Source organism: Bos indicus x Bos taurus, chromosome 6, assembly GCF_003369695.1.
Source record: "Bos indicus x Bos taurus breed Angus x Brahman F1 hybrid chromosome 6, Bos_hybrid_MaternalHap_v2.0, whole genome shotgun sequence".
In the NCBI taxonomy this organism is placed as follows: domain Eukaryota; kingdom Metazoa; phylum Chordata; class Mammalia; order Artiodactyla; family Bovidae; genus Bos; species Bos indicus x Bos taurus.
In genome coordinates, this window is record NC_040081.1 from 14,800,914 (window position 1) to 14,873,002 (window position 72,089).

A 72,089-nucleotide genomic window follows, 5' to 3' on the forward strand; every position below is an offset into this window, starting at 1 on the left:
GGCTTTTCAATGGGATTAGTGACTTTATAAAAGAGACCTCCAGAGAGATCCCTCTCCCTTTCTGCCATGAGAAACACTGCAAAAAATGTGCCATCTATGAACTGGGGAGCTCTCACCACACACCCAATCTGGGTGCCATGATGCAAGACTTATTTTCTAGAATTGTGAGAAATGAATTTCTTCTGTTTATAATTACCCATTCTGTGGGATTTTGTTATAATTGCCCAAATGGACTAGAGAGCTTTCCACTTATATATTTCCCATCCTCCCTCCCAATAAATGTGCCCACATAACTAAGTTCCCTCCAAAGGAATGGGAGAGGAAATGATGCCTGCCACATCTAGTAAAAGACCGTCTGGCCTTCCTGCACTCTCTTTCCTTCCCACAGTTGGAACTCATTGTGACTCAGCCTCAGCCATAGAAAGCCATAAGGCACTAAGGAATGACGGGGAAACATGATGGAAGGAACACAGATCCCTGAATGAGCCGTCAGTCAAGCAGCATGCCTGAGACTGCTTTGCCAGTAAGAAAAACACAAACATGTCTCTCACCTTTTAGCCACAATTATCGTTGAGTCTCTTTACTATAGACTAACCTTATCCAAAGCAATACATGGTCTCCGAATTCTGTCAATATAACCTTGTGACTAAATGAGCATAGTTATTTTGGAGCTATCGAAAAAGTTCAAAATGAAACCTTCTGAGAAAAGTGAACTCTGGATTCCTATCCTAACCCCAAAACCCATGTGATGAACCTTACACAGCTATCCTAAAAGCTATTTATTTTGTCTTCTTTCACATGAGAGAAAGGTACAAATCAAGATGTAACTTAACCAAGGTAACCCAACCAGGTTTTCAACTCAGGTACTTTGGCTTCAAATCCATAGCCAAGTTCCACTCTTTGTTTTTGCCAAAATCAGGATAGTCTAGAGATCCTTATGTGAAGACACGATTTTATTGTCTGAAGTTCCTTAATAGTACAACTTGTTTTCAAATGAAAATTAGCAGAAGCAATTATTTGACTATTAGAGTGTTTTCATCTACCTTCCATTTAATGCATAAATAATACTTTAGACATTTAGACATGGAGAGGAGAAAAGAAAGGCTAACAACATTCAATAAATTGAAAATTTTGTCCATCTTAGAATAAACAATTTATCCATATTTTAATTATTAGATACATCCCTGATCTAAATACAACCTATTATCATAAGTCAAGGATAGCATTAAAATGACAGCTATCTGAAATAATTTTATAGGCATTCATAAAGGGAATTTGCTGCAAGAATGAAAAAGTGGAAAACACCTTCTTCATACTTAAAAGTCCTTCCTTGTAGATCAGGCTTACACATAATATGGGAAAGAGGCTTTTGTGTCTGTATGAGAAGAGACTACAGTGATGACACATGAGCTGGAAATGGACAGGCTTCCCTAGTGGCTTGGTGGTAAAGAATCTGCCTGCTAATGCAGGAGACGTGGGTTCGATCCCTGATTCAGGAAAATCCCACATGCAGAGGAGCCACTAAGCCCATGCACCATAGCTGTCAGTCTGCAGAGCCTAGGACCACCCCTGCTGCAGCCCGTGCTCCTTAGAGCCCGTGCTCTGCAGCAAGGGAAGCTGTAATGAGCAGCCAGCACACCACAGACAGAGTAGCCCCACTCGCCACAACTAGAGAAAGGCCACACAGCAACAAAGACCCAGCACAGCCACAGATACATAAATAAAGCCATTTTAAAAAAGAAATACAGATAATGGCAACATTATTCATAACTTCTACTTACATGGTCAAATATTTCACCCTTTCCTTTGCCTCTTTTTCCACCCAAAATATCAGAAATTAGATTATAATGTATCTCTTAGAACATTGCCTTCATTAAAGGAATATAACCTAATTTCTGATAATATCACCCTACCTAATAATATGCTTGAAATTAACAGTAGACATTGTCTAAACGGCAATAAGTACAGAAAATTCCCAAGTGGCAATCTCTTGGAAATATTTTAGCTGGTTGATCTTTCTAGGCATTTCCTATTATTCCTACATTTCCTGCTGTTTCATGTAGCCAATAAACATCCTTTTAAGTGTAGTAGTAATGCTTACAATAATACTTCCAAGCACCAATTAAAGATAAAATATTAATGTTTCTTTTTTACATTTTTTTTATTATTTTACAGATTTTCATTTTTTTTTCACACTGTCTTGTTGGCAAGTTCAACTCAGAATAGTTGTAAATAAAGGAAAAGCAGAATGTCTGGACTAAAATCTGACTAATAAGAAATAAATGATCTAAACTGGGAACAGGATTAGGAATTAACATTTACTGTCTATTTTGTGCCAGACTTTATGTATGATTTCAGGTGGTTATCAATGAGAGCAGAATTAAGTTTTATCCCTTCATCCATTTGATAAGTGGGAATTCAGAGCCAAAAGATGTCTTATTCATAGATTCTCAGACAGCAATAGTAAAGCTAGGATTAGAGTTTAGATATGTTTGATTTCAAAATTCATGATGTTTTATAAACTTTAGGAAAAACTGATTACATGTTTGTTTTTTTTTAACTCATAAAAAGTATTTTAAAGTGTTGACATAGACAGATATCTATCCCTGAATTTCCAAGTAGATTTTCTTCTTTTTTTTTCTTCTCTGGTCCCTGTTCCCCCACCACTGTCACCTTTTCAAGTTCAGACAAAAAGTAGGTAAGAGCCCAAGAACAAACATGCTAGAAGAGACTGTGGCCCCACCAATGGCCCAAGTATAGAAGAAAATGAAAAGACATTTAGGGAAATCAATCAAGTTACAAGAGAGTGCTCAGATGAGCTCAGATTTCAAAAGGACATTTGTAAGAGCTGGAAGGAAAAGCACTAAAGCAAAGATAAAGGGGAAAAAAGGAGGAGCTTACATCTGTTGGATGAGTGTAACAAGGTCTTAAAACTGAATTCATCGAGGCTTAGAGGGAATTCCAGTCATCAATAGGATGTTTAAAACTCTTAAAAGGAAACCCCCCAAGAGGAAGCGAAATGCCAGCTGTTTATGAAAGGTGCTTAATATTTACAGAAAACAAGGAGACAAAAGACTTAGCCAGTGCCTGTTTTGCCTCAATCTTCTCCACTAAGGGGAGGACAGTCTGAATCACAATCCCCAGAAAAGGGAGGTACATTTTGTAACTGGTGGTTCTTAGTCTCCCTCTGGTTCCTGAGAAACTCCAATATCCACAAGGATGTTAGAAACAGGATAACCCTTCCAGTTCCCTTACATTCCTCATCAGTGACCTTCCTGTACCTCCCTTCAATAAAGCCACTCTGCGGCCAACCAGAACACAAACTCCAATAGCCTCCTCTGACCATGAACTTCCCTTTGTTCCGCAACACTGGCATGTTGAACTTACTGACACCAAAACTCTCTTAACTTTATATTTAGTTTATGGTGTCCCCCTCCTGTTTTTATTCTCTATTATACCAAGACTCCACAGTTCCTCATCTCAACAACTCTCACCTAGCTCATAAAATTCCAACCTCAGATCCCCTCATTGTTGTATCGTCTCCATTTCTATAATCAAGTTAATGAGCCCAGCTGGGATAAAAAAAGCAAACCAACTTTTGAATGAATACCACTACAATTCTATCATTTTACATCTTAAAAAGGACCATCAATATTTAATGGTAATTGGTTTTTACATGTCTCTAATCAGCTCTCTCTCCTTTCTCTAGGATTTTAGAACTTCTTGATGCTCCTCAAACCCCCTTTCATATCTCTACTCCTGTTATATCCTGGAGATGACACGGCCCCTCAGTTCAGAGGACAAATAAGCCATGAGCAATAAACTCTCAAATTTGATGCCCTCCTACACACAGTTAACTGCCTCAAGAATCATTCTTACACCGTGGTGATTTAGTAGCTAAATCATGTCCAACTCTTGCGACCCCGTGGAATGTAGTCCGCCAGGCTCCTCTGTCCATGAGATTACCCAGGCAAGAATACCGGAGTGGGTTGCCATTTCTTTCTCCAGGGATCTTCCTGACCCAGGAATCGAACTCACGTCCCCTGCACTACAGGTGGATTCTTTACTCCCGAGCCATTAGGGAAGCCACAGTTATGCTCTTGCTCTTCCTTCTGTCCAACACTACCTTCTCATACGGCCTACATCTCATGTCTGCTGCAGTGAAAAGCTACAGCAGTGACCTCCAGTGGTTCATACTTCTCAGCACCCACACTTTTCACCATGATGCTGGTCTTGGCCATGTGACATGCTGTAGCCAATGGAACAGTAGCAAACGTGATGTAAACCGAGCTTTGGGAAGAGCTTGTGCATTGAAGTTTGCCATTTCTTGCTGCTCTTGGGAAACCTGGGACCATCACTGTGTGAATAATCCCAGGCTAGCCTGCTTTAAAGTAGTAAAACCCTAGGCCAGAAATACACATGGCCCAGTCATTGCCATATCTGATACTGAGCCAACTGCTAGACCTAAGAAGCCATCTTCAACCATTCCACCCAGGCAAGCCACCAGCGGACCTCAGAGATCATCTCAGCCAGCTCAAACCAAAACAACTGACCGGCCAACCCACAGATTTTTGAGAAATAACAAACACGTATCATTTAAAGCCACAAAGTTTTGGGGTGATCTGTTATGGGGCAAGAGCAAATTGATCTTTGCTCCATCAGGTGTATCTTCTGACTCCTATATGTTTCAGCCTTCTCATAGGCTCTTTTTCATCAGAGTACAAACATCCTGAGGTTCTTCCCAATTTAAACCATCACTTTTGCTCCCATGGACAAGCTACTTCATAACCAAACTTTTTCAAAGAGATGCCTATTTTCTTCATTTGCTGTTCAGATCTTAACACTGAAATCTGACTTTTGCAGCCACCACTCCAATGAAACTGCTTTTAAAGTTAGCAATGGACTTGCTGATCCAATGAACACTTTTCAGTGATTATTTTACTTGACACTTCTTTTTGTACGTATGTACGTTTACAGTATTAGAACATCTGTTTATAACAGCCTCATCCCCTTGTCCTTCTGAAAACTCCTAGTCATACTTTAGGACTCAATTCAAGTATCATTATTAACTCATTTCAGAAATTTCACAAACTCTTTTCTCTGGATTACCAGAATACACAAGTAACCTTTCACTTGTCACAGATATTATTCCATCTCTTTGTTTGCTTGTCAGCCTTACATTAGATATTTTTTTGATCCTTAAAGCACAGCATTTAACATGCAGAGGGAGGTCAGTAAGTGGTGGGGTTTTTGTTTCATTTCTTTAACAATCGAGATTCAAAATCTCCCCAACAGATATGAGAAAAATGAAATTTAATAGAGATAAATGGAAGGGCCTCAATTTAGTTCAAAAACATAAATTTCCAACCATATTCTGCTAGACTCCTATTTTCATGATAGTTTAAGTGAACAAAGACTATGGAGATTTTTTCAGTTTGAGCTCAAATTCATCCCAAAACATAACAGTAGACTTTTTAAGTAGTAAAAGCTTAGGTTAGCATAATGGAAGCATAGTACTCCACTTCAGGAGAGGCTATTATCCACTATAAAATTCTGTTTACTTTCTGAAAGCCACCTTTTCCAAGAGATATCAACAGTTTAAGGATCTGAACATCATGTAATTTGCAGAGAGGTGAAACAAACAGAGGACATTTGAGAAGACTAAGGGGAAACATGATGGCAGTTTTTAAAATGTGAAATGCTAGTGCATGGAGGCAGGATTAAGTACCTGTGACTTCAAAGAATAAAATTAGGACCTGTAAGAAGATACAGAAAGGGAAATGTCCTTCTGTAGAAAGAAAAATGATTTATCAACAAAAAATAGTTCAAGAATCAAATTGGCTGCTTCAAAATGAAGGGAGTGCTCACTCATCGGGTCTGTGTCCAGTGAAGGATAACTAGCCATCTGTTGGCCTCTGTGACTCCTTCCAGGGTTGGTTTTTCACATTTGGAAGATGTTGTTGGCTTACAATTCTGTAGTTTAGCTGTGTCATGCAATAGGTTATTTACAAGAGGGTTTTCTTGTCGGCATTGTTGTTTTTCTTCATTTTCTATTCGTCTGCCTTACTTTACCTCCCGTAGAGCTGCACTAAATCTATTTGTCTAGCACTTACTGGAGCTTCACTGCAATATCTCTTTGGAACACTATCCCCTGAAATGTTTTGAAGTTGTGCCAGCTGAGGCTGTAGTCATCACTGTCACTTCCTTCTAGTGCTTTCATTCTATCTCTGCTCTTGGAACAGTCCCAGCAGAGGCAAAGCTGACTTCTTTTACAAACAAAATCAACATCATGCTCCCTCTTGATCCAACACAACAAAACAAGAGGTAGCTATAATTCCAGAGCTACTGCTTCCAATATTAGTGTCCTTGTCAGACACATTTCCTTCTCAGTGACTCTGAAAGACCCTATAACTTGGTGAATGGTTTTAAACAGCAATCTTTCTTCATTTTTGCTGTATCTTTCAGAGGAGAAGGGAGGCAGGACAGAAAATACAGTTTGACCTAGGTAGAGTCAAAGTTCAGTTATAATCTCCATGGCTCCTTCCTCAGAAGGAAAACAATGATGATGAAATTAGGGTAAGGGTGGAAACATTCATTAGACTAAGAATAAACAAGCAACCAAATGGATTGATTTTAGCTTCACTTTCTTACTATGACCTTACCCACTCCCTGTGGAAAGACTAACTCTTCATAAATGTAGAGACACTGCATCATCCTTGCAGATTTGTGACATAAAAATGTATATGTGTGTATGTGTATGTGAGTGACTGAAACATGATAAATTAGATGAAAAAAAATTTTTTTGTACAATGCATTGTGATGATGATATCCTAGTAAGATGTCATTTGTTCTCCTTCTGTTGGGTTGACCAAAAATTTATTCATTAGTGACTATGTTTTTCAATATTTTGGTGAAAAGAAAAATGTCCTATCTTTGCTTCACCAAATGAACTTTTTGCCCAATTCAATAGATTTCCTTTTGACCTCTTAGGAAATCGTAGACAAATTATCAACAGTTCTTGAGGTTCTACTGTGAAATTGTAAGTATCCATATTATTTTAGGTTCCTGCCAAGTGTGCTAAATACATCATGGCTTCTTAAAAATCAGAAGTTGTACCACAACAGCATGGAGCTCCCAAAGAACTGAAGCATAAAGATAACAGAAGATAACAGTAAACAAGACAGAAGGTACTTTTACATTTCAGGTTGAAATGTATAGACTGCAATAACCCAGAGGTTAGAAATCATATATAATTCATCTTTTGTTAATTTATTTATTTTTAATTGAAGGATAATTGCTTTACAATATTGTGTTGGTTTCTGCCATACAACATGAATCAGCCATAGGTAAACATATATCCCCTCCCTCTTTTAATTCATCTTTAGACAATCAGAGCCTAGACACAGAGTAAGTCCTCAATACAGTTTTCTAGAATGTGTGTTTATTCAATTCAAAAATGGTTTGATCTTCACCACAAATTCCTTTGGCACTCAGTTCCTACGGATTCTTAAGAGTTCTGCTTTTAAAATCTACGGTTCTGCCAAATGAGGCTACTGGTGATTCAGGGCAGAGATAGAAATAATCAAATATGCCAGAAATAATATCTAAACCATATGCAGTTATTGAAAGGATATTCAAATCGTGCAGCTGTAAAGTCTGGACTGAGTTCTTTAAGAGTCTGGGTACTAGGAAGCTATTTGAAGTTCTCACTAAGGATAAGGTGCAAGTTTTCTTTCTACAAATCACTCACAGGAAGCAACTGGTGCAAAACTTGTTGAAACTGTCTTTTAGAAACAGTTAAACATAGAATCACATCCATAGAGGCTTCCTTACAACGGAAAGAAATCACCTTCCCTGCTGCTGCTATTGATCCAAAGAACTTAGAAAATACTGAAACACTGATTTAAGCCTAATTACGGTAAGAAATGCCTAATGGGTCATGGACTTGGTTTCATAATACCCTGTTACACCTCGATGCAGCCCGTAACTTGCAGTGAGTAACTCTTCTTCAGATCACTCTTATTCCTGAGGGTCAGATCCTACCCCATCAGTTTGGTTGATCATTCATTCCTCCCTGTGTGCAATAAATATTTATTGCGAATCTTCCAGAGTAAGATATTGTACTCTGGGTTGATGTTACTGGTATATCTGAAACAAAAAACATTCTGGCCCTTAAAAAGCTACCATTTGATCCGAAGAGAAAAGCATTGAACCATATCCTAAACAGTTAATTATTTAATTTTATGCAGATGAGTTCTATAACACAACAATGAGAGCTAAAACCCAAAGTACTATATTTAGGGAATCTGTAAAGGCTTTTCTGATGCAATACTATTTTGCCTGAGAGCTAAAGTATGATGGTAGTTTGGGAATTTATTTCTGCTGTTGGGTCTGAGATAAGAAAAGGGTAACTTGTACTGAGTCCCCCTTTAAAGATTTGAATTTCCAAATTAGTGAAAAATGTTCTCTAATTCTTCCTAAACCCTCCTCTGATTCTAACTGGGATTTCTCCCCTTTTTATTTTGTCTTCTTTCCAAGGTGATGAAAGAAGAAGGAATGCAAAGAGAGAATGATTTCAATTCTATTTTTTAAATCTATGAACTAATAACTTCACCTTATGATAGCTAAAGATGTAAAACATGGTGATTTTAGCAGGCAGGTCAGAATAGCCATTCGAAGTTTGGCAAGTTCCCCGGAGAGCTGGTATGTAACAATACGGTGCCTATTCCAGTGAAAGCCCAAACTGGGAAACAAAGTCTGGGCCTCTGTGTGACCTGCGGGTGGGCCTCCAGAAGAATATGAGCTGATAGTTCCGGGTTTCACAGGAGACAATCTCTAGGGATGACCAGAAATAACCTAGCCCAATTTAGGGGAGAGGTGTAAGGTCCTGTACTGCAGACAGGGAACACACAGTGAGTCGGGGGCATTAGCATTAAGGCCCGTGTGCACTCACAGGCACCCCCGGCATGTGACATCTTGGACTGCCATAGGTGAGTGAGGAACCTGCCCAGACTCCAGGCCCTGGAGGCACATTACTTGGCCTCACGCCTCTATTAGCTGTACGATCTGAGGCAACTTCCCTTACTCCTCCAAGCCTAACTTTGTTCATCTGTAAAATGAGGATAATAATAATTGTGAGTCACAGGATTGAGGCAGGAATTAAGGAAATCAGACACATCAGAAATTTTTACATATTTACACTTATACAAAGTTGTATGTCAAATATATCTCAACTTGTAAAAAAGGCTAAATCACTAACTGGTACTAGATTTGTCTTTACTATTAGCATTATTTTTTATTATTATCAATTTAGCCAAAATTTGCTGGACTTCTTAAAATATAAAATAAAACCTCCAAGTTTTGTATCCAGCATCTCCCGCTGCCTTGTTATTTTGACAAAACCACCAGTTTCAGGCTAAATTACAAATATTATGTCACTTTCCTGCTCAAAATTCATCAGGGTTCCTTATCAATGCCTTCTTTGCATGGCGTAAAAGGCCCTTTTAAATGCCAATTTCAATTTATTTGCCTATCACTCTCTTTGAAGCAACCTTTATTCCAGCCATGTCAGCAAACTTACTGTTTCCCAAATGAACTCTATAATTTCAATTTCCTTTTTCTGGCAAACGCTGCTACTCCTGCCTGTTAGGCTTCTTTTCTTTCTACACTTTCCCAAACACTACAGTCCAATTTGGCAAATTTCTACTTCTCTGTCAATGGTTTGTCCATTCACCACACTGAATGTCTACTTCTCTTTGAGATTTCTAAGCATAGTTAATTATCCCCTCCTCAGCACCTTCTTTGGCTTCCCTGGTAGCTCAGTCAGTAAAGAATCTGCCTGCAGTGCAGGATATCCAGGTTTGATCCCTGGGTCTGGAAGATTCCTGGAGAAGGAAATGGCAAATGTCTCCAGTATTCTTGCCTGGAAAATCTCATAGAAAGAGGAGCCTGGAGGCCCACAGTTCATGGGTCGCAAGAGTCGGACATGACTTCGTGACTAAACCACAACAACAGCACCTACTTCATCAATGTTTTAATCTTTTCTGTGTTCATCACCAGCAATAGACAGTAAAATTCTGGAATACAGAGGATCTCTTCATTGGTGTTTAATATCTATTTCTTTTCTAAATAGGTATTTAGGTTCTTATGTAGTGATTTTTAAAATTAATTTATTTTTTAATTGAAGGATAATTGCTTTACAGAATTTTGTTGTTTTCTGTCAAACATCAACATGAATCAGCCATAGGTATACATTAATGTCATCTTATTTAAAATTAACATGAGTGTCCCACACCTACAACTGCCTTCAAGATGATGAAATCACCTTGTTTGAATTATTTCTGGGCTTGATGCATGTCATTTTTCTCTATCAGGAATTCTAGAGTTTTTCCTTAATTTTAAGAAATTATGAATTGTGGTAATTTACAAAACTAAGATAGGCAAAAGAAAACAGAGGTCTCACTTTCAAGAATTAGATACTGGTACAAATATATTTTGTGTGTTATAAACTGCAAAGAATTATAAAAATGAGTGTTTATCTATCATCATCTTCCAGCAGCAGATAAGAATCTCAGGCAAATAAAGGGGACATCTGGGAGAATAGCTCCTCTGGATCAAAAGCCAGAGGCAGACCCCCAGACTTCTTTATGCTAGAGGCCACCAGTTCCAGGAATTCCCAAATGAAGTCAAACTCTTCCCCACCTACAGTTTGGTGCAATCAACTCTGCATTCTTTCATTCATTCAGCAAATATTTACTGGGCACCTCCTCTGTTCAGTCTCTGTTTTAAGGCTCTGCAGATACTGCAGTAAACAAAAGAGACCAAGTTTCTGCTATTAAGAAGCTTATACTTGGGTAATTTTATGTAAGGAGGAAACATTAAGATTGAGGCACAGATTTCCCTTAAGACAATGTCTTTCCTCACACCAAAAGTGGGTCATTCTATTGAAATAAATGATCCTCCTTAACTTGCCCACTTCCCTGATGGCTCAGTGTTAAGGACTCTGCCTGTAATGCAGGAGACCGTAGAAGAGGTGGGTTCAGTCTCTGGGTTGGGCAGATCCCCTGAAGAAGGAAATGGCAATCCACTCTAGTATTCTTGTCTGACAAATCCCATGACAGAGGAGCCTGGTGGGCTACAGTTCAAGGAGTCACAAAGAATTGGACACGACAGAGCATGCACACACATCTTGCCCACTTAGGTCCAGTACAATAAGATCATAAAAATCCAGTTCTTAAGAAATTACCATTTAAGTGTTGGAAAGTGAAGTGAACTAAGAGGCTTGGCAGAAATCCCTATTTCAGAATAACCTGGATCCTTCCATATGTTAATGAAGTTTTGAATCAAGCTCTTCCTCATCTTTTTCCATGACTTATTTCTGCTCAATTTTAAAACCAGGAATTCACCACAATGCTAATCATGTCCTTAAGTTAAAAGGGGGGTATTATGCTAAAATGTTCAGTTTACAGCCATACCACCCTGAACACACCTGATCTCATCTAAAATGTTCAAATTTTAACTAGCCATCAATATCAGTATGATTCTTTTTATAAACTTATTTGGGGTATAATTTTTTTTTTTTAGAATGAACATAAGTAACAGTTTAAGATTGCATTTAATGTTTTTTTTTAAATTACAGCTGCTTTAACTGTCATGATTTCTAAATGATACTCTAACACTGAGGTTTTTAAGATACAATAATTTTGAAATTTTATATCTTCCTTAGCTTATTATAAAAATTTAACTATGACATGAAAATATAAGCTTTATGGAAACTATTTATGATGGAAATTTAAGGTGAATTATGTGGAATTGAATAATGATTGAAGGAAACACATAAATATACTTAACTATTTCCTGTTACAAAAATAAAGTACATGATAATATTGGGATATAAAAACACAGTGCTGAAATTTATTTTGAACGCTACTCATTTTTTCCTATACAGTTGAGTGCAATAATACATATGAATTCCAAGTGTTTCTATCACAGTTGTATTTTATAATGGCAACATCTACAAAATGCTATCATTTATACATGTATGTATTTTATAATGGCAGCATCTACAAAATGCTGTCAAAATGCTAACATCTACAAAAATGTTAACAGTTTTAGTTCAAATAATTTTACACATTCAGAAAAGCCATAAATAGAGCAATTTATCAGTCATGTGAAAGAAGCACTCTACTTTTTCCTTACATGAGAACTATTTGGTTTTATCCCAATTTAATTACTATGTTACCTAAGGACAGAAGATAAGCTCTGAAAAAGTAAAAGGAAATTAAAAGGGCAATAGAGTAAGTGTGTGTCCTACTCTTCTAAGAAAAATTTTTTTTCAAAAGTAAACATTTCAGGAGATCCATCTATGAATAGATTTTAAACTAAAGAAAACGGAAAAAAAGTAAATGAAATGGATTATTAAAAATGATAAAATTTTACACAACATTTAATTACTCAATTGTTTTCAACAAGTTTCTGTAGACTCAAAACTTCTATTTTAGATAAGCTTAAGATTTAAACCATTTAAAAATAAGACGTGATTAATCTGTGTTTTTAATGGACTACTTTAGCACTGTATTGTTTTCAGATCTGTGAAACCATAAGATAGACTTTACAAATAAAAATTAAGAATATACGCATGTATGTATAAATTTTTGTGTATATTTTGTTGTTTAGTTGCTCAGTCGTGTCTGACTCTTTGTGACCCCATGGACTCATCACGCCAGGCTTCCTTGTCCTTCACTGTCTGCCAGAGTTTGCTCAAACTCATGTCCACTGAGTCGGTGATGCCATCCAAACATCTCATCCTCTGTCGTCCCCTTCTCCTCCTGCCCTCAATCTTTCCCAACATCAGGGTCTTTCCCAGTGAGTTGGCTCTTCTCATCAGGTGGCCAAAGTATTGGAGCTTCAGCTTCAGCATCAGTCCTTCTAATGAATATTCAGGGTTGATTTCCTTTAGGATTGACTGGTTTGATCTCCTTGCTGTCCAAGAGACTCTCAAGAGTCTTCTCCAGCACCAAAATTTGAAAGCATCAATTCTTCAGTGCTTAGCCTACTTTATGGTCCAACTCTCACAACTGTACGTGACTACTGGAAGAACCATAGCTTTGACTATATGGACCTTTGTCAGCAAAGCCATGTCTCTGTATCTCCTACTTAAAAACATTAGTTTATAATATATTAGTTTCAAAATAACAATGATGGTAAGCTGCTTAAGTTAAATGACTTTTTGTCTTGAGGTCTGTTTGTGTTTAGAGTAAATTTCATGTGCTATTTGAAGATAATAGTAGAGATATTAAAGTATGGTAATATTAATAATTATCTCCCCCAAATAAATATATGAATAACACTAATAGAGAAATTAATACAAGTATTTAACTAAGAAAATTCATATTTTCTTTTTGTTGTTATTGTTTAGTCATTCAGTCATCGTTCAGTCATGTCCAACTCTGCAACCCCATGGACTACAGCATGCCAGGCTTCCCTATCCTTCATTACCTACTGGAGTTTGCTCTAACTCATGTCCATTGAGCCAGTGATACCCTCCAATCATCTTATCTATCCTCTGTTGTCCCCTTCTCCTCCTTCCCCCAATCTTTCCCAATATCAGGGTCTTTTGCAATTAGTTAGCTCTTTGCAGCAGGTGCCCAAAGTATTGGAGCTTCAGCATCAGTCTTTCTAATGAATATTCAAGGTTGATTTCCTTTAGGATTGACTGGTTTGATCTCCTTGTTGTCCAAGGGACTCTCAAGAGTCTTCTCCACCACCACAATTCAAAAGCATCAGTTTTTCAGCACTCAGCTTTCTTTATTATCCAACTCTTACAACCTTACATGACTACTGGAAAAACCATAGCTCTGACTATACAGACCTTTGTCAACAAAGTGATGTCTCTGATTTTTAATACACTATCTAGATTTGTCATAGCCTTTCTTCCAAGGAGAAATATTTTCTTGGATTTGTGTTAATATCACAAGTATCACGTGTAACAACAATTCTTAATTTCTCCTAGATTTGGTGGTGGTTTAGTCACTAAGTCGTGTCCAACTCTTGGGACCCAATGGCAGGCTCCTCTGTCCATGGGATTCTCCAGGCAAGAATACTGGAGTGGGTTGCCATTTCCTTCTCCAGGGGATCTTCCCAACCCAGGAATCGCACCCAGGTCTCCTGCACTGCAGGCAGATTCTTTACCAACTGAGCTACAAGGGAAGATCAGATTCTTATTTATTCCTCATTATATTCCCAGGTGGTACTAGTGGTAAAAAACATGCCTGCATGCCTGCCAATGCAGAAGACAGCAGAGATGCAAGTTTGAACCCTGGGTCAGGAAGATCCCCTGGAGGAGGGCATGGCAACCCACTCCAGTACTTTTGCCTGGAGAAAAAGGTTCCTAGAGAGGAGCCTGGCAGGCTACAGTCCATAGGGTCACAAAGAGTCAGGCACGACTGAAGCGACATGGTATGCATGCACATATTCATTACTGATGGCTATACTATTACATATTAAGTTAATACCAAATTTTTTTCAGAGAAGGCAATGGCACCCCACTCCAGTACTTTTGCCTGGAAAATCCCAGGAGGAGGAGGAGGAGCTTGGTAGGCTGCAGTCCATGGGGTTGCTAGAGTCGGACACGACTGAGCGGCTTCACTTTCACTTTTCACTTTCATGCATTGGAGAAGGAAATGACAACCCACTCCAGTGTTCTTGCCTGGAGAATCCCAGGGACGGGGGAGCCTGGTGGGCTGCTGTCTATGGGGTTGTACAGAGTCAGACACGACTGAAGCGACTTAGCTTAGCAACCAAGTTTTTCAGAAATATGAATAGTATTATTGTACCTTGGATTTATTTAGCTTTCTTTTAATTTGCACCTCCTAAATTTTTCTCACCTCATAAAGTTCTAAATTATATTAATATTTTATACACAATTTCACTGTATTGAAGCAGAAAAAGTTGATAAATTACTAGTCATAAGAAAAAATGTCTAGGAGGAAAAGTACAAAACTAAGCATCAGGTCAGAAAAGAACAAATATAAAGGTCAGCACTTCTAGATTTAGCAAATAAAAATGCAAGACACCAAGGTAAATTTGACTTTAAAATTTGAAATAAAAACTAAACAGTTTTAGCATAAGTGTATACCATGCAATATTTGAGACATACTTATACCAGAATACTATTTATTGCTTATCTAAATTTTTACATTTAACTGAGTGTCTTGTATTTTTATCTGGCTAGCATAATAAAGGTGAATTTACAAGCATTGATGTATCATTTATCACAGTTTCATTTGTTTTTCATCAATAGATTTCTATGTTACAAAGTCAAAATTTCACACATTCAAGAGCTATGACTTTTTCCTGGTCAGGGGATATTGCCTCTTCTATATTTACTCAATGTGGTTTTCCCTTTTATTTAGGGATAACCTCTCAAAAGGGATCAGTCAGCAACTATTACATTTCTAGCACAGCAGCAAGAACACGTTAACAAACATGTATTGAGAGTTTAATATATATGAGACAGGAGATGTGCTATCATTATCACCATTTCGCAGATGAGGAAAATGAGCTAGGAGCGAGTCAACATTTAAGGCTGCACAGCGAGTAAACAGAAGTTTGAGCTCCAACCAGCCTGCCTGTGTCAGCCCCCACACCATGCTGCTTTTCTCTCCCGATTAGGAAAGAGGCAGTCGGATGTGCACCCCTTATCTCTGCCTCTGCAGTACTCCCACTCCCTTAAAGACGTGTTCTTTAAGGATGGCCAGATCCCATGGGACTCCAACTGAGTGCCCCACCTCTACTATATGTGGCCATAAGAGAGCATGCCAGGTGTTCCCAGATACCCCTAATATGGTCAGCATGCTATGTGGGCATAGAGAGAGAAGGATCAGAGGATTTCCCACATGCTTCCAAACCAGTTCCAAACCAGCATCCAACATTCAACTCTTTATCAGTAGACTCTGGTTTGGGAATATTTTATTCCTAAAGATAATATTGCCTCATTTTTACACTTGATACAGTTGAGTACTTGATGTTTGAAATGGTTTCCTTGTCCAAGTGTTTGTGAGGTTGAGGACAGGTTTTTGAAGGTCCAAAGATTGGGCCTTGAAGGAAAACCCACAGAATCATTTTGTTTCCAAGCTCAGGAATCTCCACAACTCATCTTGTGCCAGAAATTAACCAGTGCACAATAAGGGGTCCATAGCCAGTAGGTGGAGTTGGCTCAAATGCCAAAAAGTTGGAGCAAGGACATACCAGGCTTTCACAGTACTTCACACAAGACTGCCAAAGGATTAGCTGCATGTTCTACGCCAGGCTCGCTCAGCAGGAACATGGCAAGTTGTGGACACTAATCGGTGCTCATAAGTATTTTGGGTGATATAAAAATACAACAGCAGGAAATAGGATTTCCCCTTAGAATGTGACCCATTCCTGTAAATAGAGTACATTGTATAGATTTTAATGTATGAAAAATATGAATATTGGCATGAAATTTTCAAATGTACACCACCCTTCCCTCTATGCTACAACGCTTCTACACTTGTAACAATTAAAATAAATACAGAGTAATAACAGTTTGTACTCTCATTCCTTTTCTCCATCTAGTAAAGTTATGGCTTTGTCACATGATCACTTGCCTGAACGATGGCTTGTTTTCATCTCAATATCTCTCTCACACACATTTTATGTATGTAAATACATGCATGTGTATATGTGTGTGTACATATGTCAAAAGGATTTCATTTTCATTTTCAGGCTATGCTATCATTCTTGGATTGATTATACACCTACTCAAAATTGTAGGTTTTCTATGTTCCTGAAACTCAGAAAAATACATCATTGTACTACAGCATGCTGCTGCTGCTGCTCCTAAGTTGCTTCAGTCATGTCCGACTCTGTGCGACCTCATAGACAGCAGCCCACTAGGCTCCTCTGTCCATGGGATTCTCCAAGCAAGAACACTGGAGTGGGTTGCCATTTCTGTCTGCAATGCATGAAAGTGAAAAGTGAAAGTGAAGTTGCTCAGTCGTGCCCAACTCTTAGCGACCCCATGTACTGCAGCCTACCAGGCTCCTCCGTCCATGGGATTTTCCAGGCAAGAGTACTGGAGTAGGGTGCCATTGCCTTCTAGCTCTCAAATGCACACAGACCTCATCACCTAGGATCTATGAGCGTCAAAACAGTTTTGAGAGCAAGTGGAGAGTAAAAGAAAGGGCAAAGAGAAATGGGAGTCTACAAGGGAAGAAGAAAGCATACCACCAACCCCACTCTATGTCCAAATACCCTTTTTTAGTAAGGTCATAACCAACTGGTAGTAAAAGTGGCCAAAAGACTCTGGTACCTATGTAACTAACTCTTACCTAACACTGACACTCTGCCAGACATTGGTCAAAGCTCTTTATAAATCCTAATACATTTCCTCCTCATAACAAATTTATGACAAATTAGAATTTACCCTAATCTTTCTTTCTGACAAAGATTCTCAGCTAATCTAAAAAATAATGCCCAATTTTCTTCTAATTATTTCCGAGCAAATATTTCAGAAATACTTTTTCCCTCCCTACATCTGTGTGGGCCACTAAGAAGACAGCTAATCTGTGCCCCTGTAAGTCCCTTCATTGAAGAGATCTTTGGGAGGTAACTAAAGTCATGGAATCTGTCTGTGAGCTGAGGGTTGTGGTCCTGGGAGCTGAACCTCAGGTCCTAAGGGGCATGCTTCCCTACAGTAGCTGTGTCAGGAAGTTACTGTCTGTACACAGTGGCATTTAAGGAGTCAAGAGTGGCAAGCATTCAGAAAGTAAAAATACAAAATTCTTTAGAAAAGACAAAGATTTGACCTGAAAACCAAAAAGAAATTAGTCTTAGGACCTTATGATAGTGCTGACCAGTCTATTGGTATTACTCTTTAACTATGTGATATAATATTGACCAACATCACAGCCACTGGAGAGCAATGTTCCATATATTATAAATTACATGCATTTCATAATTTGGCTTGTCTCATGGTGCAGTAAACACCAAGAACTGAAGTGAATTACAGTATTTGACCTGCTAATACCGTGTCGCCAGAAGTAATAACCATTAACTGTCAATATGCCTGTTAGATTTACCTTCACGTGACCATTAACACTTTGTCTCAGTTTTCAAGCTTCCTTTGTTAACTACTAGTTAGACTTTGAGACCTTTCAACACAAGTAATTGTTACAATTTGCAAGTGATGATAGAACAGGTCACTGATTTCCCCTGTTACCCAAAGTAGTCTTACCCAGAATGAAGGTAGTTTTGCAAACTGTTTTCATAGTACATAGATAGGAGATTGGTAAAAGTCTATACATTGTTTTATATTACAGTGTATATTATATTATATTCACTAGCTATAAAGTTTTATTTTGTCACATAATTTGTAGTTTTTCATTTAGTTCTTGAACTTTACTCTGAATTATATTTTTCTAAGATTATATTTCAAAGATTTGCATTTTGAATATCACCAAATTCAGGAAGCACCTGGTTGCAGGAGACACTGAACTAAATGTTACATTAATAGAAAGGTAATGGCATAATTGCTAATCAGCAAGAATATTCTAGAGTAGACAGCCCTCAGGAAGACCCATGAACCCAAATTAATGTGATCAAATAAAATATTAAGAGAATGATAGGTAACTGTGTTCAAGACGCTCTTCAAAGCATATTACACACAGTAAAGTATTTAATCCTCACAACAACACAGTGAGGCTGGTACTCTTAATTTCCCTGCTTCTAGATGAAAAAATCCAGGCAAACACAGTAAACAGCAGAGGACTCAAATCCTGGCATCCGTGCTTTACACTCCTGCCTCTTGTCCGTGAATTCATGCTCTGCCTCTAGTGTATGTCTAGTATGAGGCTGCAGCAAAATCCTAGATCAGCTGAGAATTAGTTCCACTTTTAAATTATATGGTTAATCTAGGTAAGTTTTTTAAAAGACTGGATTGGGATATTATGGGTTGCATAAATGCCTAGGTCCTTGGACAATAGAAACATTTTAAGAATAAGGAGCTCTTCCTAGAGAAAGCCAATAAATAGTAAGTATAACACAAAAATTAAATTGCTGTAAGTAAGCACTGGTGAAAGTGAGCATAGTGGTATAGATCTTTGAAGTACAGAGTGTGGATCTTGGAATTTGCTCTAGGAATGATGGGAGATCATGCGTTAAGTAGGGTCGTGACAGTGAGAGGAGCAGCAGCAAGGGTTAACAGCCACATTCAAATTAAACGGGGTGCTGGCAAATTCAACAGAATGCTGAAAGTTAAGGATATCAATTCATTATTCAGTTTCCTACCATTTATTCACTAGAGTGAAATTGAGAGAAGAATTAGAGCTATATGAAGAAAAACTTAGAAGGGCCAAATCTTACTTGCTAAGACAATAGTATTACTGCAGAATAATTTATTTGAAAATATATGCAAGGAATAACTTACACAATGACTTTTTTATAAGTACCAATAACTTTCAAATTCTGAAAAATACAAATGGCCAATCAATGATTACTAATGATTTATAACAGAAATTTTCAAGCTACGACTTGCATCAAAATTACCTAGATGGCTTGTTAAAACAGAGTGCTAGATGACTGGTTAAAACACAAATCCCTCTCCCAGAGATTCTGAGTTGGTAGGTCTGAAGTGGGGCCTGAAAATGTGTGTATCTAACAAGTTCTCCGGGGAATGCTGATGATTCTGATTCAGGAACCACAGTTTGAGAACCAAGGGTCTAATAGCGTCTTATGGGGTTGCACAGAGTCGGACACGACTGAAGCGACAGCAGCAGCAGCAGCAAGCATTTTAAAGTACCTAAGATAGTCCATTTAAGAAATCACATTGGTGTACTATGCTTATAAATCACATCATAATACAAACAAATGAGATAATTTAAGAAAAAAGTATTAGGCTCAGCTATCATTTTTATAAATACATAGGAGAAAAGAACATGTTAAAAGACACTGCTGCTGCTGCTGCTAAGTCACTTCAGTCGTGTCCGACTCTGTGTGACTCCATAGACAGCAGCCCACCAGGCTTCCCTGTCCCTACTACAGATAAGCAATCAGCAAAGTTCAGACTCTATAGGAAAAATACATAGTTTTGTGAACAAATAAACTACAATACAGGGAAGAAAATAGAGAAAGAGATGGGTAAAAAAAGCCCATTAGTTAAAGGGGTCTTAAAGGACATATTAATCAGTAGTGATGTGTGGACAGTTTTTATCCCAATTCGAAAAACAAACTGAAAAACACATGAATTTTTATGTCAGTAGAAAACAAATGATGCCTACGTATTTCATGATATTAAGAATTACTGCTAATCTATGCATAATAATGACTTTGTGGTCATGTTCAAAATATACTCATCATTTAAGAATAATTGGTGAAATATTTACAAGTAGAATGATGTCTGGGATTTGCTTCAAAATAACTCATACATGGATCATTTTCTAAGTCACTTATAAGTTTTAAATTTTTCTTCTCTTTTCATGCATGCTTCCCAAACTTCATTAGACAAAGGGATGATGGGACGGTGACAACACAGCTTTTAATAGATTCCTAATAACATGTAACAAGAAACGAAGAAAATAAATACCAACCAAACAGAAAACGCGCAGGGAGGAGAACCACTGAAAAATTGAAATGATCCCAACATAAAACAAAAAAACTTTTGAAGTGAAAAGGGTCATATAGCTTGCTTATTTGGAATGTACAGTTAATTTAGGAAAGCAGGAAGTGGATCTCCTGATGGTCTTCATCTCACATCATGTCATCAGTCCAGTTGTTCTGTAGTATTCAGACATTCTATAGAACTAAAATTCTTTGTCCACACCAAAATCATGCCAGAGAATGCACAGAGAATTACATGTTATCAGATCCATCCACAAATAACAGCATTCCAAAACACCATAAGCAGAGAGCCCCTGAGAAATCTTTCTTTCTCCCAAACTCCGCATGTAGCAGACTGTACTGCTAATTAAGCGAGGCAGATGCTGCCTCTCGCCACAGAAGAGGACACATGGCCTGAACAGCCAGCAGAACGACTACAAAGTACTCAAGGTAAACAAGCTACTTCCTTCCGCCTCCTTCCTAAGCATGCCTTGGAAGCATGCAGCTTATTTGCCTAAACATACCTTGCCCAGAACTCGGGCTACTTTAGTCCAAAATAAGGGTACATTTTATTTTTTATAACAGCACCTGCCAGAATGCGCTTACACTGTATGTTAGTTTGATGGAGAAGCATAGGGGAAATAAAACAATCATGTTTATGAATTATAACAACATAAATAGGTTTTTTACACTCAGATCTTACATGCCTTTACAAGAATAAAACTAGATAACACTGTCGCTGGTCATTATATTACTGCAGAGTTTATACCACTTAAAAACAAAGAGAGAAATGATTTTTGCTAGTTTCAATAAGCAGAAACCTGAAGCAGTAGAAGAAAAAGTGAATTGCCTATCATTTTGCATAAAGTCAGAAATTCAGCTACTAAATTGTCCTTTTGTATTATGGAAAAACAACTTACTATTAATAATTTCTGTGATTCATGCTTTTTCAATGTCATTTAAACACATAAAGTAGTAACACGGGCCTATTTGGTGCCAGGCTCTGTGCCACTTGATTGGGAAGATATGAATACTAACGTGATAATAACTGATATTTAAGTGCTAGCCATATATGAAGCATTATATTGATATTGACTAATTTGTTTCTCATGAAACCTCTGCTATGTAAGCATTGATACCGTTTTCATTTCTATTTTACAGATAAGGAGACTGAGGCACAGAGATGTGTGTTTGTCTAGGGTCACACAGGTGCTAAATGGCAGAGGCATTGCCAAAGGATAAGTTAGACATGGAACATTAAATTGAATATGTGATCTTAGGCCTTTGTGTACAAAAGAGGAGATTTTAGTTGAGAAGAGGAGACAGACATGTAAACAATCATCAATAACACTGACAAAGAAAACGAAATTGAGATGCAACCAAGGATCTGGCATTGTTTGATAGTGGATATTCAACTATTCAAATAAAAGCTCTCCTTTCATATCAAACAACTCTTCTGTGGGATCTCTCTCTTTAATGCCTCCATCAAGTGCTGCTGGAGGCTGAGATGGCCACAGATATGAGGAAGAAAGGCCGTGCTCCCGGATGGAGGGTCTGGGCTCACTGGACTGACAGAGGCTCACAGTTTATAAACAAGTGTATTCACGTAAGATGCTTTTCCAGGTTATTTTTTAAGATCAATTATGTTTTATTCTTTCACTATTGCTGACATGGACTTACAACTGTCATGTGAGGTAAACCCTTTTTGATTTACGTTAGAGAATTCTGGCTGCAAATAGTTCTGGTTTTCCAAGAGTCATGCCTGTGCTCTATGCTCTTTATCTTTCAAAGCTACAAAGAAAGGGAGATATTTAAGTCATCCTGAAACAAGATTTTGGTTATAAAAAGTGACATTTTAAAATCTAAAATATCAAATTTAATTATAGGTATTTTCATTATAAGATGTACTCTTAGGGATCAATATACTATAATAACTCTAATCATCAAGCCTTAATAGATATCAGGAATGATTCAGAATATGAAACTTTTTACACTGAATTTTGCCCACTGAAGTTTCTCTTTGCTCTGATCTATACTGAAGGCTACTAATGGCTCTCATTCCCTCAAGCATGTCAACCACTCGTACTTTCTTGAAGATATGCACAGCCTTCTTAGAGAACTACAGGAATACTAATCAGTTCACAATCACAGTTACAACCTAAGACTCGAGATTCGATTCAGAGCCTGTTTATCTCCAAGATCAAGAGTGCGACATACTGGCATGGGAAGTAGCTCCGATGAGCTCTCCATCATGGAGGATGTCCAAAGACTGGTTCAATTCTAAGGTATTCAAACTGAGGGAGGGCCCTATTTTCCCACCTACTGAAAACACTGTCCATTTTACAGATTAGCCTGAGCTAAAACAAGTCAATTTAGGAATTCTACACTCAACACAAAGAACCTAAAAATTTTTATGGAATAACTGCTATGAGTAGAGCTGTCCCTATCTCAACATATCTGAGCGGGTGTCAGAGACCAAACACAGAATGTAGGGATGGGTGTAGCCCTGATGTCCCAGCATACACTGCTTGGGTCATGCTCGGAATGTCCTGCAGAAAATGAGTTTATAGACAGCAAAATTACAAAGGCTAGATTTCTGGTGAACACTTTATGTACAAGTTGTTATTGTTTGATTATACTGAAATGAAACTGCTTGGCAATTATAATAGGCTGTGAAACTGCCTGGGCTATTGTTTTAGACACATGAAATTTCAAGGTCTATCTATTCCTTTCACAGATTCCAAGGTATAATTTATTTCAGTACTCATATTTGTCCTCAGATTTTTTCAGTGTATATTGTGGGCATTATCCAGCATTTTATCAAAAGAACAGTGGCTAGTTTATATTAACTCCACCTTTTTAGCAGTTTTCCTCCTTTGACAAGGCTGTGCTTCTTTTAAATATATCTCATTTTTAGCATAGAGAAATCTCATAAAAGTAAGAATATGTGCCTCGATAAATCAGCTCAAAGCCTTTTACTGAAGTGGGAATTCTCTGTTTCTGAGAAATTGAAAGATTTAATGAATATATTCTTGCTATATTATGATATCTCGTTTTTCCCTCTCATAAATACTTGTCGGGTTGATGATTTCCCGCCCATTGGATGGGAATGGCATTGCACTCGCTGCCATTGTGGGTGCTCAGACCCAGTTTAATTTCTCTCACAAGGAGAGTTGACAAAAGATCACAGCCACTAAGCCCTGGAATTACCCTAGATATTGCCCTCTGTGCTCTGCAAATGAAATCCTACAGAAGACCCTTTGGAAAAGAAGAACATGATGGTTAACACTCAGAAATCCATTTTGCACAGGGCAGCATTCGTACACGCAGAAGTGCGGAATGACAGGCAGAGCTGCCAGTTCCTGGATGAGAAAAGTCAGATGCTTAGCACTACACACACACACACAGAGACACACACACACACACACACACACACACACACACACACACACACGGTCCCGCGGAGACCCCTCCCCCTTCAGCTCAGAGTGCCCAGCTCCCTTTTCCCACCCACCTCTCTCACTTGTTCTCTTTCTCCCATGCCCTTGATTGACTACCAGGTCAGATAAGAAATTAAGACCAGTGAAATCAGAACCAGACCGCACCTGTCTCTTCTGCAGCCAGAAGAGAACTGAAATAAAGCACTTATGAAACTGCTGTGATCATAACCTTCAAAACCCTGAACTCCTCCCAGCTGTCGGCTTTCCCAACCAAAGGTTCCACAATAGAGACGCTGGCACCACAGCCTGAAAAATCTATTTGTATCAGAATGCTGTCATTTTGGGACAGGGCAGAGCGTTCCACACTGTAAAGGTCCCTTTATAGCTACAAAGATTCTGAAAATAGATGTTGCTCCACTAATTTAGACTTGCTAATAGGAGGATCAGTTTGCTTCTATTTAAAATGATTCATTTGCTGTGAGAGAAAAATGATAGTAAGCAATGATAAATACTTGGAAATGTGAACAACGCTTACTATTGGTCTTCATTCAGAGGACGTGGGTGCTTTTTTCTATCTCTTACAACCGAACTATTGATATTTGTGAGCAGCTATTGGATCATTTGCAATAAAGTTGGGCTCTCAGCTAGAACTGTGAGTTACTTGTTACCAGCAGCAAACGAATAAGCAAGGGAAAACAATTTGCGTGCATAATGGCCCAATGTGTGTGCGTGAGTGTACCTTGCTACCTATGTTCAATGAGAACATTTTCAGTGATATTTTTCAATATTTCCTTCGATAACAAAAATTTCATTTTTTTAATTCAATGATTTCTACTTAGTACAGAGTATGACATAAAGTAACAAGCTACTAGTTTTTAGGAAGAAGTGATTCTATTCTGGGAACTTCAAACTGATCATTTTAATGACATGAAAGAATTTCTAACGGATTTACTTCACTAATACAAACTTTATTGTCATTCTCAATAACATATTTCGTTCCTAAGCAATGAGGAGCAACATTTAACTGAGTGCTACTGAGATGTATCATGAAATGTGAACAATATATATTTCTATACTATACTCGCCCACAATCTTGCTTAGAAAAAAAGATTCTGTGTTGTCGCATTGCCATAGCAGTTGCATATGGAAATTAGTCATTTGTTAAAATTGTGCAAAAGACTAAAGGTAAAAACATCCAAAAGCTATTTTAGCCAGATGTTAAATCCTCTCACATTTGCATGTGATGTTACAAATATACATATACACGAGTCAAGAAAGAGAAAAAGTTTGTAAATATTTATACACAAAGAATATACACTAAGCTTGTATACATACTACCTCTAATCTCCTTCTTCTAATGATTTATTTTATACTGTCTCAATAGAAGCAGTTCTTCAACCGTGCTATGCTTCTTTTGAAATAGTAGATTGTTTACACGACTGCTTCAAAGATATTTATGTAATTAGGGTTCTATTTCTACATTGGCTTTTAAATCCAAGTTCCTCTTGTTTTGGAATGTCATGTGCCTACAAATAAGCATCACAGTGCCATTGCTGCGAGCTGAGCCTTCCACACGAGGCAGGGCGGGTGGTGGTTAAGCAGAGAGACACCAAACCAAAAAAAACAGGTTTGGAATTCTGGCTCTTTCACCTACAAGCCTCTCTTTTCCTCTGTTTACCCGTCTTGAAATACAGAGGATAATCACACTTACTTCACCGAGGTGTTGTGAAGATAAGCAAGTTAGTATTTGCAAAGTGGTTACGGTAATACCTGGCACCTAGTAAATGCCAAATAAATATTTGTTTAAAATAATATAAGCATTCTCAATTATTACTACATGTATCCTAGCATGTAAATTCTGATATATATCTAACAAGATTGCTTTCAAGTATATATCTGTGTGAGTTTTATATTTTCTGTTTCAAAATAATTGCAAATTGATATAAGTATAGTAACACTAATAATGTTGAAAAACATCAACAACAACATATATTAAGTGTTTACTCTGGCCAGGAACAATCCTAAGCATCATTTCACATAATCCTCCCCACTACTCTATGAGATAAATACTGTCATTATTTCCACTTTACAGATGAAGAAATTGAAATTTAGCAGACATTACATAATTTACTCAGGTCTCCAAAATTTTAAGTAGCAAACCAGGACTCGAAAGGAAACCTACCTGAGTCCAAGACCAGAACCCAAACAGCTTTTGCCTCCTTCAATAAAATATTCTTCAACGCCTCAGTTTTTCTTGGGTCATCATTTCTTTGTACTTTGATAACAGAACTAGTTATCTCAAGCCCTTCTTTTGTACAGTCATTAACTTATATTGGTTCAATCTAATTATTGAAAAACAGAATACTTAATGCCAGGCCCCTGGGGATGGTTTCTAAACTTTTAGCCACTCTTGAGCTTGTTTCAAGCTGGGATGGAAAGAATGCAGGACTGGGGATCACAAAATCAGGATCCCAGCCCTGATTTTACCACTTACTATTTGTGTAACCTTAAACAAGACACTGAACGAATCTGGCCATGACAGTTTATTATGACACAGTTATTTATGCTTTTGCACCGCTATTACTTAGTAAATGAACTTAAATAGAAAATAGTTTTGCTGTTGAAGACAAATATTGTCTTGAACTTAAAAATAAAAAAAACTAAAAGTAGTATTTGATTTCTCCATATAGTGAGATCACTTTAAACTAATTTTTTAACACGCGCCTAAATCTGATACCCTTCATAGCACAATAAAATTCATGGTACTTGGCTTCTCACAATTTAAGAGGCCACCGGTTAACATTCAAAACATATTATTGAAAAAGTTTTTTTTTTCGCAGACTGTTTTTCAAGGAATAAGAAAAGTTTGATATTTTCTTACATACCATTACAAGAAGTTTGATGGCATTCAACTGGGTTAAGTTGACCAAAGGAATGCCTATCTGTGTGGGGGGTGTGTGTGTGTATTGTGCTCTCTCTCTCTCTCCATTACACGCCTTTTTACAGGTCAGCATGCCCCAGCATTTCTCTAACACTGAGAAAAAGAAATCGAATACCATTGGAAAAGGAGAGGCCAGAATTAGTAGATGGCAACTGGATTCCTATGTTCTGCTTCTGTCAATAGTCACAGAACCATCAACTGAACATTCCATTAAAAGTCCAAGTGAGAGCCCTAGCAGAGAAAGCAACAGATTGGGCTGTGGGCAGAAAAGATGTTCAACTTTATTAGCACAAGTTGGAGCACAGCACATCTCTAAGGCCCAAGAGAAATGACACAACGGGACCATACGCCACTGTGGTGTATGCCCGGGAGGCTTTGTGTGGTTGCTCACCTTTCGCAGTTGCCACTAGGAATTATGCCTCTAGTTTAAAAATGTCTTTAGCAAATGCTGAAATCATTTTTTTATATTAAAAGAGCAGATGACAAATTCACTGAGAGTTTTGCAAGAATAAGGACTAGCTCAGAAGGGATAAAGGCAGCTGATGAAGCTGTGAAGTCCAAACAAATTATCTGAACATTCTATTAAAAAAAAAAAACCCTGCTGACTTCAGCAGGTGGCAAGGAAAATTGTAGATTGTATTTTGCTTTATATATCAAATCTTTCATATTCAAGAAACAAATATTTCTTAATTGTTATATGGTATATAGAATCACTCTTACTAGTACATTAAAGACCAGCATACACAGAAAAAAAAATAAGCATCCTATATGCTTTTCCAAATATTTACCACTCAAGAGAAGAGATGTTTAGCCCCCCAAAGACCTGGGTTCAATCCCTGAATCAGGAAGATTCCCAGGAGAAGGGCATGACAATCTACTCCAGTATTTTTGCCTGGAGAATTCCATCGACAGAGGAGTCTGGTGAGTTACAGTCTACGGGGTCACAAAGAGCCAGACACAATTGAGCAACTAACACTTTCACAAAAACCCTGAAAATATTTCTATATTAGAAAATACCTTCAAAGTTCCTTCAAAATTTGAAAGTATTCTTTTAATATCATAAATGTTACTTGTCTTGGGAAAGTCTTAAGTTAGAAACTATAGTTTTAACTCACAAAACTATGAGTGGGCATCTTGTGGTGTGGGGTCTCCAAGACTTATAAAAAATACTTGGGTCACAAACACAAATTGTGTTTGGAACTCTCAAAAATGGTATTTGTTTATTCTGAGAATCAGAGAGCCACATAATTTGTAAATTTCTCTATAACAGCAGCTCTTTAAAATGGTGTTTTTATTTTCTCCTCAAATAAATATTACAACAGAATTTTTCTGCTAAATAGAGTTTTAAGGGGTTTATAAGGCTCCAAAATCACTGCAGATGGTGATTGCAGCCATGAAATTAAAAGACACTTACTCCTTGGAAGGAAAGTTATGACCAACCTAGATAGCATATTGAAAAGCAGAGACATTACTTTGCCAACAAAGGTCCGTCTAGTCAAGGCTATGGTTTTTTCAGTGGTCAGGTATGGATGTGAGAGTTGGACTGTGAAGAAAGCTGAGCACCAAAGAATTGATGCTTTTGAACTGTGGTGTTGGAGAAGACTCTTGAGAGTCCCTTGGACTGCAAGGAGATCCAACCAGTCCATTCTGAAGGAGATCAGCCCTGGGATTTCTTTGGAAGGAATGATGTTAAAGCTGAAACCAGTACTTTGGGCACCTCCTGAGAAGAGCTGACTCATTGGAAAAGACTCTGATGCTGGGAGGGATTGGGGGCAAGAGGAGAAGGGGATGACAGAGGATGAGATGGCTGGATGGCATCACTGATTTGATGGAGGTGAGTTTGAGTGAACTTCACGAGTTGGTGATGGAAAGGGAGGCCTGGTGTGCTGCGATTCATGGGGTCACAAAGAATCAGACACAACTGAGCAACTGAACTGACTAACTGAACTGAAGCCACTTCACTGCAGAGCAGCCATCTTGAAAAAATTATGGTAAATTGACTGGGATCTATATTAACACCATTTTACCATTTATTATTCTAAACAATACAACTTCGGTTAAAATATAAACTGCAACACTTGATACAAGAAAGAAACTTTCTCTTTTTTCAAGAAATTCCAGAAATGTTGAAGTGAAAAAATTTTATAATATTGCTTATCTCACATTAAAACTGTGCTGTGTAACTACTACAATAAAATCCACCTAGTGATCTATCCTATTATTTCATATATATATTTATATGTATACAGAAACATCTAACCCTCTCTTTATATTGATGTTAGAAGAGTATACTCACATTTCCCTGCTAAAAAGCCTAATGTCTGTAGGATTTATAACCAAGTAGATGTGTATTTATACATGAAATAGATTGTATCTTAATAAATATATTCTTTATAACAATCAATACTTGAAACCCTAAAATCAATTATATGAAAAAATGACCATTTTGCTCCTTGCAGCCTATAGTACCTCACATCCCCCGTGAGCCACCTCCCAGGTAAGTCAATAGGCGCTTCACATGGGACCTGAAAGGAGAATTCTGCTCTGTAAGTGTAATCCATTTATTGGTTTATGGACCAAGAAACCTCTCGGGAGTGTTACAAACTCATATGCTTTCCTTGAGTGATGGGTTTTGCACTTGGATTTCTTATTTAATTGAAAGATGTGTAAAAACTTATGTATAAATAGAGTTCCCTATTGGCTACACATTTCAAGAGTATCTCAAGAGTATAAATTATTCCATCAAGGGGTTGGAATAAATTATACTCAATAATTGGAATCAATTTTCCCTAGAGTAAGCACAAAAAAATTCCCATTAACATGGATAGAGGTTGCATATAAAGCATGAGATGAGAATATAATATCACCTACAAAATTAGCTTTGTATTCCTGAGTAGCTGGAGAAGTAGCACACTGAGATAAGCCTGTTCATATTGAAGTATATCCTTTCTGGGTAAAGCCCCCACTGCATTTGGATGTAACACAATGTCAGTGAATCAACTGCAGAAAAGAGAATACACAAGCCTAAGTGGACAATCAGTTTTTCTATCTCCTGTTAAATGGCAGTGGCATTGCCTGGCTCATACCTACCTTACAGTAATTCTGCAAAGACTGAAGATTTAGTATATGAAAAATACATCCCAATCCTTTGGAAGAAGAAAAGGTTAAGCTTGCCAATTTGAGCATCAGTAGCAGCACCAATCATGTCTGGGAAATTTAGTATATCCTAACTACTGTGCTAAATATTATATTTATACCATTTGTTTGAGACCATCCAGAGTTCACAGGGCTCAAATATCAGTGATGTTACTTTCTAGCTGAATAACCTTGTGTGACTGATTTAACCTCTCTGAGACTCAAGTGCCCCATCTGCAAAATAGCGATGACAACGGCATTGCCTTCATAGGCTTGTTGTGAAGATTAAATATGTTAGTTTATATAAAGCACTTAGAACAGTTCAAGGCACAAAACAAGTGTTCCCTATTAAAATTGTCATTATTGTTCATTTTAAGGAAAACAGAGCATAATTGTACATATCCCTGTAATCAACAGTATGTTTGTGGCACAAGTTCCAAAAGGAGTCTATTCTGCACAATGACTGTGGGAGCTTGCAGAGGTCAGGTTGGAAGGCCACCTGAGGCAAAGAGCTGACTCATTGGAAAAGACCCTGATGCTGGGAAAGATTGAAAGCAGGATAAGGGGACAGAGGACGAGATGGTTGGATGGCATCACCAACTCAATGAACATGAGTTTGAGCAAGCTCCAGGAGACAGTGAAGAACAGGGAAGCTTGGCGTGCCTGCAGTCCACGGGACTGTAAAGAGTCGGACATGACTGAGCAACAACAAGAACAGCAAGGAAGGTTATATGTCCCCATCATCTTAAAGTCAAATTTGGCCTCATGACTTGCTTTGGCAAATGAAATGTGAGCAGAAGCAATATAGTGTCACTTCTGGGTAGGAGCTTTAATATCTGGTGTAGTAGTATCAAGTTACTTTTTCCCCATTTCATGGTTCTGGCCAATGTTCTAAGCAGCTGCCTGGATAGGGGAAAATGATGCTTCAGAGATCTTAGATGACCCATGATGAACATAAAATTTGAGCCAGAGATATACTATCTTTTACTATAAGCTTCCAACATTTGGGGGTTGTTTGCTACTTTAACACTATCTTGCCTATTATGACTGACCTAGAGCCCAAAGAGTGTCCCAAATGAGGGGGGAAATTCACCCTAAGGTGATGAGAACCAGGATACATTGATGAGAATTACCTGCTGCAAGGGAATGGCCTGGTCAGCTTTACCAGCCTCAAAAACAGCCAGTTCAACATCGTGCATGGCAAGAATTTCAAAATACAATCCTCAAGAATTAGAGAACAATTAGGCAATACTTAGGATGCCACACTGACATGGGGAGCCAGAGAAGGCAGAGATCCTGGGGTAGAGAAACTGAATGTCCTTTCAGAGGAAACCATGTACCTCTCATCACCTCTTTGAGTTGGAAGGAATGCGAGGGGCAGGTGTTCCACAGACTCCCCTGGTGGAGGCTCAGTCTATTTTTATTCCTCCTTCTAATGTAATTCAAGCTCTTCTTTTATACTATATTCTTGCTCCCTGATGTTAGCCAAACTGTAATGGCTTGAGAAGTGAAGTTACATATAAAAACAAGCATCTGAAAAGATGTCAATAAAATAAATTGATAACAATTATGAATAGAATGCCTGCAGGGTACCAGGCACTCACGAGACACCACAGATGCACAAAGAACTGCTAAGATCCATCCCCTCCTTCAAAAACCACTAGTAACGGAGGCTTTCCTAGGCACTAAACCTTTTGCTAGGTACTTTACAAAAGCAGAGACATTACTTTGCCAACAAAGGTTCGTCTAGTCAAGGCTATGGTTTTTCCTGTGGTCATGTATGGATGTGAGAGTTGGACTGTGAAGAAGGCTGAGCACTGAAGAATTGATGCTTTTGAACTGTGGTGTTGGAGAAGACTCTTGAGAGTCCCTTGGACTGCAAGGAGATCCAACCAGTCCATTCTAAAGGAGATCAGCCCTGGGATTTCTTTGGAAGGAATGATGCTAAAGCTGAAACTCCAGTACTTTGGCCACCTCATGCGAAGAGTTGACTCATTGGAAAAGACTGATGCTAGGAGGGATTGAGGGCAAGAGGAGAAGGGGACGACAGAGGATGAGATGGCTGGATGGCATCACTGACTCGATGGACTTGAGTCTGAGTGAACTCCGGGAGTTGGTGATGGACAGGGAGGCCTGGAGTGCTACGATTCATGGGGTCGCAAAGAGTCGGACACGACTGAGCGACTGATATGATTTACATGGGTTATCACCAAAGTGCTCAGAACAGCAGAGGTGGATTCTATTATCCCCATTTTAGAGGTGAGAAATTTATACTTGGGATTACTTGTATGAGGTCCTATAACAAGAAGAAAGTCAAGACAAGATTTGAATTCTGGAATCTTGACTTCAGAAGCTGAGTTCATAACTACATGATACCCCTTCAAAGAGTCTGTGTTTTGATTGAAGAATAAAAACATTGACATAAATAAATTCTAGCTGCAGTAATATTTATAAAGTAGAAGATGCTTAATTGACAGATGATCGGCAAAAGACAATGAAGTAGAAAGGCTTTGTTCTAGAGAGGAGATAGCCCCAGTTACTTGTGTGGCCTGAAGAAACCTCATACAAGAAGAGGGCTCCAAACAAGGATGGGTAAGAACTGGACAAGTGGTCATTCTAGAAAACATAAGAAAAACCAAAACCCTAGTAACTAGATCACCAAAAAAAAAAAAAAACCCTACTAACTAATGAGAAGCAGAGCCAGTCTTTCATCCCAGCTTCAAATACTATTTCACTGCTAACATCCTTCATATATTTCTTGATTCTAAAGCTGAGAGAAAGAAAAACTTCAAAAGACCTTTTCGACATTTATTTCTTTGCTCTACACACAGCTGTAACATTATCAAGATTTCATTCGTAAAGAGATTAATCTCTCATGTAAGCAGCACTGCCTCTTGTATTTATTTTCCTGTTTAAGACATTGACAGGTCTTAGAGACACTCTGGCAAATTGTTCCAGTTGAGCTCACTTGCCATTCAGATGAGGAAACCAGGGTCCAGCCAGGCTGGGAAGGTGCCTGAGGTCACACAGCAAGAGTCTCCTAGCTCCAGCTTCCTAGGGACAGTGGTGGTTGGGGCAGCTCTGGATTCCTGGCTCCTGCAGAGAACCAGGACAGCTAACAGAGCTGAGAGAAACAGGGCAATACAAGGACTGAGAGTCTGGAGAAAGAAATGATTACATATACTAAAATGCAAACTGCCTTTGGTCCCCAGCATACTATGCATTGAACTTCAGAAACTTCCAGGGATTCTTCAACTTCCATTTTATACATTATCGGAAATGTCACTGCCTGCATGCTGTAGATTTTTTATGCTTTGTCAGGTACAAGATTCTCCCCAAGTTTAGTAAAAGTGGAATAGCCCTTGCTAAGACCACGGTCAGTTTTATAAATCAACTTGGGTCTTTTGCCCCCTCCACACTCATTAATCTCTTAATTCTATATGAATTTCAAAGTCGTATCGTTTCACTTAGTTAATTTGAAAAACAAAATTTTAAAAGATGTTCAACTGAAAGTAAAATTTCTTTAGAATGTACATTATTTTAGACCAATTTTAACCATGGTTTTGTTTTAGAACAACAGTGCACCAAAATAAATCCACTCATAGAGACACACTGAGTTGACGTCCTTGGTTCTGCTCTTAAAGCTCTTAGAGAATTGTCTGAAATTATAAGTGCCTTAAGCAACTTTCAGGGTCTACTGTGCTAAAATACTCCATTTAATAGAATAATTTCTGGCTTGTTGATGCTAGGAACAGGATTAACATTCCCAAAGCAATGACAAATTTTGGAGTCAAAAAACATTTTGAAAGACATTTTAGAATTCATTTTTTATTTTAATTAATTTTTTAATCTCTAACTCTTAACACTCAGCGGAGTGAAGAGGGGAGAAGAAATTTCCCTCTGCTTAACAGTTAATTATACTCACTAAAATAAAGTAAGTGTTCAAATAGAGGGAGGAATGTAATGATATTTTGAGTTTAGGTGATTTATATATGGTGATTTATTTATATATGGTGATTTACATATATTTAGGTGGTAACATTGCTATACTAGCTTTAAAGTAATGACTGTTTAGAAAAAAAATTCTATTTACTAAACCAAATCAAAGTTACTTTTAGCTAAGTTTTTGTATCTAAACACCCTGAAGCAAACAAAAGATGAGACAAAAAAAAAAAAACAAACAGAGAAAATCATTTTTGTTTCATATTTCATGTATCTCCTCTCAATTTGGGGTTCTACCAATAGAAGTTGAACCAAATAAAATAAAAGTAGAACTAGCTCATCATATACAGAAGAAATTCTATGAATCATAAAAATATTCCTAATTTATGATCCATGAAGCCCTCCTAAACTATTCTAATCACTATGAATCATTTAGATATAATAATTATTGAAGTATTAAAGCATAAAATCTCTCCATTAAGAAAAGTTTAGGATTACTTAATAGTCTAATAACCATAGGAAATTTCATATTTCTGTGCTGGTTGTAAACAGAGTGATGCTTCTTCAGAACTATAATATGATTCAAAACATTTCAAAAACTTTTTTATGGCACAGTTAACCAGAAAATCCATTTAAAATTTAAAGTTAAAAAAAAGATATAAATCCTATGTTTTCCTTTGTATTTTGCAAATTTTATTGCATCAGTCAAAAAATGTGACTCGGGTAGTAAAATGTAAATGTTGCTCAGTGTAATGGTATGTGTTTGAAATACAACCCATTTGCTCTTCATTCATTTTGCCTTCATAGTTGGCAACACCACAACATTTTTTCTATAAAATATTCTTTGTTGTCCTGTTATCATATTCATATCATTTCTTTATGTTATCTTTCTTGATAAAATATTTTCCACCCATGTCTGCTTTTTATCACTTTACAACTTACTGCCACATGCCCTTTTCTCTTGGCAAAGTTTATGAAGTGTCTCGGCTAAGAAAACGCTTGAACTGGCTTATCAACGGCAATTGTCGCCTAGGACTGGAGTGACCACAAGGCATTATCTCGGGGTCACCACTGGACTGTCCTCCCCTTTTCTCTAGCGACATGCTTTATGATCACCTCGAGAAAACAGACCAGATTTTTTTTTCATAATTTACAACATAACAACTGACTGAGCATTCATTAGCGTCCTCTAGCTGCCCCCCGCGTGTAGATCTTCCATCAATCACGAACACACAGGGCGTTCCTTGGTTCAGTCTGTGCCAGCCAGCGCATCGGAGTACAGGGAGGACACCGTGGCAGCTGAACAAGTTGAGCATTTAAATACCCCACTCATCCCTGGTTTTGGCTTCCTTGCATTCATCTAGCTGTTTATGGACACCCAAAAGCTCCAAAAGCTGTTTTCCTTGGCTGTGAATTGGACTCTATAAAGTGTGTCTTAGTAAGAGTATTGTATTCCTGTCCTTTAAAACCTAGCCAGGTACTTTTCAGCTTTGGCAGCTTTTCTGATGCCTGCACTGGCAGGGCTTTATTCCTTTACAATTACTGACAACACACAGCTCCTAACACTCCGTTTGACAACGTCATCTTGGCACTTTGTTAACATGACTTTAAAGCACAATCGCTATCTTCCCTCGAATAGCTTCTATTTGTTTAGCATTGCAACCCAGTGAATTATGACTCCTATTAATAATGGAAATACCAAAACACTAGTCAATTTATTCATTTAGAAAAACAAAAAGTCCTCATTACATCTTCATAAAAATGAATGACTCTGATGAGCTGTGCTAGGCACTATTCTAAGCAGTTTGTCCAACACACAAAAATAGAAATTATATGATCCCTGTTATTAAAAAACTGTTGTTAGAAAACTCCAATGGCATGCCTATAAAATAACTGGAGAATCTTATATAAGAGAGTAGTTGATGAGAATATGTGATGAGCCATCAAGTGAATGTATAACAGCAAAAAAAGGACTTCATTTCAATTTAGAGAAGAGGTATACATCTTTTAAACAAAAAGAGTGCTAAACAGAGGAAAATATTGGTAAACACTGTAATGATTATAGAGTTTTGGGGGAAAAAATCTACCTTGTTAAATAAAATTTTACCTGTACCTATTTTTGTTGACATCAGCATATATTAATCTTATGAGTCTTAGCTTATAATAATCCTAACAAATATTCAGCACCTATTATAGCCAGCTCGACATTCGATCTTAGATTGCCTAAGTAGAGAAAGCAATGCCTGACACAAAAGTTCACCGGCTGCTATTTTATTTATTAAGGGGTACAATCCTGGAGAGCAGCTGTGAGGGACAAAGGCAAGGAGGAAGTCACCTCTAAGAGGAATAGGTTGCTTAATTGTACTGCATCATCCTACAAAAGTTTTGTAATTGCAACTTTTAATTGTCAAAGATTGCCACAGGGCTCATTACTTCCCCCAAGTTTCTGGGTTGCGCATTTGCTGGTCCTGAGCAGTGGTCCCATGGCTCCGCCCTCCTCAGCATCCAGAGGAGAAACTCAGGGCAGGCAGGGAATGTACTGGGTGCAGGCATGGGGGAGACACTCTCAAGGTGCACCTGTGTGAAGTTGATTCCCCTCCAGCTGGTGCACCTGCACGCAGCTGGGATGGGAAGAAGATGAGCTGGAGGTGGGGACTTGAAGTGGTACCCGGAGGTGTCTGATCACACTCATCACTTCATCTAATCCTCTCAGTACGAATATAGATTATGTGCACTTATAGAGTTTCACTGAGCCTAAGAAGCTCACCTAAAATCATGTAGCTATTAGCAGCCTGTAATTAAGAAAGTCTAAGCCCATACTAGTACTCTAGTATTATCAATTGGTTGATTCAGCCAGGAAAAACATATGTGAAAAATATAGATACACATGATCTCATTTAGTGGAAAGAGAAATTCTTAAACTGACCTTCCCAATTATCACTTACCTGGTGGCTCAGTGGTAAAGAATCTGCCTACAGTGCAGGAACCATAGGAGACATGGGTTGTATCCCTGGGTTGGGAAGATCCCCTGGAGAAGGAAATGGCAATCCACTCCAGAGTTCTTGCCTGGGAAATCTCATGGACAGAGGAGCCTGGTGGGCTACAGTTCATGGGGTCACAAAGAGTCAGATACGACTGAGCATCCATGTTTTTCAAAGAGTAACTGTTACAGTGAGCAGACATCAGCCTCCTGGTCCTCTCTCCCCCATCTTACTGCTACGAATTCAGAACAGACATTAATTCTAAAGAGATGTGTGTCTAAGAATGATGGAACACAAACAAAAGAAAACACTTTTCTATTCAAATAAAGACCTCAGTGGCAACGGTGTCTTGGTGTGCCACAAAGATAGGAGGTGTGGAGGACAGGAAAAGGAGGACTGCAAGTTGACAGAATTACAGACTAGAGACGTAAAGCGTCTTCAATCAAGGTCATATGTGGCAAGTTGATTGTCTGTTCTTGGAGGGCAGGAGCAGATCTCTTTCATCCTCATGGACCCATTTCCCAGCTGAGTACAAGGCACCTAATCGGTGCTCATTAATTTATTATTTTGGTCAATAAATATTTATTGAGAACCCTGACCTATGGACCGAAATATAGCATTGAACAGAGCTGATAAATATCCCTTCCTTCTTGGACGTTACAGTCAAATGAAAACAGATGTTCAAACTCCAAAAAATATAAGTTAACTTCATGGGGTGATGTGTTAATAAGCAAATAAAGTAAGTATTTGGTTGGCTAAACTGAACTTACAGAGTTAAGATAGGAGGGAGTGTAGAATTGTTATCTGAAGGAAACAAACAAACAAAAGTCTTAAAACATTCACTAGTGTGTATGTCTTAAGATATTTTAAAAAGGGAATAAGTGGTTCAACTTCTCTGAATGTTGTCTCACTATCTGTAAAATGAGGATAAAATCAACTTCACAAGATTTTTATATGTGAGATTATTTTCTAAAATACAAAAATGAATATTAGCTATTGTTATGGCTTTGGTATTGTATCCATCTTTTACTCTGAAAACATGAATTTGTCACTTTATAGATTTGTAAGAGCCACATACGAGTGAGTGCAGGCACATACACGAACACTTTTTCAGAGGAATATTCTCTCATTTCAAGAGCAAATTAACTTCTCTCTCATCATTGATCCATTTGAGAACGTTTTAAAAAGAGAGAAATTTTGAGCGAATATTTCTATAAAGGAATGTAACCAGCAGTCAAATAAAGCATTGTTGATTGAGGAAGTTATTTCAGTAAAATCAACCCATCCTATTCAAGCATCTCAATTATTTGAAGGATGAAACTCAATGTCATATAAGCAACAAGAACTTTGAGAGCTTAGAAGTTGATGAAAACGTTCAGTTATCTTGCAACTCTAGTTACATCTGTTTTCTTATGAGACTCAATAAAACCAAGATAAACAGTATTCACAAATGACAGGCACTTTCATTTTATTATTTATGTTTATATATGGAGTATCTTTTTATGCTTATTTATTATTTTATGTTTATTTATCTGTTAAAACTTTATATATATATTTTTAAGGGAGAAAAGGGTTACTAAAATTCAAAAGTTTGCTTTTATAGACACTTAAAAGGCATCTGCTTTTCTAGAAGATAACGTTGAGTCAAAATTTGGGATTGGCAAAGCAATATTTTGTTCTCTGTGGTAGATCTAATAGGTAAATTATTGCATTAATACTTAAAGATACAGAACTGCTGCTGCCAACGTAACTTCTGTTTGATAACTGAAATTTCTTGAGAGAAGTGGAATTTATTCTAGGTGCAATTTGGCAGTGTGAAAACTTGCTAATAATGGACCATTCTTAATCTGCTCCCTTAATCCTACTTAAAGTGTTTTTATGATGAGAAGTGATTAAGTACAGAGCACTTCCTACATTCACAACATAGTAATTATTTGAATTCAAGTCACTAAAACTGAAATTTATATGTTGGAGGATGGCATGGAGCTGATCACCCAAGATTACAACTTAAAATGCCACACATATTTGCTATGGTATACACTTAGTAATTCAGCAAATTGTTGCCTTCTCCTTTATTTTCCAGGCTCAGCTCAAACATGAAAAGGAAATTTGACCCACATTTAATGACCAGATCTGTTAACAGTTTTGTCATGGTACCTACATCCTAGTTCGACCCAAATGTAATACTTGACCAGCACCAGATGCCACAGCCTTAGTTTCATTAGCATGAAAAGGCATGCATGGCAGTTGTTAACAGAGACTGTTTAAATAACTGTATTTGTGTAGTTAGAAAAAAAATGTGTCTTACTACGGAGATTTGAGGCAGAGCTAATATAAATCATATCAACTGAAACATTCAACATATGTGAAAAGTACTCCATTCCCTGATACGGTCAATATGGAACAATTTATGTTTGTCAACAGCATTTGCCAAGAAAAATTGCAATTAGATGTCATTGTTAGATTCTCTTTTTACTTGTTTTGTTGTGTGATTTGCCCATTTGCTCTCATAAAAGCTTACATACCTAATTTAATGTTGAATTATAACTAAAGAACTTTATTTGTCAGAACTGTCTATGGAATGTGCTAAGTCACTTCAGTCGTGTCCGACTCTTTCTGACCCCATGGACTGTAGCCCACCATGCTACTCTGTCCATGGGATTCTCCAGACAAGTATACAAGTGTACTGGAGTAGGTTGCCATTCCCTTCTCCAGGGGATCTTCCTGACCCAGGGATCGAACCTGAGTCTCCTAATGTCTTCTGCATCAGTAGAGAAGTTCTTTACCACTAGTGCTACCTGGGAAGCCCTTCCTCTTATGTCTATGGATAATAGAAAAGAGTTAATAATAAGCTCACTACTAATCCCAACACAATTCCACTCCTTTCCAAGAACTTAGGAACAAGCTTGCATGCTGGGAGAGTATATAATACATATAAAGTGGATTGGAGAAGAAATAGCCAAAAAACTGACTGTAACCTAGTTTATGAATTTTATCTAAATGGGGAAAAAAAACCAAATAGAAACATATGTTATATACGTCTACTATAAGATAATAAAACTAACCTCCTCTCGTTCTTTCTACTTGTCAAATAACATGACCAGACAGAGGTCATGAGTAAAAAAGGTCATTCAGTAAAAAAAAAAAAAAACAATTCACTTGTGCTTTATTTACTGTAAAATAACACATTGGTATTCTGCTTTTGTATATTAGTCGTCTGTGAGCTTCAGTAGCACAAATCAGGATCACTGAACTTGATAAGCTCTAGGCCAGTGAAGTTTCTAAATTGGTCAGGAAAGGGTCAGGCCAAGACCTCACCACTTTTGCAGGCTCTTGTTTGTTGTTCTTGTTCAGTCACTCAGTTGTGTCCGACTCTTTTCAACCCCATGAACTGCAGCACACCAGACTTCCATGTCCTTCGCCATCTCCCAGAGCTTGCCCAAACTCACGTCCACTGAGTCAGTGATGTCATCCAACCATTTTGTCCTCTGTCATCCCCTTCTCCTGACTTCAATATTGCCCAACATCAGGGTCTTTTCAAATGAGTCAGCTCTTTGCATCAGGTAACCAAAGTATTAGAGCTTCAGCTTCAGCATCAATCCTTCCAATGAATATTCAGGATTGATTTCCTTTAGGATTGGCTGGTTTGATCTCCTTGAAGTCCAAGGGATTCTCAAGAGCCTTCAACACCACAGTTCAAAAGCATCAATTCATCGGCACTCAGCCTTCTTTACAGTCTAATTCTCACATCCATATATGACTACTGGAAAAGCCATATCTTTGACTACATGGATCTTTGTTGGCAAAGTAATGTCTCTGCTTTTTAATATTCTGTCTAGGTTTGTCATAACTTTTCTTTCAAGGAGCAAGTGGGCTCTTGGAAAACAGTCAATTGATTTTTCTTGATGAAACTCTAACTTTACTCCTTAATTTTTCATTCAAATTTCTATAATGATAAAAGAAGTAAAGTCTCATAAATTTCCTACACTTTATATCTATTAATGTCAGATTATTCTCAGTAAAGTTGACTGTTGCACAAAGTAAGATTTCTAAAATTTTAGGATAGGTAACCTAGAAGAGAGGGTAGTTAAAATAACAACCAGAATCTAGTCACTAGACTCAGAGTCCTCCAACATGGCCCAGTGGCTATGTATCAGGGGAGGGAATGACATTTTATATTTCCCTAAAATCAATCCACATCACTCCCAAAATTCTGCTTTTCCTACCTGGTGTGCCACATGAAGACAATACTAGCAACAACAGTGATCATCATAGCTAATATCTGTGGTTCTCTGATATGTGCCAATCACCTCGATAAGCTTCACATACACATATATATTTTCTTTTTTATTTTATTTTATTTTTTTAATTTTATTTTATTTTTAAACTTTACATAATTGTATTAGTTTTGCCAAATATCAAAATGAATCTGCCACAGGTATTGCAATAATCCTAAAAATATAGGTATTATAATCTCTCCCATTTTGAAAATAAGGAAATTAAAATGCTCATTGCTTCAGTGATTTATCCAGTTTTATACAGCAAATACAGAGAAGGCAATGGCACCCCACTCCAGTACTCTTGCCTGGAGAATCCCATGGACGGAGGAGCCTGGTAGGCTGCAGTCCATGGGATTGAGAAGAGTCAGACACGACTGAGCGACTTTACTTTCACTTTTCACTTTCATGCATTGGAGAAGGAAATGGCAACCCACTCCAGTGTTCTTGCCTGGAGAATTCCAGGGACGGCGGAGCCTGGTGGGCTGCCGTCTAAGGGGTCTCACAGAGTCGGACATGACTGAAGCAACTTAGCAGCAGCAGCATACAGCTAATAAATGATGAGGCTGAAATTCTGGCTCAGTTCTTTCCAAATCTATAAACTATGCACTTGACCATTAACATATTGGTGTATTGCCAACATAACTTGATGTATTGCCACCACCAAGTGCATCTAAGCTATTTTTGAGCCTCTTTATAATTCTTCTTCTTAGAAGATTCTTACCCCAATTTTTGCAACCATTGTATAAATACAGTTACTTATAATACCATTTTCTTTATGGTTTTCCTTTCCTTTATGGTTAATCCTAAAGGACTAACCTTTCCTTTATGGTTTTCCAAAAACCATAGCTTTGACTAGATAGACCTTTAGTTCTGAAGGACTAACCTTTCCTTTATGGTTTTCTAAAAAACCACAGCTTTGACAAGATGGACTTTTATTGGCAAAGTAATGTCTCTGCTTTTTAATATGCTGTCTAGGTTAGTCATAGCTTTTCTTCCAAGGAGCAAGTGTCTTTTAATTACATGACTGCAGTCACCATCTGCAGTGATTTTTGGAGCTCCCCAAAAAAAGTCTCTCAATGTTTCCATTGTTTCCCCATCTATTTGCCATGAAGTGATGGGACCAGATGCCATGATCTCAGTTTTCTGAATATTGAGTTTTAAGCCAACTTTTTCACTCTCCTCTTTCACTTTCATCACAAGGCTCTTTAGTTCTTAAGTTTCTGCCATGGTGGGGTGTCATCTGCATATTTGAGGTTATTGATATTTCTCCCAGTAATCTTGATTCCAGCTTGTGCTTCATCCAGCCCACATTTCTCATGATGTACTCTGCATATAAGTTCAATAAGCAGTGTGACAGTGTACAAGCCTTGATGTACTCCTTTCCCAATTTGGAATCAATCTGTTGTGCCATGTCCAGTTCTAACTGTTGCTTCTTGACCTGCATACAGATTTCTCAGGAGGCAGATCAGGTGGTCTGGTATTCCCATCTCTTTAAGAATTTTCCACAGTATGTTTTGATCCACATAGACAAAGGCTTTGACATAGTCTATAAAGTAAAAGTAGATGTTTTTCTGGAACTCTCTTGCTTTTCCTATGATCCAATGGATGTTGGCACTTTGATCTCTGGTTCCTCTGCCTTTTCTAAATCCAGCTTGAACATCTGGATGTTCATGGTTCACATACTGTTGAAGCCTGGCGTGGAGAATTTTGAGCATTTCTTTGCTAGCTTGTGAGATGAGTGCAGCTGTGACACAGTTTGAGAATTCTTTGGCATTGCATTTTTTGGGGATTGGAATGAAAACTGACCTTTTCCACTCCTGTGGCCTCTGGTGATTTTTCCAGATTCGCTGGCATATTGAGTGCAGCACTTTTACAGCATCATCTTTTAGGATTTGAAAGAGCTCAACTGGAATTCCATCACCACCACTAGCTTTGTTTATAGTGATGCTTCCTAAGGCCCACTTGACTTCGCAGTCCAGGATGTCTGGCTCTACATCAGTGATCACACCATAGTGATTATCAGGGTCATGAAGATCTTTTTTGTATAGTTCTTCTGTGTAGTCTTGCAACGTCTTCTTAATATCTTCTGCTTCTCTTAGGTCCATATCATTTCTGTCCTTTATTGTGTCCATCTTTGCATGAAATATTCCTTTGGTACTTCTAATCTTCTTGAAGAGATCTCTAGTCTTTCCAGTTCTATTGTTTTCCTCTATTTCTTTGCATTGATTGCTGAGGAAAGCTTTCTTATCTCTCCTTGCTATTCTTTGGAACTCTGCATTCAAATGGGTGTATCTTTCCTTTTCTCCTTTGCTTTTCACTCTTCTTCTTTTCATAGCTATTTGTAAGGCCTCCTCAGACAGCCATTTTGCCTTTTTGCCTTTCTTTTTCTTTGGTATGGTCTTGACCACTGCCTCTTGTACAATGTCACAAACCTCTGTCCATAGTTCTTCAGGTACTCTATCAGATCTAATCCCTTGAATCTGTTTGCCACTTCCACAGTGTAATCATAAGGGATTTGATTTAGGTCATACCTGAATTGTCTAGTGGTTTTCCCTACTTTCTTCAATTTCAGTCTGAATTTGGCAATAAGGAGTTCATGATCTCCTCAGCTCCAGGTCTTGTTTTTGCTGACTGTATAGAGCTTCTCCATCTTTGGCTGCAAAGAATATAATCAATCTGATTTCAGTATTCACCATCTAGTGATGTCCATGTGTAGAGTCTTCTCTTGTGTTGTTGGAAGAGGGTGTTTGCAATGACCAGTGTGTTCTCTTGGCAAAACTCTGTTAAGCCTTTGACCTGCTACGTTTTGTACTCCAAGGCCAAATTTTCTTGTTACTCCAGGTATGTCTTGATTTCCTACTTTTTGCATTCCAGTCCCCTATAATGAAAAGGACATTTTGGGGGCATGTTAGTTCTAGAAGGTCTCATAGGTCTTCATAGAACTGTTCAACTTCAGCTTCTTCAGCATTACTGGTCGGGGCATAGACCTGGATTACTGTGATAGTGAATGGTTTGCCTTGGAAATGAATAGAAATCATTCTGTCATTTCTGAGATTGCATCCAAGTACTGCATTTTGGACTCTTTTGTTTACTATGATGGCTACTCCATTTCTTCTAAGGGATTCTTGCCCACAGTTATAGATATAATGGTCATCTGAGTTAAATTCATCCATTCCAGTCCATTTTAGTTCGCTGTTTCCTAAAATGTCGATGTTCACTCTTGACATCTCCTGTTTGACCACTTCCAATTTGCCTTGATTCATGGACCTAACATTCCAGGTTCTTATGCAGTTTTGCTCTTTACAGCATCGGACTTTACTTCCATCACCAGTCACATCCACAACTGGGTATTGTTTTTTTTGCTTTGGCTCTGTCTCTTAATTCTTTCTGGAGTAATTTCTCCACTGATCTCCAATAGCATATTGGGCACCTACCGATCTGGAGAGTTCATCTTTCAGTGTCCTATCTTTTTGCCTTTTCATGTTGTTCATAGGGTTCTCAAGGTAAGAATACTGAAGTGGTTTGCCATTCCCTTCTCCAGTGGACCACATTTTGTGAGTCCTCTCCACCATGACCTGCCTGTCTTGGGTGGCCCTACATGGCATGGTTTATACTTTCATTGAGTTAGACAAGGCTGTGGTCCATGTGATCAGATTTGTTAGTTTTCTGTGATTGTGGTTTTCAGTCTGCCTGCCCTTTGATGGAGGAGGGTAAGAGGCTTATGGAAGCTTCCTGGTGGGAGAGACTGACCGAGGGAGAAACTGGGTCTGGTTCTGATGGGTGGGGCCATACTCAGTAAATCTTTAATCCAATTTTCTATTGATAGGCGGGGCTATGTTCGCTCCTTCCACTGCTGCACTCAGTGCCCCCAACCCTGTAGCAGGCCACCGCCAACCCACACCTTCGCCAGAGACTACTGGACACTCATGGGCAAGTCTGGATCTGGGTCCTGGTGCACACAAGCTTTTGTTAGTGTCCTCCAAGAGTCTGTTTCCCAGTCCTGTGTAAGTTCTGGTGGCTCTATGGTGGGGTTAATGGTGACCTCCTCCAGGAGGGCTTATGCCATACCCAGAGCACTCATAGCCCCTACACCTGCGGCAGTCCACTGCTAACTTATACCTCTGCAGGAGACACTTGAACACAGTTCTGGCTCAGTCATTGTGGGGTCTCTGGGTCCTGGTGTGCTCAAGGTTAGTTTGAGCCCTCCAAGCATCTCCGGTGGGTATGGGGTTTGATTGTAAACACAACTTTGCCCCTCCTACCATCTTGCTGGGGCTTCTCCTTTGCCCTTGGGCATGGGGTATCTTTTTTTGGTGGGATCCAACATTCTCTTGTTGATGGTTGTTCAACAGCGAGTTGTAATTTTGGAGTTCTCGCAGGAGAAGAGGAGTGCACGTCCTTCTACTCTGCCATTTTGGGGTCTCAGAAAAACCATAAAGGAAAACTTTATGGGAAAAAAAAAGACTTACCTTAACCATAAAGGAAAGGCTAGTCCTTCAGGACTAAAGGAAATCAGTCCTGAATATTCATTAGAAAGATTAATGCTAAAGCTGAAACTCCAATACTTTGGCCACCTGATATGAAGAACTGACTCATTGGAAAAGACCCTGATGCTGGGAAAGATTAAAGGCAGGAGGAAAAGGGGATGACAGAGGATGAGATGATTGGATGGCATCACCAACTCTATGGACTTGAGTTTGAGTAAGTTCCGGGAGTTGGTAATGGACAGGGAAGCCTGGCATTCTGCAGTCCATGGGGTTGCAAAGAGTCAGACACAACTAAGTGACTGAACTGAACTGATAATAACATAACCTAAGAGTATTGTATAAATAGTATGAGTACTATTTTTGGTTACTTATCTTGAAATTTCCCCCTTCCAAAACATTCCCTACTTTTAAAGTTTTTGAATTATTAATTGCATATTCCTACCCATAAGAATAATATTTACTCTTATCCTCTTTTTTTCCCAGACTGAAAGCTTCACCTGTTTAGTTTCACTATAGTCAGCCTCTTCTGCACTATTCCTGGCTCTTTGCTGGCTTTCTTAGTCTGTTCTGACTAATACATTAGTGACAACAAACAGCAAGTAACACTGAGCACCGCACATGCAGACAAATCTGATTTTGAACAGGCTGTTTTCCTAATATACAAAAAGTGTGAAAAAGAGGACCCTTGCAGGTATATGGATGCTTTCCTGAAATGTTTATAAGGTCATCAGTGTAAAAGGATTAGTTTTTGGTTTGGGGAAGGAGTGGTTTGTAGATCACCATAGAGTAGAGCAATAACTGTTAGAAAAGGATGTATTTCTTTAAAATGGATAGCAAGGACCTACTGTGTAGCACATGGAACTCTGCTCAATGCTACGCAGCAGCCTGGATGGGAGAGGAGTTTGAGGGAGAATGAATACATGCATATATCTGGCTGAGTCCCTTTGCTGTTCACCTGAACCTATCATAACATTGTTAAGTGGTTATACCCCACCCAACACAAAATAATTAAAAAAAAAAAAAAAAGGAGATATTTCTGCTCAGAATCAGGAAATTCTTTGTGATGTTGAGAGGCCAACAAATTTGGCACCAAGGAACTGAGTGTGGAGGCCTCCAAGCAGAGCTCAAAGACCTGTTTGTACAAATGCTAATCATGATGCTACACTGTCTTTGGGGTCTGTTGAACTCCCAGATTCCATATTTCTTTTGATAACACCTAATTTCTTCCAAGTTTAAAAACCCTATGGTTGGTGCATTTAAATATTTTTAGAATAGCTGCTACACCTTATTAGATAAATTTAGTCTGGGAGAAAACACTTCTTGAACTATTAACTGCCCACAGCTTAAATAATAGGGCTAATTTCAGTAATGTAAAATAATTATTCTTCTACCGTCTGTATTGTGTGGCCTTGTGGAAAATAACCATGTTTTCTTTCATCCAATCTGTAAATTATTGAATGGAATATTGTTCTATTGCTTTAGATGAACTAATCTTAGTATTTTGGGATAAAAGGACTTTTATAAAACATGGTCCTTCTCTTAAGGACCTCAAGAAATTTGATAAGGAAGATATATGAACAACTATACTTAAGGTAACAAATGCAAGAATAAAAGTCTGCATAAAAGGTCTATAAAAGCCCAGAAAATGGAACCGTACCTTTATTAAACATGAGGCTGTCTTGTACATAAGAATATTGATTAAAAAGAAAATTAAGAGTTCCCTGGCAGTCCACTGGTGAGGACTTCATTCTTTCATTGCTGTGGCCCAGGTTAAATCCTTGGTTGGGGGGCCAAGATCCCATAGACTGTACAGAGCAACACCCTGCCAACAAAGAAGGGAAAACTAAGCCAATTTTTCATTCCTTTTTTTAATGTTTTGCCTCTTCTTCCTCCTTTTCAACATATAATTCTTTTATTATAGGTCTTGACCTCATTACATAATTTTATATTGCCTGAATTGGGCTTTTATATTGTCTGAATTGTCAAGTGGCTCAGTGGTAAAGAATCTACCTGCCAATGCAAGAGATGCACTTTCTATCCTTGGGTCAGGAAGATCACTTGGAGATGGACACGGCAACCCACTCCAATATTCTTGCCTGGGAAATCCCATGGACAGAAGAGTCTGGTGGGCTACAATCCATGGAGTCGCAAAGAGCTGGACACAATTAGTGACTAAACAATAACAACATAATAAAAAAATCACAGTATGAGAAAGATTTTTACATGTTTCAAAATTTCTTCTTTCCCTTTTAAGTAATTAGTTTTCAAACTCATTTTGAAATCAGAAGTATTGCCAATATCCTTTTATAATATAGATACTCTCTACTCCTGGGAATTGAAGTTCTTTTCTTAAATGTATTGTCATCATGTATGACAATAACAATGACCCTCTGATAAGACGGCACAAGATTTGAAATTGTTTTGTATTTCTACACTTTAGTGAAGTTTCTGTCTGCAACTTTGTTGATCAGGTCTTTCTTTCCCACTTTTTTATCTTTTCCACATGAGTGTAAGATGATAAATCAGGCCTGGGGTATAATCCACAACCAAAGGGCAGGAACTAACCAGCTCTCAACCACATAACCAACGTGCTATAATGAACAAAGCTGATTAAATTCAAGAATGGCTCAGAACAGATTTTATCGTAATAAGCATTTCCAGTTTCAAACCAAATAACAAAGTTCTCTGAGACTCTTGGATTAATGTCATGTTTATCAAACAAGCCTGATCAGAAGACTCACCCGACGGCATTCAGTCCGTAGACCTCTCCCCTCAAATGTCAGATTAAGTAGATCAGGGGTGGGATCTGAAAATATTTTAACAAAAATCTAAAATTATCCTAACAACCAGGCAAAGTTAACACAGCTTTAACATATCACCATAAGTCATTGTCATCTACTACATATTTAACCTATAGACTTCATGATATAATTCACTAATGATTTAATCCAATCCATGCCTCTTTCTGAATACTCAGTGTGCTAAAGACATTTCAAAATCAATGGTGTGTACCTTTCTACATGTTCTCTTTTAAGAAAAATTGTTATTGAATAACATAAACAAGGGAGAGTTATTTACACCAGTATATACAAATCTGAAGAAAGGAATGGAAACATTATACAAAAAGAACAAAGAAAAGAAATAACAAATATGCATTAGCCACAAACTTTAACCCAAGACTAATTGGATATACACTCAAAGAGTTCTAGTCTCCTTCTCTGATCCACACTCACAGTTTATTGTTTGTAGCTACAGCAATTCAGACCTTGTAGCTGTTGAGCATAAACATTCAAACAAACATTTTCAGCACTTTACATGCATCTAGAATGCCTTTCTCAAATCAGGATTCCTCCATTTCTTGCCAAATCAAAACATCCCTAGGTTTGCAGTCTTCTTATTTTTGGAGGACTTACACTATATTACATCAAACATATTAAGATGATGCCTCAATTACACTGAACATAATTTTTCTATAAATATTTTTTTTAATTCTTATAATATGCCTTTTGATACTATTTGGCCACAAAAAACTAACTTAAATCACAGCTGACTATGATTTCTCAGCAGTTACCATGCACATTTTAGGATTCTTCAAAAGGGGAAAATGTGTCACCCATAAATTGTTTTCATGTATAAGAAATTTCATAAATAATAACATTAAAAATTAATAAATGGCAGAGAGTTTGTTGAATGTTAATCTCACTTTTGTGATTTCTTTCTCTATTTAGAATCAAATGGAGTTTTTTTTTTGGGGGGGGGGTTGGGTTTTGTTTTGTTTTGTTTTGTTTTTGAGATATCAAACAATTAACTGGTTTCTGAAAAGTCTGGAGGCCCTGTATACTATCCCTATAATGCTTAACGGTGCTGCCCCATTTAAGACTATGAAATAAATCAACTCATCTGTTCCTCTTTTCACTGTCCCATGTCCATTCCAGAAATTCTTCACCTTTGAAGTAAACAAAATAAAGCTCCTTGAGTAATCAGATTTGATTATTTAAAAACAGATTTGAGAGAGGATTTCGAGAGTAACATTTATGTCCATGGTTAAAAAGTGTATAGTTTTATTTGGGAGTCTGTTGCTCCTTTCTAAACCTTACAAAATGATTCTAGGTCATTAGGCTTTCCTGCTGTTCCCACCTGCCATGATATGTCAATTCCATTGCGGAGGAACTAAACTTGGGAGGTGGGTGGCAAGGGCAAGCCAGTATGAACATAATCAGTCATCAAAATTACCTTGCTAACTTACCTTCTCAAATATAGATACATGTATTTGTGAGCCTGTTAGGACTCTGATCCTTTGTGCTTGTATGAACAGTTAGCTTTTTAAAACAGAGCATTGAATACTTCTCAAACACATATCTAAGGGCAACAATTCATTGGCATATGAACTAAGAATTATCATCTTGGAGGATTAGAAATGAACTGACTCTCAAATCCTGACTTGCATAAAGAATTTTATTTTTCTCATTATTAGTTTTATAGTAACAGATCTAGAAATAATGAAGCATGTCAGCAAAAGTCTCTTTTCTCAATATTTGTGTCTGAGTTGGCAGCATAACTGCTGACAATCTTACATGCAATCTGCTCTGCTAAGATCTGCAGACTTAACTGTGTTTAGGTGGTTCAGATAAGCTTTGAATAAGCATCTGAATTTCTGGGTGCTTATGGAAAATGAACCAAATTCCTCTCCTTTTGAGATTCACTTATATCTTATTGTAATGCATTCATGTAGGAATAATAGAAGGCCTTGCTTTACATACCTAATCTTACCATTAATATTAAACAATGAATTCAATGTTGTCAGCCACGTGGTACTTCATTCATTCCAATGAGCAGGAATCTTTTGTGTTTATTTTATTTCCAGACAGTAAAATGCTATGCTATTTGCTTTCTTAAAACAGCTGCAATGTTTCTCTGGGGAATTGGCATTTCATGGAAAAGTGTGATCACTGATTCCAAAAGGCTAAATGATATAAAAACTGTAAAATTGTGCATGGAGTCAGATGATATAACAGGAGAGGAGGCTGGTGGTGACGGGCTTTGTTTTCCTGATCTAGTTAAAGTCCAGCTTCTGCTTCCATGTTTTCTTCCTGTTACCACCAATCATATGCTGTTACTTTCCTTTACCAAATTAAATCTGCAAGTTGAAAAGTTACACACCATTAGGAATACTTACGGGTTTCCCAGGTGGTGCTTGGAGAAGGAAATGGCAACCCACACCAGTGTTCTTGCCTGGAGAATCCCAGGGACAGGGGAGCCTGGTGGGCTGCCGTCTATGGGGTCGCACAGAGTCAGACATGACTAAAGCGACTTAGCAGCAGCAGCAGCAGGTGGTGCAGTGGTAAAGAATCCGCCTGCCAATGCAGAAGATGCAAGAGATGAGGGTTCGATCCCTGGGTTGGGAAGATCCCCTGGATAGGAAAGGGCAACCCACTCCAGTATTCTTGCCTGGAAAATTTCATGGACGGTGGAGCCTGGCAGGCTACAGTCCATGGGGTCGCAAAGAGTCAGACACAACGGAGTGATTGAGAACACACACACACACAGAAAGCTTTACCTCTTCATAATTGATTTGCTTGCAATTAGAATAAATTGCCACTTACCTGGTAAGCACATGTGGGTCATGAGTCCAAAGGACACGTTTCTAGAAGAGGTGTTTTCTAAGTCCCTAGAAAAATTTACAAATATATGCTCCCCTTTCCAAACAGTCAAAAAATAAACCTGCTCCCACAGCCTTAACAGGCGGGTTCTTACCTGTTATCAACAGGCAAGTTGATCAACAGTAAGTAATAACTTAAAACAAACTTTCAAAACAGATTTTTTAAAGTCAAAATAGATTTGCCACTGAAAAAAAGAGCCCCCCCAAAAATTGAGTAATACGTTTTAACCTTCTACTGTATTCCAGGCACTGAAATATTTGTTTCTCCCCTCACTCCATTTTGTTCTCACAACTTTTTTGAAGGAGGTAGTGTTTGGGAACTGATGACCAAAACCGCCGTTCTTGTCCAGGCACAATAATAAACCGTAATAACCAATAACTGTTTACATGAGTTATCTCTCAGCAGGAGGCCCCCGTAAGGATTGCAGTGCTGCCACTGAAAACTAACTGGGAGGATTCAGGAGGAGCCAAAGGAGGGAGCACAGTTCCCAGAAACACTCACACTGAAATCCATCTTGCTGAGAGATGAGCGTGCCACCAGGAAGGACCCTGAGTCAGACCACAAACGGGCAGACTAAATGACTGGCCAGAGACAGCCAGTATACCAACTCCTTCACCATAGAGCCTGAGACTGGGACGCATCCAGAACAGAACAGTTTCCCACTGCTCACTTATACCTCTGTCTGCCACCCACCAAACGGGGGAAAGAGCTAGTCGGCCTTTCTAATTCCTCCCCTCTCTTTTTTTTTTACCACTTGCTTCCCCAGCATCTTCTTGAGGAGAGATGGGGGAAAGGAATTCTTTCCTGCTGCAAAGTGATGCCACAGAAATGTAGGAAATGTCTTAATCTCCTTTTATTTTCACTTTATTAATTCACTGATTTACAACCACTCTTCTGAATAAAAGCTTAATTATATGAGAGAAAGTACACTGACATATAAACAGCCTGTATATATAATGCAGGATTTAATATCTCAACTTATCTCTAAGAAGATTTATCCAAAAATAACCACTTTTTAAATATTTGAACAGTGAACTTTATAAAAATTTTAAGCAAAGCTATAGTGTGTTTTCATCATAGAATCTAGTTCAAAATTGTATATGTTTTTATATACAGTAAATTAATAGTTTACTAAATTCTATTTTTAAAGAATATTTGTTTAATATGTGAATTTAAGTTTACTGCCTAATCAACAAGCCAAGCAAATGCTACAAGATATGATAGAACTCCGGCTTGGAGAGGACACGGGGGCTTTGCTATTTTCAGTATACTCAAGCAGTAATGAAGCAGCCGCACCGGCTGAGCCTAACCCAGCATGTGATGGTTCAGAAAAAGATGCGTTTATACACGTTGCAGCTAACCACCTTACGGATTGATATTATACCCTTTAATAGATTAAGAAGGGCTTCCCTGCCTGAGAAATCCCATGGACAGAGGAATCTGGTAGGCTATAGTCCATGGGATTACAAAGAACTAGACACAATGGAGCACACACATGTGCATACACACACACACACACACACACACACATTAAGAAACTGAAGCCCCCAGAGAGCAGGTGCATGGCTCAAGGTTACACAACTAGCAGATAATAGATATGGGAACTAAATCAGTTCTTCTGATTCTAAATCCCTCGCTATTTCCAGCACATATACTAAAAGTAAAACCAGAAGCCATAAAATATGCCAACTGAAACACCATAATTTTCATTGACATCCAATAGCAGCAAATTAATAATGACAAATGTATTATTTATTTATTAAATTTATCAGATCAGATCAGATCAGTCGCTCAGTCATGTCCAACTCTTTGCGACCCCATGAACTGCAGCACGCCAGGCCTCCCTGTCCATCACCAACTCCCGGAGTTCACTCAGACTCATGTCCATCGAGTCAGTGATGCCATCCAGTCATCTCATCCTCTGTCGTCCCCTTCTCCTCTTGCCCCCAACCCCTCCCAGCATCAGAGTCTTTTCCAATGAGTCAACTCTTCACATGAGGTGCCCAAAGTACTGGAGTTTCAGCTTTAGCATCATTCCTTCCAAAGAAATCCCAGGGCTGATCTCCTTCAGAATGGACTGGTTGGATCTCCTTGCAGTCCAAGGGACTCTCAAGAGTCTTCTCCAACACCACAGTTCAAAAGCATCAATTCTTCAGCACTCAGCCTTCTTCACAGTCCAACTCTCACATCCATACATGACCACAGGAAAAACCATAGCCTTGACTAGATGAACCTTTGTTGGCAAAGTAATGTCTCTGCTTTTGAATATGCTATCTAGGTTGATCATAACTTTCCTTCCAAGGAGTAAGCGTCTTTTAATTTCATGGCTGCAGTCACCATCTGCAGTGACTTTGGAGCCCCCCCAAATAAATTCTGACACTGTTTCCACTGTTTCCCCATCTATTTCCCATGAAATGATGGGACCAGATGCCATGATCTTCGTTTTCTGAATGTTGAGCTTTAAGCCAACTTTTCACTCTCTACTTTCACCTTCATCAAGAGGCTATTTAGTTCCTCTTCACTTTCTGCCATAAGGGTGGTGTCATCTGCATATCTGAGGTTATTGATATTTCTCCCGGCAATCTTGATTCCAGTTTGTGTTTCTTCCAGTCCAGCGTTTCTTATGATGTACTCTGCATAGAAGTTAAATAAACAGGGTGACGATACACAGCCTTGATGTACTCCTTTCCCTATTTGGAACCAGTCTGTTGTTCCATGTCCAGTTCTAACTGTTGCTTCCTGACCTGCAAACAGATTTCTCAAGAGGCAGATCAGGTGGTCTGGTATTCCCATCTCTTTTAGAATTTTCCACAGTTTATTGTGATCCACACAGTCAAAGGCTTTGGCATAGTCAATAAAGCAGAAATAGATGCTTTTCTGGAACTCTCTTGCTTTTTCCATGATCCAGCAGCAATTGTTGGCAATTTGGTCTCTGGTTCCTCTGCCTTTTCTAAAACCAGCTTGAACATCAGGAAGTTCACAGTTCACATATTGCTGAAGCCTGGCTTGGAGAATTTTAAGCATTACTTTACTAGAGTGTGAGATGAGTGCAATTGTGCAGTAGTTTGAGCATTCTTTGGCATTGCCTTTCTTTGGGATTGGAATGAAAACTGACCTTTTCCAGTCCTGTGACCACTGCTGAGTTTTCCAAATTTGCTGGCATATTGAGTGCAGCACTTTCACAGCATCATCTTTCAGGATTTGGAATAGCTCAACTGGAATTCTATCACCTCCACTAACTTTGTTCGTAGTGATGCTTTCTAAGGCCCACTTGACTTCACATTCCAGGATGTCTGGCTCTAGGTCAGTGATCACACCATCATGATTATCTGGATCATGAAGATCTTTTTTGTACAGTTCTTCTGTGTATTCTTGACATCTCTTCTTAATATCTTCTGCTTCTGTAAGGTCCATACCATTTCTGTCCTTTATCGAGCCCATCTTTGCATGAAATGTTCCTTTGGTATCTCTGATTTTCTTGAAGAGATCCCTAGTCCTTCCCATTCTATTGTTTTCCTCTATTTCTTTGCATTGATTGCTGAAGAAGTCTTTCTTATCTCTTCTTGCTATTCTTTGGAACTCTGCATTCAGATGTTTATATCTTTCCTTTTCTCCTTTGCTTTTTGCTTCTCTTCTTTTCACAGCTATTTGTAAGGCCTCCCCAGACAGCCATTTTGCTTTTTTGCATTTCTTTTCTATGGCAATGGTCTTGATCCCTGTCTCCTGTACAATGTCACGAACCTCATTCCATAGTTCATCAGGCACTCTATCTATCAGATCTAGGCCCTTAAATCTATTTCTCACTTCCACTGTATAATCATAAGGGATTTGATTTAGGTCATACCTGAATGAATGGTCTAGTGGTTTTCCCTACTTTCTTCAATTTAAGTCTGAATTTGGCAATAAGAAGTTCATGGTCTGAGCCACAGTCAGCTCCTGGTCTTGTTTTTGCTGACTGTATACAGCTTCTCCATCTTTGGCTACAAAGAATATAATCAATCTGATTTCGGTGTTGACCATCTGGTGATGTCCATGTATAAAGTCTTCTCTTGTGTTGTATTGAATTAATTATTTAATGTTTCTAAATAGACTAATAATCATGAATTATTACCTTAATTGAATTATTGGAATCAGTATAAACAAATTAATATTAATAACAGCTCAGTGTTAGAAAATATAAAGGAAATTCATGAGGCCTCCTCTCTTTTTTCTTCATTCTTGCTCAAAATTTTATCTTACAAAGTTCAGAAGTTGTTACTTCCTATCTGAAGTTTCAAAACCTTTTAAACTGAATAATTTTCACTTCCAACCAACTTGGTCATGTGTACTATATGTCAACAATTTCAGCTAGATTCTCAACTCATCACCACCCCCCACAATTGTGCCTCTGCCACCTACAACTCCAATAGCTCTCTCTAAGCAAGATGTTCTACCTCCCAGCTCCCTCCCACCCTTTCTTTGTTCATACTTCTCTGTGAACTTCCTCAAAACTCTGATGTCTCCAGCCTCACCTGGGTGTTGCTTTCTGGTTTCTCTCTCCCCTGCCCAACCTCAGTCCTCATTGCTTATGGCTGAGCATGTATTTTCTCACCTCCAGAACACTCCATTGCTTGCACGCATAAATTTCTGCTGTGCCTTCCAGCAAAACACCAAACTCAACCTAGTGACATCATGTGAGCAGAGAAGTAAGTGCTTCTGAGGAAACCACACCATGGACTTCCTACCACCTTAGCAAAGCCTGAAACATCAGCTACCAACACTGTCACTTGACTGATCAACCATCTTCATCTCGTTACCTCCAGGCATAGCAAATGAGTCCTACTAAGATTCTTGCATTATACCTGCCTCCAAGTCTCCCTGAAATCTTACTCTGTGAGCCATCCTCAGCCAAAACATAGTATAGACAGATGATGGATAGATAGAACTCACCTGATGCTCAGTCCCTTTCAGAGCACAATATGCTCTTTTTTTGTGTCTTAACTTTTAAGAGTAACTGTACTCTTAAAGATACTGTCTTCATTCCTCATTTCCAAGTCAATTGTCAACCCATTTAGAGCTGTTTTCTGTCTCCACTTCAACCCTACTCCAAAAATCTCCGGTGACTTCCTTTGTTGCTGAATCAGTGGATCCTTTTTAATATCATTGCTTAATTGGCACTGTCAACTAGCCCCTCCTTGGAAAAACGGCCTGTGATTTCTAAAATTTTGAGTAACTGCTTACTTTTCTCTGTTCTTCAATGTACCCTCTCCTCTGTTCACTACTGAAACACTTGTGATTCTCAGAGTCCTGTCATCAGCTCATTGGTTTATTGATTTTAAATGCTTTCTCTGATTGACTTCATTCATTCTGATGGTTTCAAAATGCAAATGACTCCCCATCTCTCTCTTTCTCTCTCTCACACACATACACACACACACACACAACACAGATATCCCTAGCCAGCCCAGTCGTCTTCCCCAAGCTTCAGAATTACATATTTAACAGGCTGCTGGAGATCTCCACCTATATATCTTGTGTATGTGTGCACATTCGGTCATGTCTGACTCTTTGCAGCCCCATAGTCTGTAGCCTGCCAGCTTCTCTGTCTGTGGAATTCCCCAGGCAAGAATACTGGAGTGGGTTGCATTTTCCTACTCCAAGGGATATTCCCAACCCAGGGATCATTCCTTGTCTCTTGCATCTCCTGCACTGGTAGACAGATTCGTTACCACTTACCCAGGAAGTCCTGCTGCTAAATCGATTCAGTCATGTCCGACTCTGTGTGACCCCATAGACGGCAGCCCACCAGGCTCCTCCGTCCATGGGATTTTCCAGGCAAGAGTACTGGAGTGGGATGCCATCACCTTCTTCACCTGGGAAGTCCTATGAAGATATAAATTCAACACATTTAAAACTGACTTTATTTTTTATCCCTAAATCAGGGCTCCATCCATTAAGATCCTTAAGTTAGAAACCCCAAATCCATCTTTGACTCTTTTCCGGTAAGTTTCTAATCCAAATTTAAAGTTTTGCTAATTTTACTAGTAAAATTTTTCTCCTCCACTGCTCTAGATTACGAACACATCCCGACTTGGGATTGCTAAAACTCTCCAATCCAAAACTGTCTCCAAATGGTCCACCATTTGAAAATACCCCATGCAAAAATACCCAGGCCACTTTTCAGCCTAAATCTTTGGTGGCTCTCATGGCCTTCAAAGAATCAAGTCTTGTTCTCTGCAACTTCACCAACCTCATCTCCCCAGATTTAATAAACCCAAGGGCAGACCCAGGCTTGGTGGGGCCTGCTGCTGCTGCTGCTAAGTCGCTTCAGTTGTGTCTGACTCTGTGCGACCCCATAGATGGCAGCCCACCAGGCTCTCCCGTCCCTGAGATTCTCCAGGCAAGAACACTGGAGTGGGTTGCCATTTCCTTCTCCAATGCATGAAAGTGAAAAGTCAAAGTGAAGTCACTCAGTCGTGTCCGACTCCCAGCAACTCCATGAACTGCAGCCCACCAGGCTCCTCGATCCATGGGATTTTCCAGGCAAGAATACTGGAGTGGGGTGCCACTGCCTTCTCCAGGCACAGTAATTTGAGGAAGGAATCTTCTTTAAGAAAAGGAAACAAAATTAGATACAAAAGTAAACATGCCTTTTGAGTGAAAAAAAGAAATCACAACAAATGTTGAAACCTCAAAATACAGGTCCCTTTCCTGGAGGTCTCTAGGCATTTAAACAGAAATGTTTACACAGATATGCTTCTAGATTGCAACCTGGCCTCCCCTTCCCACCTAAAACTTCCATAACTCCCAGCAACCCCCAGAGATCATCAGGAACTATTCAAGTGAAAGAACCTGAAGGCTGAGCTTCATCAGCTTTCCAGTAAATTCTGTTCTACTTGCACTTTAAGTTCCAACAAACTGAGCTATGTTCCAAACAGACACCAGGCAACTTGGAGTCTCTTTGCCTTTGCTTATGCATTAAAGTCACTTGTGTATTCTATGCCCTGCCCCGGCTTGCCCTGCCATCCCCTCTCAGTCTCCACGCATCCTTCTTGCCTGAATAATTCCTACCTATTGTTCAACATTCACTTCAAGTGTCGCCTGATTCACCCACAACAGGAGACTCCCCTCCTCAGAGCTCTCTTAATTTCAAGAGCAGCTCTCCCCTAACATTTGCAGGGTCCAGAGCAAGGATCCAAATGGAAACCCATTTGCTATATACCCAAATATTATATACCCTAAAAGTTATAAATCAAGCTGATAAACTGTTAACTAAAATAGATTCTGTCCTTCCACCATGAGAGAGATATCTTCTAGATGGCTGAGTTCAAAGCTAGAATTCTTGAACTCCTTGCAGTTCTGAGCCAGAATTTGCCACACTGGAACAGCTTTTCTCAAAGACAGGATCACATCGACTTCTCTTCTCAATTAACTCTTTGCACTGACTTTCTTCCACATGGCAACAACTTCAGATGTGTACATGTCGACAACCAGCTCTGTTATATATATTGCAGCTCCACCTATTACCACTGCTGTCCAGGACCAGCCTTTGGGGCTAGGAGGGTGTACATCAGAGGCACAGTTCAGCAGGTGGACTCAAGAAAGAGGAGAATGCAGAGAATTCCAGGTCCAACGCACAGTCTAGAAGAGGAAGCAGATTTTGGTGATTACATGTCCTTTATCCTCCAAATGCTGCACGCCATGGGAAAGGACAGGCCACACACAGGAGAATGCAGAGTGAGGCTTTCTAAAGCAAAGAGGCCAGGGCAGGTGCCCCTGTTGCCTGGGTCTGAGGGAGACACTGTTTATATGAATGAATAATATTCATATAAATAAAAAGCTCTTCATGAGCAAAAACTGCTTTCTCATCCATTGTTGCCAGCAAACCACAAATGCCTAAGAATAAACAAGTGAGTAAGTGAATAGAGAGAGGAAGAAAGAATAGAAGAAAAGCATAAATCAGGAGCTAGAATGCCTATAAAACGATTCCCATCAGGCTCCCCATGGATCTCTAGAATCTGTTCACAGAGAAGAAGACTTTCCTATCAGGAGACAAGACTTCTTTAAACGCAGTTCTCTGGGACGCCAATCACAAATGCAGTGATTTAAAATGCCTAGATGGTGTCCAGCAATACGCCTTTTTACAAGTTCACCAGTGATTCCTATGTGCCTTGACCAGGGGTTTAAAAGTACAAATACCATTTGAGGTAACACCAAGAACCATCTTCAAAATGAAGTGTAATTGTTTCTCAGTCAATAAATAATGTTGCCTGGTAGCAAAGTCTTCCCCAACTCAGCAGTGCGAGAGCAAGTCTGCCTGATGGAGAGTTGGAAGGGACAAGGTGAGAGAAGGCTGTAAAAAGGAGGATGATAAAACACCACTTTTCAAGAAATGAATACACAGTACCTAACTCGTTATCTGGTGCCAAGTAACTGCTCAAAATGTGAGGATTAAAAGAGGAAAATAACTTTCAAAGGCCTCTCAGCTCTATTCACAGTTGGTCCTGTTTCTCTTCAGCTGGGCAAAGGCAAATAGAAACTGGCGCAGTGAGGTATTTTTGTCGTACGCAGCTGCAATTTCTGCTACCACACTTCAAAAAAATTCAAGTAGGATCTTTAAAAACCTGTTATTGTGATGAAAGAATTTTCTTCCCAGAGAATTCATTAATCAAAGGATCACTGAAAGGACCTTACTTCCAAACAATTTGTAAATAGGATGAGTTCTGTACCAAGTCTGGGATGCTGCCTTCATTTAGTTTAGAGAAGGAAGTTGCAACAACTCTGTGATGTAGCAGAAAAAAAGGGGGCGTTGGGGACTTCCCTGGTGGTCCAGTGGTTAAGTTCACCTGCCCGTGAAGGGGACGGGGGTTTGATCCCTGCTCCAGAAAGATTCCACGTGCTGCAGGGCAGCTAAGCCCATGTGCCACAAGTACTGAGCCGGCCTGCCCTAGCTCCCATGCTCTGCACAAAAGCCACCACACTGGGAAACCCTCACACCACACGAGAGAGTAGCCGTCACTCACCCTAAGCAGAGAAAGTCCCACGCGCAGCAATACTCAGAGCAGTCAAAACTAAATAAATAATAAATAAAATCTACTTTTTTAAAAAAGAAAGGGGACATTGGAATCAAAATCTCGGCTTTGAATACTATCCTGGAACTCTGGAAAAGTTATCTTTCTTTTCTCAATTCAAAGATGTAGTTAATAACAAAACTATTTTACAAGGCTATTTTCCAAGGTTTAAATACACTGGTTTATATAAAGCACCTTCACATCGCCTTATACTTAGGATCTAAAAATGTTTGATAAACTTAAGCCCTTTCACTTTATCTAAACTACAATAGTCATATGTATAGCACATCTCACGAGACAAAGATACATTAAAGTCAGCTTTTACCAACTTGACTTTCCAGCCAACCATCAGCTAAATTTCTCTATACTGGTATAAATGTTTCTCACACAACAAATACTTGTTTAATCATGATGTATTTCTTTTTTTTTTTTAATTTTATTTTATTTTTAAACTTTACATAATTGTATTAGTTTTGCCAAATATCAAATTGATGTATTTCTTATTGCCTTACTTTGGTAGTAAATAAAACCCAGAGTTTCTCACATAAAATTGAGTACATTTACCAGTGACTCCTATGTCAGACTGCTTCCATTAGTGGACATAAATTATCACATTTAATTGTACTCACCCAAAGCAATAAATAAATGAGTGTGTGAATTGAACTTAATTTGAGTTCAGACTTTGGCTTGCCTGAGTTCATTAAGTTTCTTACTCTTCACCAATATAGAATGAATCTGTTCTCTTGATTTAGATTTTGCCTGAAGAACATTAAGCCCAGTAGTTTTAAATAACAATCAAGTATTTAAGTTCTCCTATGTTCTTTTAAAATATTCACAAGCCCAAAACCAAGATGTCAGGCATGGGAAACTTTATGCAAACACATTTTCAAAAATTGCTTGAAAATTTATGGCAGCTGTCCCCACACATAGAAACAATTTTTACAATGCCAGCGTCACCACTGAAGATGACGGCATCGGAGGTCTCGATGAATTCAGCCTCAGAGTTCTTGACTGACTTTTTCAATTCTTATTTGAATCCTTATTAATATTCCATATAATAGCTTCTCATTTCCTTCAGACCCTAAATCTAGAAATGCCTTTATTTTTCTGTGTGTACATAAGAGGCACTTAAACCTAGAACTTGATAAAAAAGATAATAAGCTATGAATCTAGAGGCACAGGCTAAATCTTGAATTTATTACTAAAGTCTGAGTAAATAAATTAACTCTTACTGATAATATTCTCTAAGATATTATTAAAGTTACAGTCATTTACATTTGTAAAACAATACTTTGCAATTCATAAGATTTTAATAATTAACATCTAATTCAAGCAAAAAAGAAAATGGCCAGGAGTAAAGCAGAGGGAATTCCTGTGCATGATTTCTAGAAGCACTAACAGTAATAGATACTAACAGGTCTTTCCCAACTGGACCCACCGACTTTGATTTATGCCTCATACAACTGGCTTTGTGCTCCATTCTTTAGAGTCTTGAATGGTTAAATCTTTACCTCAATTGGAAAAGTCCATTCTGTAAGCTTTCACCATCAGAGTAGTCAGGCTGCTGATACTATTCCTCAGAAGAGTTCTGTCAAGTTGTTGAAAACCATTCTGTTAAATGATGCCTAACTATCTCCTAATCATTAAGACAATCAGTTCTATATAAAAATGATACACTGTCAATTCTCTTCTTAAAGTCACCCTCCATGGGCAAAAATAGAGGAGAAATATTTTCTACCATAATCTCCACAAAGTTTAAAGAGTCAGTGTAGCTGGAAATGTCTCATAACTCTCCATTTTTTATACCATCAACGCGGCAAGAGCAAAGACTGAGGGGGCCTCCTTTGGTGTCCATAATTTCTATCTGTTGTGCTCTTTCAATTAAAAGTTTACTTGTGCTTTATTTTTGTTGTTGTTGAAAGTATCCCAAAAAATAGTATCTGTAAGCAGCATGGAGTGTAGTATTTCTGTGAAATGAATCAGGGAATCTTGACTACCGAGTTCCAGGAAATGCTGGGTTAAATTACCCTGGCCCATTAGTGACCGTGCTGTGTAGTAAAAGGAGCATTGCTCTCGAGTGCTGCTACCCCACTTACTATTATGTGACCTTTACTGCAGAATTTCTTTACCTCACACTTCCATTTCTTTATCCATAAAATGAGGAGACTGGAATGCAACAGATTTAAAACTCTAACATCCAGTGATTTAAAACTCTAATATCCGATGATTCTTCCTGGAAAACAAAATAATAACTTGATATCTGAGTTTTACTGGCTCTACTGATTTGTCCTTATTTGCTTGAAATCCCAACATATAAGACATAGCCTCTGGTTTCAGGCTTTAACAAGATGTATATACTTTTAATGTCAATTATTCAACTTAAATTTGTAAACTAGCATTTCTCGGAACAGGTGAGAAACCAGACTGATATTCAAGTAAGGTAGCAATTAACTAGTCCTGTCTGAATCATGGTGCTATAAAGCAATTTATTTTTTAAAAAGAGGATAAAATCACATTTAAAGTAACTGTTTTATTTTACCAAGAGTGTATTATTGATATTGAGTTCTAAATTATATAGTATACAGTTTTTAAATACTGTATATTTCAAAGTATTGAATTATAATTTGCTTATAAAATGTAAGCTCAAATCTCCCATTATTCTGATAACACATATTGTCAGATGTAGGTAGTTTTGACTAGCAAATACATTTTGATGGCAATTCAAGAATAATAGAATCTTTGCCTCTAACACAGCTCTTTAAACCAAACCACAAGTTGCATGAATTGAATTGAATAAGAATTGAGTATGTTCCCTCTCCTTTAATATAAACAGCCTTTAAATATAGACATTAAAAGAACCAACTCAAAAACAAGCTGAATATCCATTATGAGATGTTAGTATTGTGACATGAAGCTGTAATTACAGAGCATTAATTTTTATGCTTTCGTGTATTTAATATAACACTTTATTAATTACATAGAAAATAAATAGACTTCACATGTTGTGTTTTGTTTACAATAGTAATTTTTTTAAAGTTCTGAAATAAAATGTCAAGGGCTATTGTTCTATTTTGTTCCCATTCGTTTATGGCTTTTATCCTTTAAGATTGGGTAATGTGAACCTTACCATAGCCTTTCATTTAAAGTTTTGAAAAACTCTGGATTCTTTCTTTATCAGCAAATAAAGATAAGAGTAGCATGCTAAAAATGCCAATTTTACTTCTTGTCTTGAAAGGTGATAATGTGCTTTCCAAAGCAAATTTTTTTTTTCCTAAGTCCAAAGACTCAGTAATAACACCTTAATAATCTTTTCATCTTGAATAGCACAATTCTTTGAAAATATTAATTACTGAACCATTCATGATATCATTTTGAAATTATGTTACACCACTTGTAACACTTAAGCAAATTCAAAATGTTGTACAAAGAGAAATCAATATTATTAGAGGGCTATTGACCAAGAAAGATTTTTTCAGAAACACCACTATTCTAAGCCTATGTGAGTACAATAAGCTTGAACACTAATTAGCTGCTGAAAACAACAAAAGCTTTATTTAGGTGGAGAAACATGTCATTAGTCATAGGTCCTATGAGTGGAAAAATTTTAAGATACTTGAATCATGATATTTAAAAATAAATGCGGCTATCTATAATAAGTCCTTCATTTTAATCAGGTTTTTGGTACACTTAATTGATGCATTCTTGTAGCAAATAACTATGTAATGGAAAGAGATGATTAAAAATGAGTAACATGCTTATTTTAAAACCCAACCATTTCTACTGATGTAATAGGAATAACAAATCTTAAATCACAATCATTGTATGGTAAATAATATAAGGTTTTTGACTTTTCATTTATACTTCAGAACCCTAACCACATTGTCTCACTTATTTGTAATCCATCAACCCAGGTGACAAATAGTCTTCTATATTTACCCACTCAGAATGTACAAGAAGCATACTGTATTAGCAGCTGAAACTACAAACGCTACTGTCAATCAAACAGTCTGGCAGAGTACCATATTTCTTTTCACCAAGAGGCTTAAAGCAAAGAATCTGTGCCTAATTCTTTTAAACCTTATAGGTCAAAAGGTTTTAAAATTATTTTTGACACCATTTCTTTGCTTTGTCAACAGGCCTGAGTACTTTTTAGCTTGTAAAGGATATCAAAAATGACTCATTTTAACATCGCAAATTTATGGGTTTTGAGACATCACTTTTCACAGTAACATAATTCTGCAGGCAGATTAGATGATTGCTATGCCTCAGAAAGATGTTGATATGATTTTGAAAACTGTGTCCTCAAAGCCTGGCTACATAGTACCTAGAACTGAGCCAAATGGCGAGTGAGCCCTTAGAGGCGTTTTTGGCTATGGTGAGGGCCACAGCCCTGGGGTGGGTGGTCCTTACTTAAGGGAATCCCAACTTCTAGAGGTATTGGCAATTCCCTGAGGCCTATACTGTGTTACGGGGAAACATCTTAGCAGTTCTTTTGAAGTCAATGAATTAACTCCCCCCAAATCCAAATCACAACAGTCCATACACCTTATGATTAAAACATTAGAGTCACCTTCTCCTTGTACAGGAGTACTGAATGCACATCTTTCTTCCCTGAGCTATTACTCCTCGCTTTGTTCTGTATTCAAGTCACTTCAATGAACCTTCTGGTCTTTTCTAAAGCCTGCCCCCTCTTCTTTCACATCTCAAATATGTCTTCTTTTCAATCCTATCAGCTGAACTGTATCAATGAACTTTCCCCTTTCCAGGTACTTCCCTATCCCTGGCAGGTTATTTCCCCGCCCAACAAAGTGGTTTGCTCAGAGCAGCTCAGCGACAAGTCTTATCATTCTGTTAGCACACTACTCCTGGGAAGCAAATGTATTCCTTGCCTCTGTTGTCTAATCTTCTCACACTGATATCAATAAGGCATCTTCATGATTACATACCTTACACCTGATACACCCTCTCTCTGCAAACTTGGTGACTCCACTCCCTTCTTTAAAGTCTCTCTCTTCGTGGAGCTTTTCTTGACACACTGAAGAGCAATGACAAGCGCTTCCTGGCCTCACCCTGACCAAACACGAAGTACTTTCTCAGTCTCTCAGTTACCACCCAAGAGTGATTACGCAGTGCTAGGATGTCCTTTCTTTCTTTTAATGCCGCTGTATAGCCTTATAGCATGGTATGTATACTCTCCATATCGGTCTGTGGGAATGTGGCTGAGCAACTGAAGAGTCCTAGAAATGACATACAATGCAGCGATGTATCAGACACGGTAACTGCACAATTAACATTTGTATGATGATGCTGAGAATGCTTAGAATGATCAACTTTTCTTCAAACTCTGAATGATTTGAAGAGAATTATTCCTCCTTTTTGCATTCATTAGGACGCTCAGGGTATCATGTCATCAATAAAGAGGAAGTGATTCAGAATCGAGTGATTGTAAGATTCACTCATGAACTTGTACATGAGAGAGAATTTTAAAATATTTAAGTATACTATAATTACGATAATTCTTGTAATTATACAAACATGTATAGTTACACAAATATATATATTACACAACAAAAATTAACACACACACCCCCCATTACACAATTAAGCATCTTCTCCAGAAAGGAGGAAACATCTTCGAATTCTCTTTCCTGTCCCAAACTTTCAATGGCGGTGAAAGCAAGCAATATTATAGTAATGGTTGCTTTACAATGAATGTTTTATTTTTAAAATGCCACTCTCAATAAAAATTGAGCTTACTGAGACTATTGCGTATTTCCTAAAGCCTGTGTTTTTTACACATAGGCAATGGCGGTACACACTGAGCCATAGCTTAGGTTTGTTGCTATTGTGATTGTTATAAAGCAAAGGATTTTAAAAGTTTTTAAATTTCACCATGTTACATCTGAATGACATTTTGCAAGCTACACCTTCATAAATTTGGGCTGTAATTGTAAATGAATAATAAATAATAAGCATATTGTCCTGAAATGCTTTTCAATTAGCTCTCAAATGCATTTGGGTTTTTCTGTCCATATTAACAGATTGGACAAGTTATAACAAATTATAATTTCCAACATGTGTACTATGATGATGTAGGGTGGGGTGGTAAATCTCACCTGCATTTGCCAATAAGCCATTTTTAATAATTTCATTTCTACCATTTTATTTCTAGAGCCTAAAATCTTAGGCAGTTTTTGTTTCCTAGGTATTTATCTTTTTCTTTCCTGTCCTAGATTTTTTTAAAGAGAAGGAGAGGAAAGAAAAGAACTCTATGCCTTAAAAATTTAAACTAAGCTCCCTTCCTAAATCTATGGTAAAAACCCATGCCTTTCAGATTTGCAAATCATTTTGCAGTAGACCCTTCTATTACATTACCTGGAACAAAATAAAGCAGAGATTTTAACAGAAAAAGTCTGTAGACATATTACACATAGAAACATAAGGTCATTGTCTTATAAAAATCAATCTGCTTTTTAAAGGTTTCCTCAGCAAGGATGTTTCACATGGAATGTATAGATGGTTCAAGGATATGCACATAGGTACTAAAAGCTGTCTCTCCGCCAAAATGTAAAGTTTAGAATCAATCTATAAATGGCTCTAAGTGGCTTCTTTGGCTTCAGGGGTGTTTCATATCTGTGGGACTCCAGGCCCAGTGACATTTTGATACAGTTTTAGTGGGAAACTTTATAAAGCCATGCCTTGTGCTCGATTGCACCCTAGAGAGGATAGTATGATGACAAGGTTCCCATGCACCATTTGCCCTTGTATATGGATACATTTTCCTACCAAGTCGAACCAATAGAACCTCATTGCTGGGTAAAGGTTGACTTGGAGTTGAGTCCTGACGGGACAGCTTTTCCCTCTTCCTCTCACCTTTCAACTTTCAATTGCCCACTTTAAAAAGAGGCAAAGAGTTTACAGAAATAGAGTTGGCTTTAAAGACTATTTATATTACAACATCAGAATTTCCTTTTTAAAAAGATTACAATAGTGTTCCTATCTTTCACAGTGATGTGACTGAGATTATTGTCTATGAGATTATTGTCTATTATTGTCTATTATTGTCTATTCCGTTATGTCTCAGGCATAAGAGAACTCAATAAATATGGAGTTTATTAAAGGGAAATCAGCATGTAACTATGAAATAGTAAGTTAATAAATAAAATCCAGTGATAATATGGCATGATAAAATTATCCAGTAATATATATGAACCATTTCAAACCAACTCTCAGGAAAAGGCATTTGCCATTCCTCTTACACAGCACCTGCGTGATTCATTCTATTCTCTCTCGACATTTACGTGATGAACTCTACAGAGTCCGAGAAGTTTGATATTCTATTTGTAAAACATAAAAACTTATTAAATGAATATGCTGCTTTTTCCCCTCCAATTTTATTTTACTGTTACCCAGTTGTAGGCCAAACAGAGAATTTTCTTCTGAGACCAAGAAATGGCAATTCTGACTATTATGGAGCACAAACTTATGACTGTTTTAATACCTACTTTGCTGAACAGGGTATCTCTTAGCTTGTAGCTGACAAAACACAATTTTACAGTGAGATTCATTTCCCTTGCCATAGATTACACTGCGTTGATTCTGTTTTGCTTTTGGTCAAATGCCAAAACAATACATCTAGCAACAAAAAAGCAATGCCGCTAATTAAAACAACATATTCAATCCCAACATATGCAAAAGGAAATAAATATTTAAATAAACATGGACTTGATAAAGACTGTCATGATTAAAATTATACAAGACAAAATGAAGGCCTCAGAATAGTGAATTCCCTCCCTAACATCTCCCATCTTTACTGGGTTGAGAAAGTATTCAAATCACAGAATATTTAATGATAAATAGGATAATATATATGAAACAACAAAATACAAAGTTTAAAAAGAAATTCATACTATGAAAAAATTTTGCCTCAAAATAGGGCTCATTGACATATTCTTTTAAATATCTTTCCTATAAAATTTAAAGTATAATTTTGATTACATTAAATTATATTTTAATTGGGCTTCCCTTCCTTTATCAGATTCCCTGATAAAGAATCTGCCCACAATGCTGGTGACACAGGTTCAACCCCTGAGTCAGGAAGATCTCCTAGAGAAGGGAATGGCTACCCACTCCAGAATTCTTGCCTGGAGAATCCTATGGACAAAGGAGCCTGGAAGGTACAGTCTGTGGGGTCACAGAGTCAGATAATCAGCTAGTTATCAGGTCATACATTTATAAAGTTCTATATTAATGTATTGAACAATTTACTGACCACCTACTAGGTGCAGGGCACTATAGTAGGTGATGAAGTTAGAAGGATGAATAACACAGAAATGTTTCCTTACCCTAACTAGTAGTTTAGTGAAAGTTAATCATGCAATGAGTGAAATAGGAAAAAAAGTAAATAAAACGGACAATTGCATATGAAATATGATTACAGAAAATTAACTATGCTTGAGATAGATAATGTTGGAAGAAGTCTACTTTGGATAGGGTGGTCCAGGAAGTGACATTTAAAGAGGTAACATCAAAGCTGAACCCTGAAGGATGAGGAGGAGGTGATCATGCCAAAGACAGGGAAGGGAGATATACTCAGACAGACAAATGAATGCAAAGGTTTTGCAGAAGAAGAGCTCAAAGTAGTCTAGGAACAGGAAAAAAAAAAAAATGGAGATAAATCTGAGAAAAACAACTTGAGATGGGACTGAAGAAGGGAAAGGGGTTGGATTTAGACTCTGAATGAATATGGGACTAGGATGGTAGCAACAGAAGAGTGGATGGTTTTAAGATATATTTTGAAGACAGAAGTAATAGGACGGAACTGTCCAGTTCAGCTATTCCAAATCCTGAAAGATGATGCTGGGAAAGTGCTGCACTCAATATGCCAGCAAATTTGGAAAACTCAGCAGTGGCGACAGGACTGGAAAAGGTCAGTTTTCATTCCAATCCCAAAGAAAGGCAATGCCAAAGAATGCTCAAACTACTGCACAATTGCACTCATCTCACACTCTAGTAAAGTAATGCTTAAAATTCTCCAAGCCAGGCTTCAGCAATATGTGAACTGTGAACTTCCTGATGTTCAAGCTGGTTTTAGAAAAGGCAGAGGAACCAGAGATCAAATTGCCAACATCCGCTGGATCATGGAAAAAGCAAGAGAGTTCCAGAAAAGCATCTAATTCTGCTTTATTGACTATGCCAAAGCCTTTGACTGTGTGGATCACAATAAACTGTGGAAAATTCTAAAAGAGATGGGAATACCAGACCACCTGATCTGCCTCTTGAGAAATCTGTTTGCAGGTCAGGAAGCAACAGTTAGAACTGGACATGGAACAACAGACTGGTTCCAAATAGGGAAAGGAGTACATCAAGGCTGTATATCGTCACCCTGTTTATTTAACTTCTATGCAGAGTACATCATAAGAAACGCTGGACTGGAAGAAACACAAACTGGAATCAAGATTGCCGGGAGAAATATCAATAACCTCAGATATGCAGATGACACCACCCTTATGGCAGAAAGTGAAGAGGAACTAAATAGCCTCTTGATGAAAGTGAAAGTGGAGAGTGAAAAAGTTGGCTTAAAGCTCAACATTCAGAAAACGAAAATCATGGCATCCGGTCCCATCACTTCATGGGAAATAGATGGGGAAAGAGTGGAAACAGTGTCAAACTTTATTTTTCTGGGCTCCAAAATCACTGCAGATGGTGACTGCAGCCATGAAATTAAAAGACGCTTACTCCTTGGAAGGAAAGTTATGACCAACCTAGATAGCATATTCAAAAGCAGAGACATTACTTTGCCAACAAAGGTTCGTCTAGTCAAGGCTATGGTTTTTCCTGTGGTCATGTATGGATGTGAGAGTTGGACTGTGAAGAAGGCTGAGCGCCGAAGAATTGATGCTTTTGAACTGTGGTGTTGGAGAAGACTCTTGAGAGTCCCTTGGACTACAAGGAGATCCAACCAGTCCCTTCTGAAGGAGATCAGCCCTGGGATTTCTTTGGAAGGAATGATGCTAAAGCTGAAACTCCAGTACTTTGGGCACCTCATGCGAAGAGTTGACTCATTGGAAAAGACTCTGATGCTGGGAGGGATTGGGGGCAAGAGGAGAAGGGGACGACAGAGGATGAGATGGCTGGATGGCATCACTGACTCGATGGACGTGGGTCTGAGTGAACTCCGGGAGTTGGTGATGGACAGGGAGGCCTGGCGTGCTGCGATTCATGGGGTTGCAAAGAGTCGGACACGACTGAGCGACTGATCTGATCTGATCTGTGCTGTTGAAACTTTCATGTTGATATATGGCAGAAATCAACACAATATTGTAAAGCAATTATCCTCCAATTAAATAATGATAATAAAATAAACTTTACAGAATTTAAAGAATGAGGTCCAGAAAGGTTAAATGCATTGGCCAAAGTCATGTGGATAATGCAGTGTTGGGGCAAAATCAAAAGTACCCCAAATCACAGACCTTAAATGCCCTGTATTACACCAGAAGCTATAGTTTCTCATATCATGTTCCTACTGTTTAATGCAATGTCATCCTGAGAACCTTAGCAAGATACATTTATGAATATGTATATGTATATAAGTAACTCTTAATAAATCATAACCTTTTTCTTCTCTAAAAATTTAATGATAGCTGAATTTTTGTTACAGTGTTTCCATCACAGATATCATTTGACACTACAGCTGTATACCTGGTCTGTTGAGACTGCAGGTTGCCCACCAAAAATCCATTCGCCATTCCATTTGTACACGTGACTACTCAGCTCAATGATATTTCCCAGGCTCTCTTGTAGTTAAGAATAGCCATGTACTAAGTTCTCACTGATAGAATTGAACAGAAGTGATCGGTGCCCCTCTGTAACTGGCCCTTGAGGTCTTGAGCTTGCTTCTTCTGTGTTCTTATTCCCCTTGCAACCAGCCTAAACCAGGATATGGTGGTGGTGATCCAGGGTATACTATGCAGATGATGACAGCACCCTTGAACCCATCAGAAAAAGGGCTTTGAGAGAACCTGAATCTTGAAAGAAAGGGGTCATGTTGGAACTCTAATGTGACAAAAAAGTTTCCACGTTTTTAAGCCACGGCACTGTAGGATCTCTATATTTCAGCAGCCTAGCTTTATCCTAAACAATAAAGATTCATAAATCTTTACAAGTCAGTACATGATAGTTGCCATATTGGAAACAATCCTGAAATTTAATAAGGAAGAATAGAGAGTCCTATCAAGTAGTTCCCTGAATTTCAATTTAAGTCTTATTTTCAAGATGTGTTGGTGGGAGAGGAGGTAATTCTCACACATTTATTCCTTTCTGCACCCTCCATGCACATACACAAACTTTGGGATCCACTGTTCTGTGTGGCTTTCCTAGGCAAAAGGGGTAGTTTTTCAAATTGTATGCCATAAGCCCCCACCACCACCTTGAATGCCTCAGTCACTCACAAATCTGAAGGCTTGACTGAGAAGTCAATCAGTGCCTATGAGATAGAGCACTGAGCTGCGTGGCTAGGCAATGGGGCCCCTCGAACATAAGCTACCATGAAAAA